This window comes from Hesperophylax consimilis, chromosome 5 (genome assembly GCF_061612785.1).
Source record: "Hesperophylax consimilis isolate HC1 chromosome 5, BYU_Hcon_1.0, whole genome shotgun sequence".
In the NCBI taxonomy this organism is placed as follows: domain Eukaryota; kingdom Metazoa; phylum Arthropoda; class Insecta; order Trichoptera; family Limnephilidae; genus Hesperophylax; species Hesperophylax consimilis.
The window spans coordinates 35288006-35349643 of NC_142840.1; the positions used below are offsets into that span (position 1 = coordinate 35288006).

A 61638-nucleotide genomic window follows, 5' to 3' on the forward strand; every position below is an offset into this window, starting at 1 on the left:
TACAACAAGGCGATACTGAGAGTATCTTCCACTCTGTGATACAATATGCGTGAACGTGTCGTAAATAATATAATATACAGGGTGTCCGGGAGTAGAGTGTACTAACTTTGGGGGGGTGGTTCAACATGATTTTAGAAGTAGAAAAATTAAGAACCTTTTTCGAAATTCCTGAGTTTTAAGGTAGTTTTTAGTTATAGGTTAAAAGGTTGAATTGTTTGTATTGAAAAATAAATATTCTTCTATGAAAAAATATTTTAGGATGGGTAAAAAAAATTGGAATTTCGAAAAAAGCCGTTTGTGTTTTTTACTTCTACCATCATGTAGAATCACCTCCCGAAGTTAGTTCACTTTACCCCTGGACACCCTGCATATTATTTGGAATGTGAAATAACATATATTAATTATTTTTTTTGATTTGAACCCGCGACCTCTGGCTTGCTAGTCCAGAGCCTTATCCCTCCACCTCGGAGGCCAAAATATTTTCACAACTCATCAAATAATCATAACTCCCTTATGAGCCTCACTGCTGAAGTTCGTGATCCCCACTCATCACAGTCCTGCGTTCCGTGAAGAGCCGCGGACCGACTCGCGACGTTTCGGAAGCCTGTTATACTTGATCAGATCTACGCATCAGTGATCTTCCTCTGCTTCTTCTGGCCAAACACTTTGCAGTGGCCATGAAATTCTCATCCCATTTCTCCTATTATATAGGTATCTAATCAGATAGTTATTGAACGAAAATCTTTCTAATTGGTCTGTCCTCATTTCCTTTATACGTTCTGATTTTTTTCTATCTGCCACATGCGCAAGTTGAATTTGTCAGCCACCTCTGGTCTGGAGCCTCAAAATACCTGAAAAAACCATTGACTGAGAAACGGTCGGTCCATTTGACAGATTTTCCTATCTTAACAAACGGATTGCAAACTTTATAGCACAGGCGTCAAGTAGGTATGCTGTCCTTGTTCTACCAGCATTACAGTGGAAGATGCTCCAAGGAGTTAGCTTCGTTGATCCCTTCGGCACCGGTACAATGCCAAACGTGCGACCACAAAGGCCTCCTGTGTGGAGTTATTGTAAAAAATAGTTAACAAATTCCTATACAAAAACATTTACTGTACAAGTATGTCTAGGTGTCGATACATATGAGTATATGTCATATTATAATATAACAGTGTTTAAATATACAGATAGAAACATAGGTATTTAATTCATGTCAAGTATGTGTACTGTATTAACTAAAATCTTACTGCATTCCTACAAAGGCATTCTGAAATGAGAATCTTAACGATTCATCTTTCTTATAAAGTTGTTGGTAAATTATTTTCCGGTTAACATTTTCCCATCTTCCAGGTGACACTTCCAGCGCATCCTTCGCCTATCGAAGCCTTATTAGTCCTGCGATTAATACGGCAAACTTCCTTTATAAATATAAATCTATAAACAAAGGGTGGCGGTTGGAAAAGGGGGTGGTGGGGATCCGTAGCATCTGAGATACTTAACTTACGGGCAAAGTGTTCTCGGAAAGTAATTGCGATTTAATAACAGATGCTTCAAAGACGCGGAACCTCTACTCGTGGCTTTTCGCAAGTAAAACAACAAACATTGTGATTCTGGAAAGGTTTTTATAAAATGATAATGTTTTCACATTAGTATTAAAATCAACATTGGACTTATTACATTTTTTTAAACCTGTCCGAAGGTTTGATGTAAACTGAATATACGAATTAAAAAAGGCAATAAGTGCCAAACAATTATTTGCATGAATTATCTTTGTGCTATCGCCAATAACCTAAATATATGCCCAGGTGCTTACGCACGAACACCCGAAAGATATATATTTTTTTTAATTTAATTAAAATCAAATTTAATAATGTAATTATTAAGTTCTGCAAGTATTTTTGGTGTTTGTTATTGTTACAGCTGTTTCGGCTTTCAAGTCCATTTTCAAACTGTGGTTTATCAATAAAAATAAAATAATAACAACATATCACTTTTAAATAAATTAATAACTGCTACATTATTATTGAACAATTAAGAAAACATTAATGTGGGGAAAACAGACTTCAAAATACCCCCACAGAATATGAAATCTATTGTCACAATTATTTTTATCAGTAAATTGGTTTAACCGGTAATAAATCAGTTTAAATTTGGGAGGGGGTAAAATAAAATCATATTAATAAGTCGTCTAAACGTGGATAAACCACAGTTTGAAAATGGCCTTGAAAGCCGAAACAGCTGTAACAATAACAAAAACCAAAAAATACTTGCAGAACTTAATAATTACATTATTAAATATGATTTTAATTAAATTTAAAAAAAAATTAAATGGAGTTCTACGAATTAAACACAAAAACAATAAATATCCGAAAGATGGTTCTGGGCCCAAGCGCTAGCATGATTTCTTCTAGAGGGGTTTAAATAGGTACCAAATACCATTCATTTCAACTATTATTTGTATGTAAATGGCTGAAAACGGAGGTAGGGCATCTTGCTTCTATTGAGAAAATTTGTCGTAAAAATTGTGAAATTGTAAGATGATAAACTTACAATTTCAGTGGCTGTATTATACATCCATCGGGTGTTTTTACCACAGAACTGGGAATAGGGGCTCGGTACTGTATTGGAACGGCATCGGCAGAGGCACAAGAGCTATGATTGTATTGTGTGAGGGACCACTGAAATATTTCATTAGGGGATAAAACATATTGTAAGAAACCTTCCCACGCAGATATTCTCTGTAGAGACATTCTGACCGGACTGAGTAGTGGGTTTGGGGCCACCAATCTTTACCAAAAATAAAATATATGTATATTATAAAGTAGATAATAGAAGGAAATCTGTAACTTATTTATTGTATTCTAGCTGACGTGTACCCAGCGTTGCTCGGGGTTATGTTTTGGATTAAAGTTGTTTGAGGTTGGTCTACTTGAAAACTGGGCACTTTTTTAAAGGTAGCGATAGTAAAAGGTTTACTTTTTAAAAGTATCCATTTCTGCCTTAGGCGTCCTCAAATTCTTCTACATTTCACTTTCATGTCATACATTTCCCTTAAACCCGTTTATTTCTTCATCAGGTACGCCCCATTTTACCATACTTAATATTTGACTTTGTCTACCATTCACTAAGGTATAATACATTGTCACTATTAAAAAACTATAACAAATATCGGTTGTTCTAGATTATTTCATTAAGTACTGCAGTACAACATATTTGGTCGTGAATTTAGGTGGATCCGAGAATTGGAAACATATTTTCATCTGCCTAAACAAAAATTTGGAACTGATTTCAAAATTTCAGAAAGACTTTTGGTCAGACTTTTTGATCATTTCATTTCGTGTATTCTTCTGTACCGTGGTACTTCTGTATAACATTGTCCTTTTACAGGGTTTGCAGAGTCGAGTCGAGAATCATACCTGCTTTAGTAATAGTAAAAATAGTATTTTGCTGATTTGTATAGCGCTGTTTTTTGAAAAATCACTTCCAGGGCGTTGTACAAATAAATACCTTTTGATAATTAATATAACTGGCTGAAAACTAAGATTTATAAATAGTGACTTACATCCAAGACTAATTACTACTGACTTAAAACTAAGGACTAGGTTTCTAGGTAGGTACCTATTTCAGCTTTATGCAAAGGATAAAATTACAAACATTTTCATTCTTGTACGGAGAAAAATGAGTATTGCTAATTTATTTAAAATATGTTCAATTTATTTGTAATCCGATTAAAAACGGGATTGCAGGCCGTTTCCTGATAAACCTTTATTAAATTCGTAATAAATTGGAACACGAGCTCATTCACTTGCGTTTGCCTTGATAATATACAATAACAAAATACGAAAATATAAGAAGTTTATGAACACGTGTTCCGACATCGTGATAATTCATTAGTATTTTACTAAAATTTAATAGGAAACCTATCAATTCATTCGATAGGTGAAGATTATAATTTGAAGAGATTATAAATATTTTAGCAATATTATTATTTTTTCTCCATGTGCGTACTAGTCTGCAGAACCATAGTACCCTATATTAATTCTATTAGATTTATTTTATTTTCTCATAAAGAAAGGTTGCCGACCTCCTCGACAGTGGCAGTATACCGTGGTACGAGTGCTTTCACGGTGACAGAAAATAAGAGCCTCTTCTGTGGCACAATTTCATTTCACGGGCCGATCAAGCCGCCTGATTGTCGATAAAATGAAATTTGAGGGATTCTTTCAGACTCTCGGCTGTGATATATGCCCACACTGTTTTGCAGTAAAGCTAGAATGTTGTGCTTGCGAATACCGACTTCAAAATATGAAACTGATACGAGAAAGACAACGGGAGGCCTTTAAAGAACTCCGGAAGAATTGGTAATTTCTATTTAAAAAATATCTATGATTTCAAACATTTAACCACTGGAGCGCCAAGATATTTACGATAAAATGCGTTTTAATTATTTTTTTTTTGTTATGAATTACTTTAACTGATTTAATAATAAAAAAATACACGTGGCGTGATATTACACCTCTCATTTAACGATGCTTTAGAAACGGCACCGAAAAATAACACATTTCGACAGATGCAAATTAGAATTCACTTAGACGTGTAATTTTAGGACTTTGTTATAACTTTAAATCGGCAGAGAAATCTATTACATTGAAATATAACGCTTAACAGAATTTGTGCAAAATAAACATTAACGGGAATTTTTATTGCTACGACAAGATTGCATTTAAAAAAATTTAAAATAAGAAATATTTTGTTTTTATTAGTGATCTATATAGAGATGGGAGACATCTATTGAAAAATAGAGTAATCGCTTGCTGGGTGAAATGATAATCTCAGCGAATATCGGCAGTTACGAAGACGCCGGAACTTTCGAAATATTTCCTAATTTTTTTATGTATGTTCAAATCGCCCACAATTTGCCACAGCATAACCACGCGGGAGTCTGCAAATTGACCAAAATGTGGGCTGATAAGGTCCAGAGAATATCCGAAATATTTAAAAATAATATTTGTAACTATAAAACGCTCAAAATAGATATAAGGAGATATAAATTACAATTTAAATATTATAATATACTAGTGGATCCCCCGTAATGTTTTGCTAGTGTTAATGTCTTTCTTAGGCGCCTTTGACTTCTTTCACCATTCACTACTGTTAAAAATGTACACAATGTTACTCTTAAAAAACTACATTACATCGACTTCGTATCTCATTACGGTACAGAGATATTGCGTTAAGTATTCCTCGGGTATCTCATTACGGTACAGAGATATTGCGTTAAGTATTCCTCGGGTATCTCATTACGGTACAGAGATATTGCGTTAAGTATTCCTCGAGTATCTCATTACGGTACAGAGATATTGCGTTAAGTATTCCTCGGGTATCTCATTACGGTACAGAGATATTGCGTTAAGTATTCCTCGAGTATCTCATTACGGTACAGAGATATTGCGTTAAGTATTCCTCGAGTATCTCATTACGGTACAGAGATATTGCGTTAAGTATTCCTCGGGTATCTCATTACGGTAAACACTCCTGGCCCTATAATAATAATAATATTTATTCCAGAATGTATGCAGGGGTAGTGCAATGCAATACATTCCATATTTTGAAATAATATTCATAATTAGAGTTACACAAATAATAATACATAGGCACAACAAAACGGAATTTACACCTTTTTATATATAAGGGGTTATTTATGTGCTGAAATATAATTTTGTACCACAGAATTGCTCTCACTGAAAGAATTTTGAGACTCTGATAGAAGTTCTGACGTTTACAACGAAGTGCAAAATGCGTTGAAAAGTATCTTTTTCACGTTTGTACTGCAAAAATGAAAACGTCTTGACAGCATACCTGCTCTAACGGATATCGCTCTTCTTTGACTTATAACTATATAACAATAACGGCAAACTTTGAAATTGTCATCGATATCAGTCGACTGCTTTTCGAGTTTTGGGAGCATGTTTGTGCTGAACTTGGAATGAATCAGGCTGAATTTTTAATATATTAAGATTAGAAACCAGTTATAATTTAACTCAATCATTTGGAATGCATTTTATTATATAAGACGTTGTCCTGCCATAGACCGCCTTCCATATTTTTGAAAGAGATAACCAAAAAAAATTCGTTTGAATATTTTTTTAATCTCGAAAACAGCGCCCCCTATCGGGTCCAGAACCATACACGTTTACAAAATTTAACTAAAATCGGTTGATGAGACGTGATTTTTATACATTAAAAAGATTATTACAATTGACCGGAGATTAAATAGATTCAGCACTCAATCGTATTAACAATAGGTATGCTTTGACTTTTTGACAAGAATGACAAAAGTGTCTTTGACAACTTAAATTTTATATTTAATTTTGCCGTTACTAAATTCTCTCGACTTCGTTGGATAATTTTGTACAGCGTCGGGGGTAAAGTGTACAAACTTTGGGAGGGGATTCTATATGATGGTAGAAGTAAAAAATATGATTAACTTGTTTTAGAAAATCCGTTGTTTTTTCGCATACAAACATAATTTTTTCATGGAAGAATATGAACGTTGAAATTTCGAAAAACATTTTTATTTTTTTACTTGCAGAATCACCTTCCGAAGTTTGTGCACTTTTCCCCCTTACTTTTTTTTGCTTAGATGTGTGTTAGGTAATAGAAATTTTTGAATGCTTCAATCGAAATGATATGTCAAAATATAAAAATAAAATTATTTACTAAAAAATATCCGTATAATATACGGGGTGTCCGGGGGTGAAGTGCGCTAATTTCGGGAGGTGATTCTACATGATGGTAGAAGTAAAAAAGATGAATATGTTTTTTCGAAAATCCAATGTTTATTTTCCGATACAAAAATAATTTTCCATAGAAGAACATTTTTATCTTAAGGCGATGCACTACATAGTAATTTAAAATTATCTGTTTTTTGTTTGAAAATTTGGTCGCCTAGAAATGTTTCAGATGCTTTAATTAAACACTCCGAGTAGCATACATCCTGGCCTTTGAAATGATCAAAATCTCCTACTTACGAACCCATTTTCGGTTATGGTTTTATTGTATAATGTGTAAAATTAAGTTATTTATAAAATGATCGAAAAACATTTAAATATTTGTACCTGAACATCCACAAAATAAAATAAAAGGCACTTTTTGGCCATGTTTTTTTCTTGCATAAATCAAAACAGATGGATGGTGTGAATCGGAATTTAAGCCTTATCACCATCTACGTAAGCTGTGTTATTGATAGCGGCTAAATTCAAAATATTACACGACGTAGTGCATCGCCTTAATTGTGGGATACAATAACAAGTATAAATGTATTGCAACATCGTTGTTGAATTCTATTTTTTTAAACTACTTATTTATTTTGTTTCAATTGAAATCATTTAATCATGTTGATTATGGACATCACTATTAGTACTTGTCTTTATGTACTCTTTGCTCTCTTGTTGGCTTTAATTAGCAAAATCTGATTTCTCTACTAAATAGTTATTTAATATCAGACTGTTCAAAACATCAGCTCAGGAATGTGATTTCTTAATAACTTCGCACTCGGAAGTAATTAATACTTTTAAACATTTCACGCACTGGAATTGTACGGCCGATGGTTTCCACGTACCGGAAAGGCGTTCCAGTTGACTCTGGATTAACACGAGCACTGCATAATATTTTACACTTTGTCGTTTGCGAAAGAAAATAGTCTTTAAAATAAGATTTCCCTCCGTTCTACGTATACAAACATCCCCCTTCGTTTAGTATTCTACAGACGCTTTCTTACGAATCGTTTAACAAGTTGTAGGAGCCGTTTTGTGTGACGCACGAACACGGTTCAATATTATACTTCGCCGGGAGGAAATTAACATCGAGCACTCTTATGTTGGCACGGATTTAGTAAACGTCACATGCGAATTACAAGAAGAATCCAGCGAGCATATTACTTAGGGGGTGAGAATTACAATATTAGTAATGTTGGGTTAGGTAACTAAATGAAACGGTTTTCATCGTAATTAATATTTGGGTTTCTATTCTGTGTTGTACTTCCTCCTTCAATGGTCAATGTTTCGGACTTTTTGTAGTGTTCACTATCAGGATAGATGTGTAGATTGCGGTGAAGTGTATGTAGAAGTGATCCTTTTTAAGGCCGGCATTTCAGTATAATGATAAGTTAAATTAATTTGTTTTCGGCGTTTAGTTTTGGTGTAGTCGTAAAGAAACGAATACTAAGAATAACACACTTAACTTAGCCCCGTCGGCGTCTTCTCTGATTTTAATGAGGCCTCCGTAATTATTGTACTCAATGCGATGGGTAAAGAAAGAGGAAACACAACACGGTATAATAACTCTAAAAATAATTACTGTAATACGTTTGGCCGTGAAAATCTCAAATCATATCAGAACTGTTTAAACTTAAGAATGCAATCGACGCGAGTGTGAATGACGAGATTATATTCTGTGTAAAACACTAACCGCTTACTAATATACGTTTTTTAAATTTTACACAACTGATAAAAATTGTTTAAAATTGTGTAAAATTTAAAAAAAAAAATATTAAAAAAATGTTTATATGGCATACCTTCACTATCCTATCCATTGATTTAGGGTCATATATGAGCGGGCGCCCATATTTTATAGAAGTATTTTTATCTTTTTTCTATCGTGGGGAAATGCGTAAATTTTTTGGCGTTAGAAAGAAAAATAATAATTCTTTCCAGCTTGCCTCAAATATTTATACTGGATGTCATTAATAAAATCCTAAAAATAATAAAATTAATAATTAAAATTTGGCGCCGCTATCGTAACAATCAGCTTAACTTTAATATTTCTTATTTTTATTAAATGAACGAGATAAAAGTGAAGTTAGAGTTTTTTTACAAATTCCCCAAATAAAACTAATAAATGTGTTTTCGAAATATCGAGTTCTCTCAATTTTTCTACGATTTGAGTAAAAAGTTAAGTAAAAATGTGAATAGCGTTTTTGATTATATTTTTCACGTTTGATATTAAAATTTCATTATTTAGAATAGCATAGTAATTTTTATTTTAAATTAATACAGTGGAAAGATAATTTTATCCAGTTTTTAAAACAGTATTTTTTTTTACTGCAAATTAAAAAAATAAGATGTATATAACGCATTTGAAATACGTGGAAAATATTTCAAATTGAACAAATGTGTTAAAAGTGCTGAAGGGGCTGGGATTATCAATTGCATGTTTATAAGAAAATATTTTTTGAGTAGGTACATTGGTATCTTCTTTTGGAATTTATATATTTTTGTGTTTTTAGAAGTTTTTATTTTGTTTCTAGCACGGAATACGAAATAGTCCAATGAATAGTTGGACGGTTACATTTAAAATAATTATTGGGAATAGGCTAAACATTAACGCGACTTGTTACTGTCATTGGCGTCGGAAAATAAAATGAATTAGCTGATAATTGGGTTGCCTCTCTGCAATGAAATTCAAATTCACTTTGCATTCCCAAACAGCAGTAAAATGTATTTATTGAAATAGTTGGCATTAAAGTTGACTTCGAATTGAATGGAAATAATTTAAAAAAAATGCAGATATTTAAATTTAAAATCCACTTTCGTGTCAGAGCGGTAATCAGAAACTACGCACCGGAAAAATTGAGTATTGCTAATTTAATTACGAATGTCTTAGCAGGTTTCCTGACAAAATGTTAGTAAATTACGAATATTTTATCAAGGCAAATGTACGCATTCCGACATCGTTACTGGTAATTCATTTGTTAAGGCCTGCAATCCCGTTTTTAACCGGATTACCAATAATTTTATGAGATTCCTAATAAATTAGCAAGACACACAGAATTTTTGTCTGTGCTGTCACCATCAATTTTCACTGTGTAACTTAGGATGGGTTGTTTCACAGAATTTTTGTCTGTGCTTTCAGCATCAATTTTCACTGTGTAACTTAGGATGGGTTGTTTCACAGAATTTTTGTCTGTGCTTTCATCATCAATTTTCACTGTGTAACTTAGAGTGGGTCGTTTCACAGAATTTTTCTCTGTGCTGTCACCATCAATTTTCACTGTGTAACTTAGGATGGGTTGTTTAACAGAATTTTTCTCTGTACTGTCACCATCAATTTTCACTGTGCAACTTAGGATGGGTTGTTTCACAGAATTTTTCTCTGTGCTGTCACCATCAATTTTCACTGTGTAACTTAGATTGGGTTGTTTCACAGAATTTGTTTAGTGACATTACTTGAATCATCTTTTTCTGTTTTTTAACAATCTCGATATCTCACGAAACATGTTTTTAGAAGAACATGTTTTTATCCTCGCAAGGCACAGTCCGTTTCTGATTTTTTTCATTGATAGGTGCAGTCCAATGATTGGTGATTCTACACTTAAGCATAGACAAAATTCTTTGATCATAGCAAGGCGCTGTCCGTTTCTGTAATGTCCATGCCTGGATGTACGTTCACAACAAGAAGTCAGAAAATTCAAAACCATATCCCTGCTAAGCCATGGTTTCACGGTAAAAAACTGTCAAAACGATTCATTTCATGTATTTCGAGAATGAGAATTGGTCACTGTTCAATTGCATCCCACTTGGCTAGAATTAGAGTTTTGGATGATCCGGTCTGCCAGTGCGGTGTGGAAGAGGAAACCCTCGACCACGTTTTCTTTAACTGTAAAAATCATTCATCTTTCAAGAACATATACCGCCGTCTTATTAAAATCACACACCAGTCCCCCCTTAACATTTCATACCTTTTATCTCTTAACAATTCTCGTGTTCATACAGCTTTATGTAAAATATGATTTAAGATTTTCACGGCCAAAAGTATTTTTGTTATTTGTTTTTGGGGTATTATGCCGTGTTGCGCTAACTCCTTCTTTAGCCAACGTTTCGGACAGCATATAACACATCTGCCCTGATGATGCAAATAACACATCTGCCCTGATGATGGACACTGCAATGCTGTCCGAAACGTTGGCTAAAGAAGGAGTTAGCGCAACACGGCATAATACCCCAAAAACAAATAACAAAAAAAAAAAAAAAAAAAAAGCTTTATGTAAGTTTATTAACCTGAATGAATTCAACATTTAATTTGTTTTAGCGATCTAAATGAGTCCAATGATTAAATTGTTATTTTTAACTGTTACCGGCACAAAGCACTCTTTTCAGGGTGAAATGCCTAAAACCAAAAAAAAAAAAAAAAGAAGTCAGAAAAAAGATTGCTCATGAATTACATAATAACTCCCATAGTCATATAACAAAGAAGAACATGAAATGCCATGTAGGCTTGTTTCGTGATCCAATTATTTTCTTAGTAGAGGCTTAATTTTATTATTATTCTGAGTGCGCCACTGAATACAACGAATAAAACATAAATTCACATTGATTGTTAATTCATTAAAATATAAAATTTGTGTTCATAGGTCACATAAAAAAAAATTGTCTCACAATCTAACCAATATTCTAGAATCTCTGGCACAGTCGTTGTTCTGATTAACCTTAGATTTAATGTCATAATTCTGGTAACGGATTAACCGTTGTTGTTGTGAAATTTCATTCCGCCAAGTTTTAGTATGATTTGGTCCGTCTAATGAACAATGATATTTTGATACAACACGTAATATTATTTAAGCGTAAACACTCTTGCTCTGAACAATGGGTCATATAATGGAAGTACCTGCACGATTATTATCCAAAGCAATAGTTTGTAGTACTCGTGGCCAGTTTAATAACATTTAATCTGACTGAAGAAGATAATATTAATAAATCTGAGAAATTAAATATACCCTCCTGGTACGTTGAATCGTAATATCACGAGTCACATTCGCAATAAGGAACTCCAGTTCTTTTATTATTATTTTTGAAATCAATGATGACTTTCAAACAAAAAATATCAGTATTTTTATAGTTAGTTTTAACCCTTTAAATCAGTGGTTCCCAAAGTGGTCTATATGGACCCCCGGGGGTCGATATCGGCTTGCTGGGGGTCTATGTCAGCGAGAAAAAAATTTGGGGGTCCACGAGATTCAAATGGGGGTACATACGAGCGGACCCCCATTTACCTCAACTCAATATTTAGGAGTTCCGTAAATGACACAATACACCTAACACAAATAACACAGTTTACTTAATACTAATAATAGACAGAAATTATTCATTTTATATTTGTATGTTTATATATCGTAAAGTTGTTTATTGAGGTATATAAATAGAGTCTACGTTCCTTTTCTCGTCAGAATTAATATATTGAACCAAAACATTGCACATTGGAATCCGCGAATTTTCCTAGTTCCCCAACTTGTTTTTGAAAAACGTCCAGGGTAATAATGACGTTCAACATTTAGATGTACTTCACACAGACTTCAAAACTAATTTTGAAGACATTTTGACTGTGCAAATGGAACGTTGATGAATCGGATATCATATGACAAGAAGAACTGATTGGAATAAGCGCTAACAAAGAACTTAAGGGGCAGTTCTGTAGGGCCAGCTACAGAAAGAAATTCCCGTTGCTTATCCTGCTCCATTTTCATTTGGTGTAATACCTCACAAGGGCGCCCCTGTCTCCACAATGCAAAAACAGAGGAACTATATCGCCACCCGGTTGTAGGGCAGGCAAGGGAAGGGAATCTTTTTACGAAAAAAAAAATGGGACACATGGGACATTAATAGTTTTAGGAAAATTCAATATTCGGCCTGCCTGCAGGGGGTCTACAGAAAAAAAAAATTGGCAAGTGGTCTACGGTGCAAAAAAGTTTGGGAACCTCTGCTTTAAATGAAGCTATTTTGCTTGGATGTACCGACAGGCCGCGAGTTTTTTAGCTTTAAAAGAATATTCATTTAGATCACTCTAAAGTCGATATAATCCGTGAATGTTAAATTATAATTATTTCTTCATCATCCCAATAGATGTCACCGTGGGTTCCATAGTTTAGATTTTCAAATAACTTGAGTTTGACAAGAAAAATCGTCATATAGAACAGCGCGTTAACGCACTCATTTTGTATGGCCGGCCTTGTGAGCACGGCTACCTAGAGCGCGTAAACGCGCTTAAGGCACACAACCGGTTAATAGTTACTCTCTCAATTTAAATATTTTTCAATTTTATAATTCTTCGGGTCTCCCGAAATCGAACTAAATCAAAATGGGTAAAATGGACGTTACGTGTGACGTCCATTCAACAGTCTCAAAAAGCTATTTTTTTTTTCAACCGGTATTGTATTTTGTATGGGAGTCGAGACGTTTTTATTCTTAAGATTACCCGCTTTTTTAACACTAAATAAAATGTTAGCATCTCGTCACTAATGTTATTGTATTGAACTAAAGTGCAAAAATGCAACCACGGCCGCACCTGACAAACAATTTACTGTTGTTAAATACCTGCATTACTTCGAAATAAATAAAAAAACTTTGTAGACCATAGATATATTACTCACCTAGACTGGTTGTGAACCAAACAGAGTGTTTTAATGTGATGGCTTTTTAGTCGTTTTATAATAACGATTTATAAATCCTCATTATAATAATATACAATAAACCTTATATATTTAGAATTACCGTTTATTGATCTACATATTTTTCGCTGGAGATCCTTATTGCCGTGAATAAATTCTCTCTCTTTAGTTGCAGATCCCGGATTTTTTCGGCGTAAACAATGTTCAGATAACCCTACAAGAAAAAGTCCTTAGGAATTTGATCAGCGCTTCATAAAACAATATCATTTCTATCAATCCGATAGCAAAAAAATCTGTTGTTAAGAGCTTATTGCACGTTAGCACTGTGGTTAGGTGGCGCTGCGTCCTGCTGTTTTTTTGCGTGTCTTGGTGTAAAAATAATTAATATACATATGTACACACTTAGTTATTTCATTTTCAAATCACGGACACCTTTTTCGATTTCATCTGTATTATACAGATGTCACAACGTTTTATAGCGCCATTTTATAGCAAGAGCATCAAAATGCTGGAGATCTGATGTCGCTTCGTATTTTAGCACGATTTATAGCAACGTCACCATATACCTAATCGTAAAACAAGCATCGGTTTATAATTATTGCCAACCGGACCCGCCAGCGAATAGATTATTTAAATTTATGCAGATTATGAATGGGTAATGCAGTGACATTACCATTCCAGCACATCATCAATACACAGCATCCCCGGTGTTCCATGTTCCGTTCTATATGACCAAGTGTTCCGCGCTATGTGGCCCAGTGTTACGTGTTTGATCATTTACATACTTCTCAGTGTCCTGTGTATAATACCCAAGAAACTGTGTTGCTATTGTTATAATTCATAACACATAACGTAAATCGTCGATATAATATTACCTGCTTTTTAAAGTTATGAATTAAAAGAAATATCATAGTTACCAACTTTTATTTTACCTTCTTAGCATAAAACTAATACATAACTGTATTAAACATGGTATTCCAGCAATTATGTTGAACTACAACACTCATATGTTGAACTACAACACATAATATGAATATGCTAAAATTGTCAGACAGAAGAATTTTCACTGACTTGGTATTTCTATATAAAATTTTAAATGATTTAGTTGATAGTCCAGTATTGCTAGAATTGACAAGCTTCTGGATTCCACAACGTAATACTAGACGTCAGAATTTATTTCAGTGCAGAAATTCTGGGACTTACTACCATATGTATTCATCTTTCCCCAGAATACTCAGGGAGGGAAATAATTATACCAAGTCAGTGGACATCTTCAATTTATCTTACAAATATGAAATGTCGAAGCAATTCAGTTATGTACAATAAATAATGTATATTTCTTAATATACATAAGTAAAAGCCCCGAAAAAGGGCGTTAATTAATAAATAAATAAAAAAGTACATAATAATATTTCACTTATTACCATTATCTTACATAATTAGTCTTATCTAGTTACATTATTATCGAGATATTTTCCAGGTATATTGGGAAGTATTATCTAGGAACATTGGGAGATATTATCTAGGTATACTGGGAAGTATTATCTAGGAACATTGGGAGATATTATCTAGGTATACTGGGAAGTATTATCTAGGAACATTGGGAGATATTATCTAGGTACATTGGGTGGTATTATCTAGGTCCATTGGGAGGTATTATCTAGGTACATTGCGAGATATTATCTAGGTAAATTCGGAGGTATTATCTAGGTGCGTTGGGAGATATTATCTAGGAACATTGGGAGGTATTATTTAGGTACATTGGGAAGTATTATCTAGCTACATTGGGAGGTATTATCTTGGTACATTGAGAGGGGTTATCTAGGTTATTCGGGAGGTATTATCTTTTTTTAATTTTTTTTTTTAGTGAATACCTCACAAGAGTCCCAACTGCTCCCGTCTGGAGCCAGTGAGACTATGGCATCCCCAATTGGGGGATGTTGTGAGGCTGAAGGTAAGTGGGGAAGGGAAAGAGGAAGGTGAGGAAGTACCTGGCTATTCAGATCTAGTCACTAAACACGGCTAAAGCCATTTGGAGCAACGTTTTAATTCTGAATGGTGGTCTTACACCAGGGCGATACTGGTAGTATCTTCCACTCTGGAACGTGCCGCAAATATACTATATATTATTTTAATTAATTAATTGTGAAATAACACAAATTAATCAAATAAAATTTATTTGCGCACGCCGGGTTCGAACCCGCGACCTTCGGAATGGCAGTCCAATGCGTTACCACTGGACTATGCCGGCCGTCAAATATAAATCTAGGTACATATATTGGGAGGAGGGTTTGGATACCGCCGCCCCGGAACCATTTGATAACCAACCAAAATATTGATTATATATCACGAGTAGGCACAAGTAAGGCAAAAAGGCTCGTTATATATAAGAGTCATACTAAAGCGCTCAGGGATAGGTTGAGAAAGACAATTAAATCAGTTCGATTGAAATACATCTCGTAATTAATAAATATCATAAACTTTTAGTATACGTACTCTCTCAATTTTTAGTTGGTGAATCTAATAAAATAAAATACAAAATCTAAAAATTTTCATCCGATTAGAAACACTTATTTCGGTGGTGTGTCTGTAACTTTTTGTCAGTGACCTTATGACCTCTCTAGCGGGACTCTCTCGGAACATCGCCTTGCACCGCAATGGGAGGGATGAATTCATACGTCCGTCACTCCTAGATACACAGAAGAAATGGCTTCCTACCCACCCCTCACGCCTTTTTCCTTCCCCGAACATTGTCTCCTTGTTTTCGGAAAAATCCCCTCCACACAACATCCCCAAAGATCACAAGCCCTGAGGGGAATCATTTTCATGTAAAAGAAGTTATAATTTTATTCACATGTGTTAAAACGATTCTTCGTTCTCATGCTATCGGGAAGGAAATTGCATATGTTGTGTATACCTATGTACACCCTCACAGCCTAGCCTTCTTTTATCACCCATCGTCTTTACTATATTCGTGTGTTATTTATTGAACTGAAACTTCTTTACGCGTGTTATGCATTTTCGAGGACCGGAGTAAAACCGACTCATGAACGTCACGAAAAACCGTGATCATTTCGCTATAGGAACCTAGCTAATATTATATACCTAGTTTAGGTCACTCTCCAAACTCAGTTTTGCGGTCTAGTGGCAGAGCTCCCGACTGTCGTCGTGAAGAACCGAGGTTCGATCCCCGTTTTAACTAATTTTTTTTTCTTTTTGTGATTTTTTTAATACGAGGAAAAGTGATAAAATGCTCTCGTTCTGCGACTTTTAGATATTTTGACTATATGATATTTTGGTCGAAATATAGCTTACAAATCGAGCCGGTAGAGTCGCTCGGTATTTTGATTAATTATTTTTATTTTGAATCATTAAAATTACTAATCAAGGCCGATAACGCGACTAATTACCCTCGCAGACGTGCGTGACAAGTTTTTTTAGTAAAAAACACAGCCGTAAGTGAGTTTTTAAAAATTTAGAAATGTACGGACTCCATACGGGTATGAGACTGTTAAAACACGATAGATCTTTTCCAAAACGGACAAATATACGGAAATATTTTGAAAAACGACAGATATGACTTCACACTGCCGATATATCTTCGATTCGACCCTATATAAAGCGTTAATGAGACAAGTCAATTGAGCAGTACACGTTGTATACGCGGTTCTCATCGCGCGAGATAACTCTCCTCGCGGTCTAGAGGCAGAGCGTTCGACACTTGTTATGCAGGACCCGGGTTCGAATCCCATATTTTTATATCTTTTAATTTTTTTTATCACATGCTACTTATAAATATGTCAATAGACAGAAAAAAAAGAGAGAATGAAATGAAAAGAGAGAGAGAAGAATACTAAAAGTTTCACTTCCGTCGTGCGTAGGCTTGCCACACACTGTATTTTTTATATTAGCATGTACAGTTTATGTTTTCTTCTGACGTTTTTATAAAAGTTGTGTGGATAGCGTAATTTGCTTGAAATCTGGAAATATGTTATTACTTAATACTTTCATCAACTGGTGTCCTATCATATTCAATAAAGGTGATCATCCTCACAATGTAAGCTACAACCCGAATCCACAATGAAAAGAGTTTCGTGAGTGTTTAAAATACGGCAAAAGCAGTTCTGCCATAAAAGTTTCCTGAAGAAAGTTAGGAATCAGTCTCGTTTAAAAATTATTTTTATATCTTCTGTTCAATTTTATAAAACTTTCAAACAGATAAACTTTGAATACTGCACTTTATTTTAGACTAAAACCAGCTCATTTTTTGATATGATGATATTTTTTTAAGGTGGATATTATGGTTAAAAAGGTGATAAAAGTTATCGTTTTTATTTATAAATGGGTAGGTACTCTACGTCAAAGTCATTGATTTTAAAAGTAAAGTTTTCCCAAGACACTTCTAAATTGGATTATGCTCTATTTAGGTGTTTCCAGCGATTCCTGAGTGTATTTGGAGTGAAATCTTTCGGGTACGTGTAGTTAAACTCTGCATAATCTTGCTCTCCTTGTAGACTGTAAAAGTGTAGAGCTGTGTTGGTAGGTCACTTAAACTTAGTTGTATTTATGAATTTAATAAAATATACAATATCTATATATTTCTGTTCCTTGGTATTGATACTCAGCGCATCAATTCAATTGTTGAATTGAAATTGCTGAACAAGTTAAATTTATAAAAAAAATATTTTGATGGAGTTCTTATGGGTACTTTGAGGATTATTTTTTTTAAACTTTTTGTGTTTTAATGAGCTGCTTCATGTGAAGTATAAAACTAGTATTTAATGACTATGTATCTACAAACATACACTTTTATGGTGTGTAAATAAATAAGTTTTGATGAAAGGGTAATAATTTTTACTAAGAAATAATCTTTGTTTCTAATCTAAAATAAAACTGCTTCAATACCCCTGAATAGAGTGAAAGTTCCGTGGACAAAATTACACATCAGTTTCATGGTGAAGTCGACGCCGTAGAACTGGACGGGAAGACGGACGGCGGCGGAATTAGATTAGAAGTAGCGTTATGAAATTATTCATTAATTCACCCACGATTCCAAAGTTATTCTATTAAAAAAAACGAAACGGGCGACGTTACGACAATTTAAGAAGCTAATAACACCGAATTAGAAATATTCCTGGCCATGATACATTATAAAATCCTTGTGCATTGATAACTACCATATCGAACAGTCCGTTCATCGAATCATCTTAGACATCGCATGACTTGTCAGCAATAGTTTCCTCTCAGTGTTGTTGTAATCAGGCTGGAATGCGGACTGTCGTCAGACCTGAGGTTCCAACAAACAAACAAATAATATTCTCAAGCCACCCTACCCAAAGACGCCATACAGGCCAGGCTGTATTTGGTGTCCTAGGCTGTTCGGATGAGATCGTCAACCATTTGGCAAAGGAATTTAAAAATATATATTATTTAATTTTTACCATCACTGAAATTAATTTGATGTCATTTAAAAGAGGCACATGCTATTGCGTGAATGCCGAATAATATATCTTTTATCATTATTGTTGATGTGAATGCCGAATACTGTATCTTCTATCATTATTGTTATGGTAGTAGGCTGACAAGAACTGTGTGTTCTTCTTCTTTTGTTTGGTGGGGCCATAGGGAGTTATCTAGGTCTGAACGCCGGTATAAGACCTCAGGAGTTGTCCCGTGGACCTAATTCATCTTTCCGGAGAAGGAGTGGAGAGGGCATTTGCTTACCACATGTTTGGTGGTCTACATCGCACCATATTCACACATAGCCGATTCCTTAAGACACCACTTATGCATCATAATATGGGCCAAACGGCTTTGGAAGTACCTTATTTTATTGATGGAGGACCAGAGTTTACGAGGCAGTGAGATGTCAACCCAGTCACCGATCGGTGACTGGGTTGACATCGCGTTTGTGTCCCACCCAGGCGTAGTGTGTTCAAGACCTCCGTCACAACACAAACAACATTTTCCGCTTACTGTGGTGATAGCAAGAGATTTTTAAATAGTGTCATGTTATTCGTAACTCGGGAATGTTTGTCCTTCTAGAAGAACCAAGGGCTCATTCCTTGCCTGGGAAATGCTCTGACCACTGAGCTAATTCGACCATATCAACTTTTGAAATTTGTATTCGACATCATACTTTAAATGACAGCTACCGACATCGTAGAATACAATTAAAAATGACGTACGTTGATGTGGTCAAATTTGCTCAGTGTCAGAGCACTTCCTCGGCAAGGAAGAGGTCCTGGTATCAATTCCTAGATGCGACTGAATATTTTTCTATTTCACACCTTTTTTCTGAGAGTAGCTGATATTGTCTTCAATGATTAAGTAAGTTTTGTTTGAACTTAAGCAGGTATTAACCAAAGTTTGGTGATCTCTTCCCTTCAGTCCAGCCGCCTCGAGAGGCCAAATCAAGATATTGTCTGTCCTGATTAGTGTTTACTCTCCACGCTACAAGTCGGTAATCAATTACAGGTGATAGGACACGGGATGGCCGAGAGGTCAACAGGACTAATCATTGCACACGACACTGTCGCTGCCGGCTCCTTATTTCATTACTCACCAAATTACTTAAAGGTCTGGTTTTACCCTTACCTTAGAAGGGACCGACGGTATCAACGCATTTTTAGTACAGCTGAGCGAGTGCGAGTTTTGCTGTAAAAATCTTTATGGAATGGTGTTTTGCATGGCTCTCTAGTAGGTAATATTCATTTTAAATGGGGTACAATAGGAAACTATACACAGTTTATAAATATCTCTACATTTCTGTGACCAAACTGCCTATCGATTTTTTAAATAAAAATATGGTGTATTGTGATCCTTATTGAATGATCCTTGATTCCTGGCTTAGAGATAATTATAGGGTTCAAAACCCGCAGAGAGGAGGTACAAATATATACCAACTTTCCTACTTATATTTGTATATAGATGATTTTCGTTCCGATATAGAAGGGGTAACTATTTAGAACCGAAATGTTACTTGAATGGCTAAGGCCATTGCTAGTGACTAGATCTGACTAGCCAAGTGCTTCCCAATCTTCTTATTCCCCTATTCAAATAAATTAGATAAATAATTAAACATTCTTTTTTTTTTTTTCGGAATGACTTTATTGAGTAAAACCTGAAATTGTAATATTTAAATATTGTCTTCAATATTTAAATTAAACATTCGTTTCGTGAATACTCACTAGGACCGACTAGTTTGCATTCTTATGCGGATACACAATTAAAATTAAAACATGACTAGCATTTTAATTTTAAACATGACATTTCAATAGTGTATATTTTCGTTTCCCAAAAGTAACCATAATACTCAGTCATAGTTTGCCTCGACCATTGAAAATGGAATATGTCGATGGTGCATTAGTACTTCGGCTCTGTAGGGAATATGGTTCCGTTAATTCAATTTTGCGCGGTTCCCAACCAGGGGCAGGGCGCAGGGTGACAGACGAACATTATTAATCCACGCTGAATTTTTTTTCCATTTAGTACCAAATGATGTAATGAAATCATGCAAATTAATGTGCAAAGTGTTAAATGCTTTAACATGCACTGAACGAATGCGTTCATGACTGATATGTCAATGATGGCGAATGATTTAATGGAATAAGGTTTTTGATTTAAATAACTTACAGGAAATAAATCACTTTGTATGATGGACGTTCATGTTGATTTATAAATAGGAAATCCTCAGTTCGCCTCAACTCAGTATCTGAATTATCAAATCCGTAGGAACATTTTTGACTAAGTATACGTATTATGTAAGGGTTATTTTATTTCATTTACCAACTTTTTTATATCTGTCATCAAACGTTATTTGTTTATATCTATCATCAATTCTCTTTGCAGATGTTAGGTATTTGTTTACATCTGTAATCAACGACAGATGTCCATAAAACGCTTTCCAAGTACCAACAAATACGCTTTCAACCCCATTAGTGGGCTGAGTGGTCCCGCCGATAGATGTCGCCAGCTGTTTATTTTACCGATGATTAAACAAGGCTAATCCCAGGCAATTAGACCAAACGAATTTCCCCGTAGACACAGCCTTCTGAGCGACTACTGCCTTTTATCCCTCTACGATACGGGGCTACGGCTCTACGGTCTACAGAGCTGTACGGTTCTACAGCTCTACGGTGGCGCATACCTCTCTGTTGCTATTGAGGTATTCTGCAGTCTACAGTGTACGGAAACAAGGCTACAAGAGATGAGAAGTCACATTAGGTAATGGTAATGGATAATGTATTAGAAGAGAACCACAGTATATTGATTCACTTGCAATTTGAGAAGGTTAATATGATGCCATTAGCAAGCAACAAATAACCTACAATTTGTTGCAGTATTGGTGAAATGAAAACGAATTGATATTTTGTAATTGCGTTAAAGTTCCAATTAAAATTTTTTGAGATAGCATAGAATATCTAAAATAAAATATTATTTTTTGCGGTTTTGTGTCCAATGGAGACCTCGGTTTCCACCGTTCGTTGAAATAAGTTAAATTTATTAAACTCAAACTTAAGCCATGCTTAGCGATGAAATCTGAATAGTTATGCACTTTCAAACTTCCCGTCTCCATCCATTTGGAGATGCGTCAGTCCTACAGGCTCCGTAAGTTGGGACTCTTATGCGGCAGTTTAAAAATGTCGATCTTTCCTAGTCACCAGTCAGTCGCTATTTTCAAACTAGCGACTGGAAACTGGTGACTACAATAGATAGTATCTATTCGCTATTTTTAAACTAGCGACTGGGAACTGATATCTATTGTAGTTACCAGTTTCCAATCGCTATTTTGAAACTAACGACTGGGAACTGGTATCAATTGTAGTTACCAGTTTCCAATCGCTATTTTTAAACTAGCGACTGGGAACTGGTATCTATCCTAGTTACCTGTTTACAGTCGCTATTTTCAAACGACACGTGGAGGTATTTATTTGGACGTATCGGAATTTCGGCGGTGCCGTGGTGGGAATGGGGCAGGGGGTGAGCGGTGGGTGATCTATTTACTATTCTCCCATTAGCGAAGTACAGGGGGTGTTTTCTGCCACCCCGAAGCTTCCAATACGAAGTGTTATTTGCGGCAAGTGTGTTTGTTCCGACACACCCAGTAGCCGCAAATGAAGGTAGGCAAACGAATATTTCACGTCTTATTTGCAAACGTAACTTGATGACGCTATATAAGGTAAGTTCGTAGGCACTTGTACTTCCTTCGCCCTATTACCGTTTCATAAACTACCACCACCGTCACTTTGTGGTTTCTATTGGGTATGCTCTTCGAAACAAACAACACATAATTAACGATCAAATTAATTCTTGAACTAACTCACCACCGATAAAAAATGATTTTTTTCCCATAAGATTTTATGCGAGTAACAGTATTAATTTTACTTTCTCTCCTTTCATTAAATTTCGCATTTTTCATGAAAAACAACACATGAGATCAAACTGCCCCGTGGAATTGTTGCATCTTCATTGGTGAATATTGTGAAGCTGAAAAAAGTCGCCAGGAAAAAAAAGTGGAATAAGAAGCGAAGTTTTGTTTCTGAACGATAGTGAGATAGTCATGATGATCCAATCCAACGTGTAAACTAAAAATTTAGAATTCCATCATCTCAAATCGTCAAAACGTTTCTAAACGATTCATTACATCCATCCCGGAGTAAAACGAAAACGGTTATGCCTCATCTTGAATTCAAAACACCCTCTCCCATCTTAATGTCCATATAAGAGGATGGTCTCGAGATGAACAGAATTGGAGGGTAAATTACAATGATACTCTTCACATATTTCCTCTGATGACAATACTCACGATGCGCGTCAAACGACTACGCGTCCTCATAAAACATTTTACGATAATGACACCTCTCGACGTGAACCTAGAACTGTTCTTTCCTGCACCTTTAACTGTTAGGAATATTATACCATTCCAACTAATCCGCATGCAAATTCACGCTTCCGACGGGAAATGAGAAACTCAACGCCGAAACAGTTTTCGAGCCCCCGCTCCCCTCTATGCCTATGTCTATGAATGAGTTCACCTGCCGAAGGCCTATCAGTTTTTAATGGCGAAGTAGGAAGGAACGCAAGAACTGTTAAGTCTAGTATTCACGTATGGACATGTTCGGCCGAGCGTAACATCAAAGGAGCATTTATACTTTTATAGCAAAAAATTATACATTTCACAATAAAGTAATAATACAGTCTACTTAAATACAATCTAAGATATTCAGATAAATCTAAGAGTCAATCTTAGTTCCATGAGAGAAATAGACAATAGTTGAATATACACAAAAGAAACTAAATACTATCTCTCAAGTACCTACACAAATTTTTATGTAAGACTTGTGCCCACCTTTAAGGCTTTTAGACGGTTATTCCAAAATGCGACTTTAGGTCTCTGCCTCCCATACGTAAAAACGGTGTGATGGTTGGTTAGTTATTGACTAAAAGTTATTACCCTCCAAAAAATTAGGCTGTTTTGTGTGCATGTAAGTTAAGTTTTGGGAATCCTAATATCTCGAAAACTTTGTAAAACTTGTGGGATAGTTTTGAATATTTTCACGGTAGGTTAACTAACTAACCATTACGCCGCTTCAGAGTGGGCAGAGGACGGACCGCCAAACAACTCGATCTTGGCACACACTCCTTGCCTCATTCACATTCATTCATACTCTTCTATTATTCTGACTGTTGACATTGCGCGACCAGGTATTTGATTCACTTGGTCGAGCCATGTCTTCGTCGGGTGTCCCTGACTTTTTCTGCCATTAACATTTGCGTTATATATTTTCCTTACGACCTACATAATGCTGGTTTGCAGATATTTAGAGCTGGGAATATGGGAAATAATTGTTAACGTATTTTATGAACATTAAGGACGGATTTTTCACAGATTTTGAACAATTCATCAATTGTTGAAGTTAATTATTAAGCTCTGCGTAAGTTCTGTTATTATTTCGGTACTGTAAAACAACTGGCTCATAATAATATTTTTTTAAAACTTGAATAGAAATTTCACAGAATCTGAAAAATCACTTCGAAATTTGATTAAATATTCAAATTACAAAGTTAATTTTCAAGTTCTGCGAAAGATTTTTTGAGTTCTGTCATTATTTCAGTTCTGTCATAATATAATAACAGAACTTGAAATTTGAAACTTGAATATTGATGAATTCCTCAAATTCTCTTAAACAACCCATCCTATGTGTTGTTATGTTGTCATCTTATTTTAATTATTTGTGTAATGTTTTATTAGAATTATCAATCCAACGTGTGGCTGAATGGCAGACATTCGTACGGAAATGCGAATTGCTCGGCCGTAGACGTCCGTACGTGAATACTATGCGTATTATGTCGACGACACAATGAAATTTTTTTGTTTTATTTTATTTAGTTAAAAAAAAAATATTTTAATATCTTAAAAACATTGATAACTCCTCGAAATGACATTTCAACACACTTATTAAAAGTAATGAAAAGTGATGAAATAAAAACTAGGTTAAATAGTTACATGTGTAACTATTTTAGAATTATTATTATATAGTTTTATTTTCATCACTTTTCATAACTTTATAGCATTTTTTATAGGTTTGTTGAATTTTCATTTTGATGAGTTATCCGGTCACCATAGATTATATCCTATACTATCAAGCTGGTTGCAATCTTTAAATCACAGACATCAGGTAGGTACGCTGACCAAGTTCTACCGGTATTACAATGGAAGATGCTCTGATGAAATAGCGTCATTGATCCCTTAAGCACAGGTCCAAAATTGGGAAACACGCCAAACGCACGCCCAACTTATGTACACGGTTGACTGTTTGTCACACGAGAATGGGTCGCTTCTTCGACTGTTTCTTCAGTTCAACAGCTCGGCTGTTGATCAATTTGCCGGCCTCTGGGTTTCCTCTCTCCTTGAACATGTGTCTCTTCGAGAAAAAAAACCTGAATTTCTTCGAGACCCATGTTCCCCCTTTCCTCCCCTTATTATTTTCCCCCGGGCCTCCTGTGTGGAGTTAATGTAAAAAAAATAGTAGAATGAATGATTTTTACTGATGTAACTTTCTACAACGTATTTCAGGAAGGAGCAGCTTGTAACATTTGTCTTGCTGTGTATGATAATACCTCAATGGCTTATGTGTCAATTTAGGGCCGGCCCTGAGCCAAAAGGCGCCTGGCAGTAGTAAAAATCTAAAGGCAGCTGTATTAGGTTTTTGGTATTATCAGCGCCTCGGCATTTTGAACCATCGGCATCGGGTTCCTAAAATCAATCGCTGACTTCCAAAACCCGCTCCAGAATTTTAACCCGCTCTTTTCAAAAATCTGTAGATGTCACGATAAACCTTTTGGACACTTCAAATTAAAAAAAATGCACATTTTAAGCTAAATATTAACATAATTATTCACTATTCTTTTGATATTTAGCGAAAAATGTATTTATTTTAAACACTTTTTGTGAACGTATCATGGCCAGCAAAAATATGCAGAGTGGATTTCGCAAGTCAACGACTTAAATACACACTCAAACAGAAATCACCATTAGGTACCTATCAAGACTGCAATTATTTAAAAAAATGAGAAATGGCAATACCTACATATCCTCACAACACTTACTACTAATGGAGACGTAAATAAAATGCATTCATATGAGACAAGTTTTTCAATATCGCTTTACAGTTGCGCCTTACATTCCTATGAGCCAGAATCGGCTTAATGCTTCGGCGATGAAGAAATGTAGATGAGGGACCGAAGGAAGCACAGAGGAAGATCTCCGCCCTCCACCATTGCCTCGTATAAATGCAGATGAGCTCGTGATCTGTTTGTGTTATTTGCCTCGGCTCTAACTAACTTCACTCGCTTGATCTTAAGAGATTGACTCGGGGAAACAATTTGAATTCAGGGAGATATTGCACCATACCTACATACATAAATCTAGTGTTTATCGACAAGCCATTCATTCCATCAACGATCTGTATCTACCAGAGATATGTATGTACAGTGACGTGCACATACTTTTTATTTGTGTAGGCAGTATAAAAAACCATGTCTAAAAACTTACGACCGACGTGGTAAGTTTTCGCCAAGCTACTGGCTTTAGCTGGTGTTGGTTGGGATTAAAAATAATTGAAAGAAAGCCAACATCATTCGATTTTTATTTCGTTAGGTTGTACTAATTAAAAGAGGTCCCAACAGACGGCACATATTGATAAATTTGTGATTTGTACCAAAAAGAACGGCCTGTTACGACACCAAAACAAATGAGTCATCCCTTTAAAGGGCGCTTTTAATGTAGAATACATTCAACATTTGAGTTTGACATGTGCGTCATTTTGCATACTTAGTTCCTGCTTTTGACACGTGATTATCGATTACCGTGTCGCTAGGGGTGATTTGACTCGCGCGTGTATTTGAAATTGTAGAATTATATCTTGCAGCCCTGTGTATGTGTAGACAATTTTTTGTTTAATCTTTGTCGATTTTCCATAAAATTCATATGTGTTCTATATTTAATTTTAATAAACTGAAGAAAAGGAAAAGCAGATTGTTAGAGAAAAATGAAGTGTGGGTGGTAATTTAGAAGGAGAGAACGAGCGTGGATTGTAGTTGTTTGGGTTAGAAGTGAAAACGATTTGAAACTACTATAGTAAGTAGGTATGCTTAATTTTTAAGACTTGTGTTAATGTGTACGAGATGGTATCAGTAAGAGAAAAAATAAGATGTTGTACAAATTTCAATGATAACTAACTACACACAAGATACCCCGAGGATAATTATTTTCGACAGTGTTAATGATGGCAGAGTTAATGATGTTTTTATTTATTGATTTATTTTACCTTGAAATAAAAATATGATTACAAACAATTATACCTACAGTGTTAACACACAAATACAAAGTGTCCGTGTGTAAAGTGCACAAACTTCCGATGGTGATTTTAAATGATAGTACGAGGAAGGAAAAAAAGATCAATAACTTTTTCTAAGTTCAAACATAGTAATGCAAAATCATGTGTTTTTGGTTTGAAAATTTGGTCGACTTGAAATGTTTCAGATGCTTTAATTAAATACTGCGAGTAGAATACACCTTGGTCTTTGAAATAATCCAGTATTTTTTAGATAAGTCTTTTTATAAGCCCAGAAAAAATAATGTATAAGGCTTATGAAAACTGCTTTAAAGTTCAAAATCTCCAACTACAAACCCATTTTCGGTTATGATTTTATTGTATAATGTGGCAAATGAAGTTATTTACAAAGATTATAATTTAGAAAGATGCCTGAACATCCACAAAATAAAATAAAAGGCACTTTTTGGCCGCGTTTTTTTCTTGCATAAATCAAAACAGGCGGAAGGTGTTAAGAGGGAATTATCGCCAGCTACGTAAGGGTTGTTATTGATAGCGGCTCAATTTAAAATATTACACGACGTAGTGCATCGCCTTAAGGTAGTTTTCTGGTAAATACGTTGAATTCTTTGTATGTAAAAATATAACTATTTGTATAAAGTACATATGTGAAATGCTTTTTTTGCAAGTTCTTTCGCTGCTATTAAAATATCTGCTTCTTCTGCATATTGGTTACATAAGCTGCACTTGCGTGGTATAAGGGAGTTTATAAACAAATTGGTATTGACGTTATCGTCGCAGTGAAAGATATTTTTTAAGTTTTCGAGATGTAAGTATGTGAATGAATTTGGTAGGTAGGTACAGTCAATTTGAAATATAGGTGGTCTATAAGTTTTCTGAATGGAAGTTTTGTATTGCCTATATTAAACCGCAAAACAGTTCCAACTGCTCTCAACTATAGCTAGTGAGGCTATAGCATCTTCAATTGGAGTATGTTGTGAAGCTGAAGGCATTGGAAGGGGAAGGAGCATTTCAAGCAACAATCCTAAACTGTATATTTATTATGAATAATGAATGTACAGTTTAAGATTTTGATAACTGTTGTTTCCCCGATAAAATTTGGTTTTTAATTTTAATGTCTCTCTTCTCCATCGAGTTGCCATCGCCTCGGACATATCTTCGCACCTAGGTACCAGCTACCTGCCGCAGCGCCCTTTCTGCGTTCTGAGTTCTGAGAATTTTACTGGCCCTTCTCCTTCATCGACATACTTAACCGCCTTTTTAAAGGCGATCTTTCACTTATTTGCATTTTGCACAAAATGTACCAGAAACGTCCTTTTCAGGACGAAATTCATTTAATTTGCAGTTTACAAAGTCGTTTGCGGCGTGTAACTAGACCTTATTTTACAGTCCGTGCACACCAAATTTAGTCGGGTACATATGTACATATGTATATACATTATTTTTTCTTTTCTTCTCTACTTTATAATGTAATACAATTATTTATTTTCGTGTTTTTTTTTGAAACGCGAACGTAATAAGAACATTTTGTTAATAAATGAATGACCTTACTCTTATTTTTTTTTCTGTGATCATGCATTGTTATCACTTTCTTAAATGTTCCTAATAAACAATATACATATAACGGTCGTGTCAATCCTCTGACGATATAATATTTAAGTTTGTGAAAATAATGGTCCACTCGACTTATTTTACGCACAATAATGATTATTTTTTACTGTGTCAACACTGCGGCTTCATTGCAACAATAACATTTGGCTGTCATCAGTTGTTTTGTTTTGCTCTATCTAAAATTAATTTTTTACCATTCTTTTTTGTTTTCTGGCAAAAAAAAGTGTAGTGTGTTGTGCCTTGAGGTTTCTTCTCCCTCCTGATCTTCCAGGAGTCACTTTTCGCTGCTGATTTCCAGATATTTATAAACTTTTTTACTTCTGTCATTTTTCATACTATTATTGTAGTTGTTTACTGTTGTGAATAATGGAGGAAGATTTCCCTCCTGGACCCCCTACAAAGCCCCCAGATCCCTCTCCAGACCCCCCAGACGGGGAAAATGTAGAAATTTCTGACAGTGATTCTGTCATATTGACTTCTAACAAAAAAAGGAAATTTACTCCTTCTTCCCCAATAAAACTTGACTCGCCTTCGACTTCACTGTCCCCACCAGCACTTTCTCAACTTCCTCCAACAAACTTTTACTCTCCTCATTCCCGTGGCCCATTCATAGCATACGCCCAAAAAACTGAGCAAGGAAAAACCATCCACCCTCTTGAATTTGGCAAATTCCTATCAAATAGCAAGAATCTTTCAATCAAACCTGGAGGTGTAAAAGCCGAGGGTCGCTTCCGAATCTCCGTCGAATTCCTCTCAGGGCCAGCTGCCAACAGTTTCATCAAAAATATCTTCATTTCATCTAATTCAAAGTTCAAGGCATATATCCCTACTTTCAATGTCACTCGCATGGGCCTGGTCAGAGGTATCTCGACCGATCTGTCCATCGAAGAAATTCTGTCTTCACTTTCAACCCCCCAACACATTGGCAATCCCATAAAAGCCAGGAGGCTAAATTACAAGGACTCCTCTGAGGGTATAATTACCTGGAAGCCCTCCCAATCTGTTGTTATCACCTTTGAAGGTCAATCTCTTCCCTCCCATATATATTTATTCTTCAACTCATTACCAGTTGAAATGTATACATATCCCACCACTCAATGTTTCAATTGCTGCCGTTTTGGTCATACCAAAGCTGCATGCAGATCTCAACCCAGATGTTTTAAATGTGGAGAAAACCACGCAGCTGACCAATGTCCTTCTTCCTCCTCACCTAAATGTTTTAACTGCTCAGGCTCACATACAGCTATCAACACATCTTGCCCAGAACAATCTCGCCAAAAAAATATTAAAATTTCAATGGCCTCTCAGAACTTGTCTTTTCTGCAGGCTTCTAAATTATTCCCGCCTGTCAAAAAATTATTTGCTGAGGCTTTATCCAGCAACTCCTCATCCAACCCTCTTCCCTCCACTACAACAACTTCTTCTCGTTCAACTAAATTCACATACAAAAACGCTATCTCTAAACCGGCTCCTGGATACGATCAGCAACAACACAACTCACTGCTCTTAAATCCCAATGGTTCACCTCTTTCAAATGCCACAAATGGGTGTGCAAATAATTATAATCCGTCCTCAATGAACTCTCTTAAACTTTCTGAAAAACTCTCCCAAGACAATTCTTCATTTATCCAAACTCTTATTATGCTTCTAATTGACCTTATTTCTTCTCAAAGTAATCTACCGTCCAACGCTGCTACTATTATTTCCACATTAAAATCATTTATTCAAAATGGCTCTTCAGGATGTCAGAATACTTCAGTGGAATAGCCGAAGTGCTATTTCTAACAAATCTGATCTCCTTAACCTATTAAATTCCAACTTTATTTCTTTGGCTGCTATCTCGGAGACTTGGTTTACTCCATCCACCCACTTTAATGTGGGAGGGTATTCCTGTCTCCGCGACGATCGCCCGGAAGGTTCGGGCGGCGGTGCTGCCCTTTTTATTAAAAAATCCATATCATTTTCCCCAATAAATAATTTCAAACCCCCCAATGCTGACTTCCAAATGGTTGCAGCTAAAATAAAGGACACATCCTTTATTTCAGTCTATCTTCCCCCAACAGCCCACTTCAATAAACAAACTTGGTTGCAAATTGTAAGTCAACTAAGCCCTCCTTTCTTTATATTAGGCGATTTTAATGCCCATTCCCCCGTCTGGGGTTCTGCTTTCTCCGACCGAGATGGTCGAAGTGTGATGGATTTCCTAGATCAATCCAACCTTTTCCTTTTGAATGACGGATCTCCTACTAGGATCTCACGTCCCAGCACAAACCCCAGTGCAGTGGATCTCTCGATATGTTCTACTAGTCTGGCTTCTCTCTCCTCGTGGGTGGTGTCCCCCGACCCTTGCTCCAGTGATCATTTCCCGATCATCATTACTTATCAAACTTCTTTCCAATCGGACAAGTCTCACATTTCGACAAAGATTAAAACGAAACACACCAAATGGGATGAATTTAACTCTCATATGGACAAGTTCCTACTAAATTCACCCGCCACCGATATATTTTCCGTCAAAGATGATTATAATAACTTCAAATCAATGCTCATAACTGCAATAAATAAATCAAATCCTCCCCCTAAAACTAAATCTCTCAAAAAACTCCCTCCAACTCCCTGGTGGGATGAGGAATGTTCCAAAGTAGTAAGAATTCGGAAAGCTAAATCTCTTTCCTATCGTTACAATATGACTATGGAGAACTATCTTATATACAAAAACGCTGAATCCAATGCCAAAAGGGTATTGAGGTCAAAAAAAAGATCCGGATGGTACAACTTTTGCAGTTCAGTATCTCCGAACACTCCAATTTCGGAAGTTTGGTCTATGATCCGAAGATTTCGATCCTCCTTCAGTTCACCATCTCCTCGAGCGTCCCATTCTAAATGGATAGATGAATTCTTGGACAAAATTGCCCCCCCTTCTGTTCCTAACTTAGATGAAATAACGCCCATCTATAATACTCCCATGTCTAATCATTGGCTAGACTCTCCATTCACCTTAATTGAGCTAAAAAATTGTTTATCAACAGTCAAGGACTCATCTCCAGGCAGAGATGGTATACCTTACAGCATAATCAAAAATAGTAATGATAATGTTCTAAACCACTTCTTAAGCATCTTAAATAAAATCTTCCAGACTGGTATAATGCCTGATGACTGGAGTTGTCAAATAATCATCCCTATTTTAAAAACAAACAAATCTCCAAATTTTGGATCCAACTACAGGCCAATCGCTCTTTCATCCACCCTCAGTAAACTTTATGAAAAATTAATTAAAAACCGATTAGAATTTTTTGTCGAGAGTAAACAGCTTCTCTCTCCATCTCAATTTGGATTTAGGAAAAAAAAATCCACTCAGGATAACCTTGCCATCATCAGCACTGATATTAATTTATCAATTTCTAAACAGGAAGTTTGTCTTGCCGTCTTTATAGATATAGAAGGCGCCTTTGACAATGTTTCCATCCCAATCCTGAAAAAAAAACTTCTAGGCCTTGGCCTTCCCCCCATGTTTGTCCAATCAATTATTAATCTATTTCTAGATAGAAAAATTTTCATTGAACTTCCAGATATTTCTCCTCAAAGTAGGTCTATTTGGAAGGGTTTACCACAAGGCGATGTATTGTCCCCCTTACTGTATAATATATACACATATGATATGCATGTCACTATTCCCCCACAAATAAAAATTATCGAGTTCGCAGATGACATAGCTTTCTTCTTATCATCCAAAATCATCCCTCTTGCCGTCAAATATCTTAACGAAGCCATGAATGCCCTTTGCACATGGCTCACGTTACATGGTCTTGAACTTTCAATCCAAAAGACTCAGTGTGTCACCTTCTCAAACCGCCATAAAAACCCCCCCGTTCAAATTTTATTTAAAAATTCTCCAATCTCCAACGCTTCTGAAGTAAAATTTTTGGGAGTAACATTTGATAGGAAACTTAAATGGTCTTCCCATATTAATAATTTAGTTACTAAATGCGGAAAAAATTTAAATATCATCAGATCATTATCTGGCGTTTGGTGGGGAGCTCACCCTACTTGCATTAAGTTGCTTTACAATGCACTTATTCGAAGCCATCTCGACTATGCCTGCCCACTTTTTAGTACTGCCTCAAAAAATGTACTTAATAAATTAGACAAAATTCAATCTAAATCTTTGCGAATAATAACTGGAGCGATGCAATCGTCACCCATCAATTCCCTTCAAGTAGAATGTTCTGATCCTCCTCTTTATTTAAGGCGTCAACTATTTGCTGACAAATTTGTTCTTAAATGTTTAAATTCTAAATGTCATCAGGTTATCCCCAGCGTCTCGTTGTTCATTGACTCAAACCATTCATCTACAATCAGAGCTTCAACTAAACCTATTCCTGACATCTGTAAAAATTTTAAGTCTCTCTCAGAGCTCCACATCATCCAAAATGATCTACTTCCCTTATACAAACTAAAATATAGTCACGTCACCCTATCCCCAACAATATTAGAAGGGATTGGAATCTTTAAAAGTCATTCCAATCTCCCGGCCCGAACTGTCAATAATATGTTCAATGACATTATTTTATCTAAATGGCCCAACTTTTCTCTTTTATTTACTGATGGATCCAAATCTCCCGACTCTCCTAACTGTGGTATAGGTATTAACGTTTACCACAATAATTCTAATGATAGAATATTTCATTCAATTTCAAATCAATTTTCAATATTTTCAGCTGAGTGCATTGCAATAATAGAATCTCTCAAATATATAATCAAAAATAATTTTGAACATTCCTTCGTTCTCTCTGACTCTCTCAGTTCCCTCCAAAAACTTAAATCCAGTCCTCTTCTTCATCCTGATGATCATTTTGTATGCCTTATTCGAGAGATGATAGCATCCATTCAAAGCTCTGGTAAATCTGTAACTCTGATTTGGATTCCTGGACATGTTGGTATCATGGGTAATGATATTGCGGATGCCTTGGCAAAACAAGGAGCGTCCAACCCTGTTGTTACCCTCGTAAACCACATTCCCTTATCTGACATTTTTTCCATCATCAAAGAAAGATCCCGCAATGTTTGGTCAGAGTATTGGCACATTGCTAGTCAATCCAAGGGAGCCTGCTATGCCTCAATACAAAGGACTATACCATCAAAACCGTGGTTTCAGCAATTCCCTCATTTTTCCAAAAAAGAAATTTCTTCACTCATTCGAATGAGGATCGGTCATTGTTCCGTTCCTTCCCATCTTTTTAAAATTCACGTCCTTGACTCCCCAGATTGTACATTCTGTGGTCTAGAAGTGGGAACTTTAGATCACATATTTTTTGGTTGTCCCTCTCTAAACAAATATCCTCTCTTCTATCAAGCCTTAAATAAAATTGCCTCCCCTCCATTCAACATTTCATCTCTTTTAAGTCTGAACTCGACTCCAATTTTCATTATAATTTTGAAATTTGCCTATTTAAATAAAATTAATATTTAAATTCACCTTTCAATACACCTTTCTCAATAATTTTAAATGATGGCCAAGAACACCCTTGAAGGGTGAAAGCCAGAAATAATGGAAAAAAAAAAAAAAAAAAAAAAAACACTGCGGCTAAGGAAATTTTATTTTTTATTTATCAATTTTATTTTAGCCATTTTTACATTCAGTTTTAAAAATGCCTAATTTATTATTAATTGCTTTACATACATTACATTTTCATTATTTATGGCAATTTCTATCGATCAATATGGTTCCTACAATCCAGCTTGAACCTATCAATTGACTTAGACTTTATGGTTTCTGGCAGCGCGTTATAATGTTATATTCCTTTTTATGATAAATTATTATGTTTATTGGATTTGTCCTTTTTTGTAGTCTAATTTTATTGCACGTTCTTGTGTTATATCTGTGAAAGTCCTTACAGAATTTAATTTTCTTTGACAAGATTTTTGGTATCAGGTTCTTTATTATTTTATGCATAAATATAATAATATAAATTAGAAATAGCGTATCTTAAGAAAGATAAATATTGTAAATTGTCACAATTTTGACCAGAGGGAAAAAATGATCTACAAATTTATTAAAATGATAATTTTTGAATTCATTATTTTTAGAACCTGTCATTTTACTCGTTTTTCTAAAAGTGTCTTTTGTATGTAGTACCTACCGCAAATGAATCCACGTGCTCCCAACCGTCTGCAGCCAGTAAAACTATGACATCTACGATGGGGTATGTTGTGAGGTTGAATATGGTGAGGGAGAGGAGGGAGATACAAACGAGGAAGGTTGGGAAGTAGTTGGAAAAGTAGTAAGGTAGTAAGTTGACCTTCAGATCCGGTCATCAAAAACAGCTAAAGCCGTTTCAAGCAGTGTTTCGATTCTCAATGTTTTTTTCCCCAGAGCGATACTGAAATAATCTACAACTCCGGTCTACTACGTCCTACCGATTCACTCAATATTTTAATAATTTTTGCACAATATTTTTTAAATTATTTTTATTTGTTTAAGGAGAAAACACAGATACAGAACAATGATTAAAAAGACAAGATGAAACATTATCTGGAGTATTTATTCGCCACCATCATAATATTTTCAAACAGATTAATACTAGTAGAAGAAACATAAATATTTTTTTACATTAAATTGAAAGAATTTTTTTAATAAAAATATTGTGTAACATTTAAAAATGAGAAAAACTGCACAGTGACTAATATATCTATAAATAAACTTTTACAAATGATTTTCAGAAAATTTTAAGGGGAAAAAATTAAATGTTTATTATTAAATGTGTATGTCTTGTAAGATTTTGCGGAACTTATAAGAACCACAAAATATATTTAATATTAGAAAACACCTACATTTAAAAAAAATATATATTTTTGATTCAATGTAAATTGCTTATTTTAGATTTGACAACTATTACAAGAAATAGGCAGTTGTTTGGTTGATACTTAAATTTAATAATTCGGGGTAGAAGGGATGAAAAATATTACCGAAGACTAACATTCCAACTACACTGTTTGCTAAATAAATCATAAAATTAGTTTGAAATTTTTGAAGTGAAACTTCTTTACCCGCGTCATGCAATTTCGAGTACCGGAGTAAAACCAACTCATGACCGAAACGAAAATGCGGGACCGATTAAAGTTCATTTGATCTAGTCAAAGTTTTGAAGTAAAATATAAATGCTTCTTAGCTCATCTCGACAACTGGCGTTGGTGGTGTAATGGTCAGCGTAGTTGCTTTCCAAGCAGTTGATCCGAGTTCGATTCTCGGCCATCGCACATTATTTTTTTGTTTTTAACGCCTTTTTTTTTTTCAATGGTTGACCATAATATCAATCCACTAAGTAATATTTTAGGCCTGTAGCATACTTGAAAAGTTAAAGAATGATATAAAATTTTTTATGATGTTAACGATAAAAAAATAAAAAAAAACATAAAATTACCATAAAAAATGGGCCAACGGCACGCGGTGTTCCCAAGCGGTCACCCATCCAAGTACTGACCGCGCCCAATGTTGCTTAACTTCGGTGATCGGACGAGAACCGGTGTGTTCAACATGGTATGGTCGTTGGCAAACGCTAAACAATATTAATTTCTATTCTACCTGCCAATAAATATATGAAAATTAGTATAAAAAAGCCCTAATAATACTGAAAACATTAGCAAGGTGTGTGCGACGTTGATAAAAATAATCATTACATACGCGCTTGAAAAAGATCGTAATTACATCCATAACTTTGCAGGATTTTTTTTTTTCAATGGTTGACCATAATATCAATCCACTAAGTAATATTTTAGGCCTGTAGCATACTTGAAAAGTTAAAGAATTTTATGATATTATTAATGATAGTAACGATAAAAAAATAAAAAAAAACATGAAATTACCATAAAAAATGGGCCAACGGCACGCGGTGTTCCCAAGCGGTCACCCATCCAAGTACTGACCGCGCCCAATGTTGCTTAACTTCGGTGATCGGACGAGAACCGGTGTGTTCAACATGGTATGGTCGTTGGCAAACGCTAAACAATATTAATTTCTATTCTACCTGCCAATAAATATATGAAAATTAGTATAAAAAAGCCCTAATAATACTGAAAACATTAGCAAGGTGTGTGCGACGTTGATAAAAATAATCATTACATACGCGCTTGAAAAAGATCGTAATTACATCCATAACTTTGCAGGAATTTTTTTTTCAATGGTTGACCATAATATCAATCCACTAAGTAATATTTTAGGCCTGTAGCATACTTGAAAAGTTAAAGAATTTTATGATATTATTAATGATAGTAACGATAAAAAAAAAAAAAAACATGAAATTACCATAAAAAATGGGCCAACGGCACGCGGTGTTCCCAAGCGGTCACCCATCCAAGTACTGACCGCGCCCAATGTTGCTTAACTTCGGTGATCGGACGAGAACCGGTGTGTTCAACATGGTATGGTCGTTGGCAAACGCTAAACAATATTAATTTCTACTCTACCTGCCAATAAATATATGAAAATTAGTATAAAAAAGCCCTAATAATACTGAAAACATTAGCAAGGTGTATGCGACGTTGATAAAAATAATCATTACATACGCGCTTGAAAAAGATCGTAATTACATCCATAACTTTGCAGGAATTTTTTGAAGTGAAACTTCTTTACGCGCGTCATGCAATTTCGAGGACCGGAGTAAAACCGACTCATGACCGTGACGAAAAAACGGGATCATTTCGCTATAGGAGCCTAGCTAATATTATATACCTAGTTTAACTCACTCTCCTAACTCATCTTCGCTGTCTACAGGCAGAGCGCACGACTGTGGTCGTGAAGAACCGAGGTTCGATCCCCGCTTTAACTAATTTTTTTTTTCTTTTTTTATAACTTTTAATTTTTTTTATCACATGCTACTTATAAATATGTCAATAGACAGAAAAAAAGAGAGAATGAAATGAAAAGAGAGAGAGAGAAGAATACTAGAAGTTTCACTTCTGTCTTGCGTAGGCTTGACACACCCATTTTTTTTTTTTATATTTCTCGCTTGTGCTTGTGTTTAAGAGGAGCGAGCATAAGGATGAAACATATTTTATTTCTATAATTAATTATTATTTTGTGAAATATTATGAATATTAAATAAAAATATAAACAAACGAACAAAATTAGAAGTAATATTGATTAATAAGATATTTTCATAAACTTATTTTTTTACATTTATCGTCTTCGATTGTTTTCATATATTCGGGTAGGCTGTTGAATTATTTTTCCCTAGATACATCTAATGATGTTGTGCAAATGAGGTGATACATTTTTTGTCGGAAATATGCGTTTGAGGAGAACGACTTTCAGCTAAAAAACTGTGATTTCTTTTAATATTTGAATTATTAGGTTTTTTAGTTAGGTGCACGTTGGGTGATATCCGCCATTAAAGTAGGTACCAAAAACAAACATAAGAACGCAGAAGGCCAGTATAAGAAATGAGTAAATTTTTAATTTATTCACAAGTTTGATTACAACGGTTTCTATAATCAAAACATTCAGACAGGTCGGGGAGGGCACCTTGGCAATACTTTTCCCACGCCACCCATGCATTAAACCCATGACGTTTGAAGATCAAATGGGCGCATTCCGAAGCCACAGAGATATCGTCAGTCGTCAAACCTGAATAAATAATGTGAATAATAAGTTACGCAATACTTTTTCAATGTTTTTAACTTTCACCCTTCAAGGGTGTTCTAGGGCATCATTTCAAACATTTTTTTCTTTATTTCACAAGCAATAATTATTAGCCGGAAACACTCATCCACTTTGAAAAATCTCCTGATAAAAGATACATGACGCCAACGGGACATGAACCCGTGTCCTTTCGATTTCCGGTCGACAGCTTTGACCACTGAGCTATGGCGGCTTATCTCTTATCCGCGAAATAATTCAATATATACTAGTCGTCATGTATCTTTTATCAGGAAATTTTTCAATGTGGATGAGTGTTTCAGGCTAATAATTATTGCTTGTAAAATAATTGTTACCCTTTGTGCTATGCATAAAAATCTTGTCTTAAACATTAGTTTACCAAAAAAATAATAATCAATTTTTTCTTGTTTATTTGTTAACCTTTTTTAAATTAACCGTTGAATTTTATTTTAGTTAAATTTTTTTAATTATTACAAAAATACAACTGGTTAGTTTCCTCCTTGGTATAAAAAATTAACAGAATAGTGTGAAAAAAAATCAAAAACCATAATATAATAAGATTACAGGATGTAAAAATATAATGAATTCATAATAGATATATAATAAAAGCAATAGAAAAGTTATGGCCAGATGCATAAATACGAGTATATATATTTTTTATATTTATGCATCTGGCCATAACTGAAGACGTCCTTTTTTGATATCATGTTATTGTAAGTATTAAAAAGTCTGTTTAAACTAGAATGTTGTTTATGGTTTGTTTTTCAATTATACACCTTTAATAGGACACACGAGCATGTGGAGCGGGCGGGTAAATTAATTGGTAGATCGTATTTTGCAACTCCGGGCATCGGACATTATTCTAAACTTATTATATATACAGGAATAATGCCTTCGCACACTTAGGATGGGTTGTTTCGGAGAATTTGAACAATTCTTTAGATTTAGAATTTAATTTTCAAGTTCTGTGAAAGATTTTTTCAAGTTCTGTTATTATCTCAGTTCTGTCAAGCAACTAGCCTAAAACGATATAATTACAGAACTTGAATAGGACTTTCACAGAACCCGAAAATGAAAGTTGAAATTTGATGAATTGTTCAAATTCTCCGAAACAACCCGACCTTAATAAAGCTATTTTAAAGAAGGAAGTTGCCCCTGCAAAATTATTAAATCTTACAAATGACCTCTAACAAAGATATTTTAAGAATTTGCATTGAATTTTCGATTTTGTTTGTGCAATTTATGAAATGAAGGCCAAACAGCTGATGCTAACTCCAGATGAGTCCATATGTATGCAAAGTTGCTCAATATTATTGAATGCCACTAAAACAAATTGTGTTTATAATGATGAAACCAAATGTTTCAGCAGTTATATTCGTAATTTTTTTTGTACAATATTAATGTAATGATGTAGTTTACAATCTAGGGTTACTCCACGATCATTAAATGATCAGGACTGTTGCAATGTTGTCATTAAAAGAGTGAATAAATCATATTTTAACATTTATTTATGGAAAAGGCAATGTGATGACATTTTGAAACATTTTAAAATAATTGGTTTTGTTGAAAATATGTAGATATTTCAAATCATGTTGTGAGTAGATACAATCGTTCACACTTGTTATTGGCTTGTATAGCGTAGTCATGAGAAAAAATTTTCAACATTGACTAACACTTTAATATAAAAAATGAAAAACAATGGTCAGATATGAGAGCCCTGTGGGATCCCGAGGAAATATCATTTAAATCTGATTCAAAACCCCCTTTTGCTACTGCCTGGTAGGCAAGTATGATGTAACCCTACAAAATAAATTACCACTTTAACCTATTGACCAAGGTTTTTTTAGAAGTCATTTTTAATGCTAGCCGTGCATGTGATGCCGTCTAAACCTAGAAATGCATTACACTTGAGCTTAGAGATGATGTTTAAAACTTTCAAATTATTAGTTTTTGTTATGTATAGGATCTGTGCTACCTACCGTTCCGTGAATATTAAAGTGTTTATATCATCTGGATACGATGCGATTGTAGCTGTTAGATTTTGTCCAACTGATATGAAAAAATTCTTGAAGAAAGCTGAAGCTATTTGGGTTGGCTGTGTTAAATGTTCACCCTCAATAAAATTGTATTCATTATCAGCGCGGTAAACAAGTCATTTTGCTGATCCTGTTTCTACAGTCGATATTTCACAGTTCCCCTGTAGCGGTGTTTGATACATTTCTTCTTAATTAAAAATAATATTAAATAAGTACGTGTTGTTACGTATTACAGATAAAATAGATTATTGAACGATGACGCAATTTAGGTTCAATTTTTTCTGCAAAAATATAACTTTTTTTGCTCGGTGTCACTTAACAGATATTGCCTACACAGCTAATATCATATTCAAGATACCAATAGGTATGTTAAAATTACATAATATTGTAAACAAAACAAAATCTTACTTTTAAAGTTGACATTGCAGTCTCCGCCAACTCCTTTTTCTTTGCACCAATACTTGTCGCTGATTTGGAATAGTCCCCAGTCCTTAGACTTGTCTTTGTTCTTTGTTCCGATGGCTGCTGTGTCTCCTTCGCTCTCGCCCATAACCAGACGGACCCCTAAACTATATATATATATATATATATATATATATATATATATATATGAGTTAGGTACCAATTTTAAATTTAAATATTTTAAAATGCTATCTTTAGATTGGTAAAGACAAATAATTTTAAAGAGTGCTGTTTTCAGTGTATTTGTGCATACCGATAGACGATCAAATTGGTTCGAAATAGCTAGGAACACCCGCCCACAGTCCTTTCTTACCCCGCAGTAGTTCTATAATACAGTACGCCACCAAACAAACAAGACTCGCTTGAAATGATTTTACTGTAGGTAAATACATGTTTTTTTTTATTTCAATAAATCAAATTTAATGTTGATAATATAATTGTCCTGAAAGTAATTTAGTTTTTATTATTGTGACATCTCATTCGGCGTATCAGTTTGACGATGGCCTTGAATCTCGAAAATTAGAAACTGAGAACAATGCTAAGATAAGTACACGATTTGTAGTGGAGAAAAATATTAATTGATATTGTTAAAAGCAGTAGTAAAAATAGTGTCATGAATTTATTTGAAAAAATTATGAATTTTATAAATTCTTCTTTGTAAAAACCGTTATCAAACCTTAAATTTCATAAATGGGTTAAATGCAAATATTGAACTTACAGTTTTCAAGCTGGCTTCTGGGGAAGCCTTGTCGTAGCAATTCATGGGCCAATTGACACTTTTCCAGGATCCTTGCGGAACTCCCCTGGATAGCAGTAATAGCCAACAGCAGAACAATTAGGTACTTCATTCTTGAACGAACAAAGATCAATTCAGTTTACCTTGACTTCATATGTATTATATTATATTATTAAACTTTTTCTTTCTAAAATATGGTTATCTCTAAATAGTATAAAATAAAGACGCTTTTCGTGTCTGTCAGTTTGTACGCTTAGTTTTTCTACACTAAGCAACAGATTTTAATACGGTTTTTACCATCGTTTTTACCATAGAAAATTTCTTAGAAAAGTTTTATATATATATGTAATATAAGTATATTACATCTATATAAAGTATAGAAAAGTTGACGTTTTGTAATCAAGTCAAAAAATATTTTTTCGGACGCTTTCATTGATACCGCTTTCTATACCTTGGAAGATACAACAAAATAATGTACTACGAAATTGTATATCTTAAAAAGGCCCACAGAAAAATTTGCCATAGTATTTGTCTATCTCCTGAAGATAACCCACACTAATCATTTTATCTATTACATATACTATGTGTTATTTTGACCAATAAAATATTCATTCTTTTCCAATTCAATGCGTAAGTTATGTTGAGCATTTATTTTCATGTGTATTAAAATTGATTCAACAGATAATTTAAACCAATATCTTAGAAGATATCGCAATTTGAAAAATCACTTGCAACAAAACTATTTGCCGCAAGCACAAACGCCGCCGCGGCGAGTTCCTATCTTTGTCGCGATAACAAGTACTCGTAAATCGGAGCTCTCCGTGTTGGGTCTTTTACGAGTATTGACAATATTATTTGGTTTTAAAGGATGAAACACAAGTTATTCTTATTTTAGCGTTGTGATTTTTTGAATATTGCGAATATTAGTTTTTTTTTTTATTTGTCGTTTATTTTCCTGATCTCAGTTTTGTATTTAAATAATGTCTCAAAAATATAATAGTTTGAACTGGATTGTAGTACAAGGAATGCAAAAATAATGCTTTTGAAACGTGAAAAGAAGAAAGGGAAATCCGGCTGTCTAATATCAGAGAAAGTACTTCTTCGCGAAGAGATAAAACTAAAAATAAAGATACCAATTAGCAGTTCGGACTCTTTTGCGATTTCATCTCTATACTTGACTGCAAAGACCTTAGATCGATGACTTACAACTTGTAAGCCATCGATGTCGTTGAAAAATTGTTTACAAAAATGGGATGGGTCTAAGATGAGAGCTTTGTGGAATTCCTGACGATACAGAAAAAAAGTCCCCAAAGTACCCTTCTTCATACTTTTCGGTAATGTATTTTCATTTATGCCAATCTTTTTCAGCCTCTTGATTAGCATTGATTTAACTGATCTTCGCAAAAATCCACGTATCCATGACAGCATCCACTTCTATTCGGTTTTCATGCTATCGCGGATGACTTGGGCGTATTCATTAAAGGTTTGTTGTTGATGATAGTAATATATTTACCAAAGTGAGCGAATAGGCAGTCATATAATATTGTTTTAATCAACTTTCCTTTACAGTCAACTTTAGAGATGGGTCTACAATTTTTATAATTTTATATTTGAAACCGCACAAGAGTCCGAACTGCTCCCAACCATCTGGAGCCCATGAGACTATTGCATCCCCGATTGGGGTACGTTGTGGGGCTGAAAGTAGTGGGGAGGGGAAGTAGATGTGGAAGAGGAAGGCGAGGAAGTACCTGACCTGAATATTCATAATAATAATAATAATATTTGGCTAATTTATATAGCGCTGTTTTCGCGAGAAATCACCTGAAGGGCGCTGTACAAATATATTTTTTTAATATTTAATACGAGAACTACTGAATTAAAACTGTGACTTACGTCTGAGACTTATATCTAGTGACTTACGATTAAGGCCTATAACTACTACCTTAATAAAATATATATTTACATATGTAGAAACTTATAACTAAAAGTATTGACTTGCCTACCAGTGGACAATGGACAATATCAGCGGGAACATAACAAGTTAATCGGTTTAATTGTTGGCAGATGAATCATCTAAATGCGTTTAAGATTGGCGATTGATTGATTTTATTCATTAATTTAATTCATTTAACATATAATATATCCAGCTAACAATAAATCCACCCTAATATAATAGAACTTCCTTCTTCTTCTGGCGTTAGTAAGATTAAATTGTTAATTTTAATTTTAGTTGTAAGTTGCCAAATATGTAAATACTCGTGTATATGTCGTTAAGATAGTAGTTATAGGCCTTAGTCGTAAGTCACTAGATATAAGTCTTAGAGATAAGTCAGTAGTTCTAGTATTAAATATTTAAGAAATATATTTGTACAGCGCCCTTGAGGTGATTTCTCACGAAAACGGCGCTATATAAATTAGCCAAATATTATTATTAATATTATTAACATTAACAATCTAATTTTACAAGCGCCAGAAGAAGGAGAAAGTTCTATTATATTAAGGTGTTTTTAAAATAGGTTTTTATTATTAGCTGGAAATATATCTTAAATTAATGAATGAAAATAATTGTCGATCTTTAACGCATTTAGATGATTCATCTGCCAACAATTAAGCCGATTGACGTGTTACTTTCCGCTGATATTGTCCACTGTCCATTGGTAGGCAGGTCAATGGCATTTTGACTTTATCATAAGTAGTTAAACGCAATTGCTAGAGAATGTATGTTTGTGAATCATCAATTACGGTTTAACTAAAGGAAACTGTATCGAACGTCTTCAGCATCATCAATATAAAATGTACATCAATTATAACAAACACAACAAAATGCCATCATATTTACCACTGTCGAAAACTATGTAAAAACCTTCCATAAAACTAATGTTGATAAGCCTGCTCTACATATAGGTAACTCATATTTAAAAACCTGCCCTGCCGTTTAGCGGTAAATTTTATCCTAAAAGCCCAGCTACACTACTCGCGAAGTTGATCGAAGTTGACCTAATACGATAGTGTGGGCACGAACTTCGCTTCGCTTCGGGCATCTTCGCTTCGCTTGGCCCGACTTCCGATTGTTGTCGGTAAATGCGCCCGAGTCAAAGGACTCGAAGTTCGAACACGAAGTGTCTGCCCACACTACTCGGTTCACTTCAGTTCGCTTCGAGACGTCGTGTTTGGTGGTTGTGCGTGCGCAGAGTCATAGTGACTATACGTAATAAAATATGGCTTCTACACTGTGGTCACAGGACCTAATTTTTTTGTTTCTAGAAACACTCCAATCCGAGGCGGTTATTTGGGACCCAATTGAAAGGGACTATAAAGATAACTAACTAACCATCACGCCGTTTCCCCGCAGGGGTAGGCAGAGAGGACGGACCGCCAAACAACTCGGTCTTGGCACACACTCCTTGCCTCATTCACATTCATACATCGTCTCATACATACTCTTCTATTATTCTGACTCTTGACATGGCCCGACTCGAGTATCTGATTCACTTGATCGTGCCATGTCTTCCTCGGGCGTCCCCGACTTCTGCTACCATTCACATTTGCATCATATATCCTCTTTTTTAATATTTTTTTTTATAGTGAATACCTCACAAGAGTCCCAACTGCTCCCGTCTGGAGCCAGTGAGACTATGGCATCCCCAATTGGGGGATGTTGTGAGGCTGAAGGTAAGTGGGGAAGGGAAAGAGGAAGGTGGGGAAGTACCTGGCTATTCAGATCTAGTCACTAAACACGGCTAAAGCCATTTGGAGCAACGTTTCAATTCTGAATGGTGGTCTTACACCAGGGCGATACTGGTAGTATCTTCCACTCTGGAACGTGCCGCAAATAAACTATATATTATTTTAATTAATTAATTGTGAAATAACACAAATTAATCAAATAAAATTTATTTGCGCACGCCGGGTTCGAACCCGCGACCTTCGGAATGGCAGTCCAATGCGTTACCACTGGACTATGCCGGCCGTCACACTCCTATCTTCGCACATTCGCTCTACATGCCCAAACCATCTAAGCGTCCCTTACTTAATCTTACTCATTACGCTTACATCAGCCTTGCACTCTTTGCGGATCTCCACATTCCTCACACGATCAAACATGGTTTTACCACACATACGCCCTTGAGGTGATTTTTTCACAAAAACGGCGCTTTACAAATTATCCAATTATTATTATTATTATTATACGCCTCAGGGATCTCATTTCAACAGCATTTAATCTACTTTCATCCTTTATTTGCCACTTGAACGTCCATGTTGCCTAGTGCACGGACTCCGAGAGACTGAGCTACTCGCGAAGTTGCACGAGTGTGTGGGCACGCACTTCGGACTTCGACTAACTTCGTCGAGGACTTCGTCGAAGCGCCGAAGCGAGTAGTGTAGCGGCCGCTTTAGAGTAATAATATACTAGAGACCGCACTAATATTTGTACAAATCGTTGACATACTCGCAAAATAAAGCTCTCCCTTTCAGCTCAGTTCCATTAACGTACAAAAAACAGAGACAAACAATTTCTGTTAAAAACATACTGTGTAAACGGTATGAAGCGACTTTTTGAAGCGGGCGAAGTTCACACCAGTGTCATCTGTCAAACGTGCGGTGGCTCGAAAGTGCAAACATATTGATATTTTTACGTTAATTGAGCGAAATTTTTAAAAAAAAGCTATGGCTATATGTGCTATGTATGGGTGCTTCAACCGAAGCTCAAAAGGAACAAAAAAAATCAGTTTTCACAGGTATTTATTAAAGAATTCATGTTTTTCACTGTATTCAATCTTTGATATCAAATATTTTATTTTTATTATTTATTTATTTATTTATTTATTGGATGATTTTTATAGCGCCGCTTTTGCGAAATATCACCTCAGGGGCGCTTTATATGCTTAACTACAAAACCACAAGTAACTTCCACCATTATTTAAACAATCCTTGCACTATTTGTATCTATATAATAAACATCCGTTTTGTATACGTTTTAATGCACTTTTAATATGTTTTACTAACAAGAAATCTTGGCTAAATTATAATAATGCAACTTACCTATTTCAGTCGGATCTGAATGTATCTCTGTCTCTTTCTCTCTCATAATATGAACGCTAATTTGTTGGTAAATGGACAGAGACGGAATAATTTTTGTCTTTGTTTTTTTTTTCGTTATAAAAAATTCAGGGCTGTGCTGAAATTGGTTTAGTATTAAATATTTAACTATTTACAGTTTTCCAAAGGATGAAAAAAGGCTAATGAAATGGATTCGTGCAACAAATAGGGAAAATTGGACTCCCAAATACCACAGTGCAATTGTTCTGCACATTTTTTAAGTGAGCACTTAGACACAACGAAAACAAAGGTCCGTCTAACGGATTTCGCGGTGCCTCAATCTAATTTAAGAGTACCCTTGGTTACACAAAAGGTTTTTATGATTTTTTTTTCATCCGCTTTGACACCACCATAAAAAATATTTGGTAATGACTATTGACTAATAAACCACTAACTTACTATTAACTAATACAGAATAATATTTTCAGATTATACCAAACTCAAATGTGTCCTCCCCGCCTGTGTCAGAACAGGCGCTTACATTTAATGCAGGCATAGATGTTGTAAGTATGTTAACACCATACAAAATTTGGTGCAAAATTCACTTCTTACTATCATTTTTTTATGCAATGACTTATGACTAATAAACAACTTACTTACCACTAACTAAAAAATAATAATATTTTCAGATAATACCAAACTCAAATGTGTCTTCCCCACCTGTGACAGAACAGGCGCTTACATTTAATGCAGGCATAGATGTTGTAAGTATATTGTGTGTAATACAAATAGAAATACAGCATGAAAATAAATAGAAAAAAAATAATTATTGATTTCATGTTTACAGATCATGGAGAATTCAGATAGCCTTGAACCCGTAACTCGCGCCCCCATACCTGAAACCCCACGAAAAATTATTTTAAGAAGAATTTTAGATCGGCGTAATACGCGAATTGTCAAATTAACAAAAAAAATCTTGACATTACAACAGTCGAAACGGCGACAATTGCGGAAAATTGATGATTTAACAAAAGTAATTCAGGACTTGGATAAAAAGGGCTTTGTTTTAAATGAAGGTATTGAGATTTGCCGATGCGATAGAATTTTGTGCTCAAGAACTAAAGTTGCCACAATTTATCAATAGTGAACCAACAATACTTTTTATAAGATGTATTAACAAGCTGTTTGATGTATTTAATTCACGAAGCATTGCTTCACCGAAGTGGAAAAGACCTATTTACCTCGGAAATCATTTAGAGTTTTCTGAGTACCTTCGAAATGTTAGTATATATTTGTCAAATTTAAAGTTTTTAGACGTGGTTAAAATTGTCAAATCTACCAAAAAAATTGGGTTCCTGGGTTTTAAAATTTGTATTGAAAGTTTTAATATAATAAATAAATACCTAATTTCTGAGTTCCCAATGTTAAAATTTCTAACAATGTATAAATTTAATCAGGACCACATTGAGTTATTTTTTGGAGCGATTCAATCTCACAATGGTTTAAATAATAACCCATCAGTCATTCAATTTAGATCCGCGTATAGAAAACTCCTTATCCACGCAGAAATCAAAGATGCTAGAACTGGGAACTGCTTACCTTTAGACCAAATAAGTATTTAACTTTTTTATGTTAGCATGCAAAATTTTTATGTTTAAAAAATTATATTTATTTTGAATTATAACATTTGGAAGCGTATTTTATCATCTTTCCAAAACAGTTTTTAGTTTTCGGATACATTTAGAAATATTCTATTTATTTGGATTTTTTTGCTAAACGGAAATATTTCGACTCTCTGAAAAAATACTGTCGAGGCCTGAAGGGTTATGTTAATTTTCGATGGAACTGAAATTTATTTTATAATTTTATGCACATGATAATAACTTTCTAATTGTTCATATTTATAATGTAATATATTAAAAGATATATACTAGAAATTGCATTTGATTATTTACGACTCACGACAAAATACCTAACCACTTACAACATTTCGCATAATACGGTCTCTTGTATATTATTACTCTAAGATTTTATCACAACATTTGAAGGTTACACCCGCCCTGTCCCACCCCGGTATAGGTGACTTATGGTCACCCCTTCGGAGTTCTCGCATGAATCTAATTTTTGAATAAACGGCTCTACAAAGTATATAAATGAAGCTAGACCTTCAATGTCCCCGCACAATTTTATCACAACAATTGGAAGAGCAGTTGTCTCGCCTTAACTCATGCAACTATCTTGCTCTCGCGAAGCAAAAACTCATTGGTTGAACGAAAAAACCAGCTCTCCCGTCAACAGGCAATGAGAGATTTAGGAAAAATACTAGAATTTGCAAGCCTTTCCTGTAATAATAGGAAACAATGTTAACTGAATAGTTGTATTGTCCCGTTGGCGTCATGTATCTTTTATCAGGAGATTTTTCAATGTCGATGAGTGTTTCAGGCTAATAATTATTGCTTATAAAAATAATTGTTACCCTTTGTGCGGTGCATAAAAAATCTTGTCTTAAACATTAGTTTACCAAAAAAAAAAATATTTTATACAAAGATACTTACATGTTAATTAAATAAGCTCGAATAGAAATAAAATATGTTACACGTAAGATAATTATGTGCTCAGCGAAACTCTGAAAATGTTACAGAGATTTGACCACTTATCTTGTAGAATATGTCTTGCTATAACCAAATAAAAAATATTGCGACGACGTGGTTTTGGAAAAACGACAGCGGTAGACAAGGTCTAATATTATAAAATATTTCCTTATTTCTGAGATAAACAAATTTAATCCTACAACTTGGCGAGCTTCACAGCAAGAAAAAAGCAAGCTCGTTAAGGGAATTTCATACTGCAATCAAGGGTCGGAGACGTGGTCGTAATGAATCTTATAAATACGCCGCAAAAACCGGTCCCTGCACCATTCCACTGTTTCGCTACCTTTCTTTCGTTTCACTACCTGGGAAATAAATCGCTGTGTTTGATTTCAACCCGGTTCCCCCCCCCCGCTCCACTTCCGCTGTCTACTGCACCTGCCTGCTAGCCAACTTTAGAGAGGGGATCTACCGTTGGCTACTGAGCTGGCCTGCTCACTGGCCCCGACGTCGCGGCGCCTCTCACCGTGGCCCCCATGTCGCTGCGTCTCCGCCCCGGGCCCACATGCCCCGGGCTTCCTCGAGCTCGCCGGTGACCAAGGCTCCAATGTCGCAGACTCGTTAAAACTGAGCCTTCCCAACAGCCAGCCTCGGAGACGGGATCTGCCATTGCCTACTGAACCAGCCCGCCAGCCAGCGCCCCGCAGAGCCGTTACCGACTGAGCCTGGAGGGATGCAAGGAGTTTTACCCGCAATAAAAACCAACCGTCTTTATTAAGGCGTTCTTTTAAAAATGCAAATTACAAATGTCAAATATATCTTCTTTCTCAAGACGCATTCGTTGATGCAAAAAAATTACAAATTTCGAATATATCGTCTTTCTCAACACGCATTCGCTGATGCAAACATATTACAACAGTCAATATTCCTTGCATTTTTATGGTATTTTAAATAGCTCTGTAACGGTTCAAATGAAATACCTCAAGTGCTTTATTTGAATCATTTCAAAGGACAAAGGTAAATGTGTGCCGGTGCTTATATTTTACAGTTTTTTCTTGTGCAGGCGAACACGTCCCGTACAGAAATAATTGAAATATTTGGATAGAATGACGGATTTATGGAAATGAGTGTCTGAAAAAGTGAGTTTTTAATTTGGATCTAAATTCTGTTGGGCTGGTTATACATCTCAATTCTTAGGAAGTTTATTCCCAGCCTTAGGGCCGGATACTCCGAATGCACGATCACAAAACTTAGTGATCGGAGTTTGCTTAGGCTCTTTCAACCTTCCAATTGCAGATGATGTTGCTGATCTGAGAGCTGACTGCCTTAGACCAGTATTTTCCGGAATGCATAGCTCAGAAATATACGGTGGCGCCATTTCGTTGATAGCTTTAAACACCATCTAGCATAGCTCGTACTGGATCCTTTCAGGACACTTCAGCCAGTGAAGATTTCGGAGGTGTTCCGAAATGTGCAAAAACTTGGGTACCCCGATGATCGATTAGCCTTGCTGCGGCATTGAACACTGATTGTAGTTTGCAGTCATGTGGCTATTCAGGTCCAATCACCATACACGGCCAAAGCCATTTCAAGCGACATTTCAATTCTGAATTGTTGTCACACCCTAGGGCGATACTGAAAGTAACTTCCACTCTGGAACTATGTATATATAAATATATACTGTAAATTATTTTAAATTAGACAAGTTAATCTTAATATACACACACACTACAAAATATGGAATAAAATCTTTAAACTACATTGCCTACACACTTTATAATTCGCTTCCAGAAATGTACAAAACCATTGAAAAAAAAAATAAAAAAAATAAATAAAAGTAAATCCATATTTGTATATCTTTGATTGTTCCTTTATTTGTTTATATTTTTTGTTCTACTTAACTTGTCTTTTAAACATTATTATTATGCAGTGTGTATTTTTGATATTTTGATGTCAATGGAAAATTGTATGTACTGTGTAATGTACCTCTGGCTTGCTATTCGAGAGCCTTACCCTTTCTATTATGTTTCTCTTGTAACCTTCCTTAAAGACGGAAGTTAAAAAAGCAGTTTTCTATTTGACTGGAAATAGTCCTTCTTGTAGTGATTTGTTAACAAATAGTCGAGTGGTCTAGCGAGGACATAAAAATATAAAATCAGGACTTGGATCACTTTTCTTTGTACTTTTTGCACATTGTTATATGACATTATATTTGAAACTAGCGACGACCATTGACGACAAATATTGTCACTTTTCTACATAATATGATTATATTTGTTGTTGACAAATTAGAGACACGTAAGAAATTTACGTTTTGAGTGAACACCGTTAGCAAACTCGAAAAAACACCTTTCAAAAAATGAAATACATATTTTAAGGGAAGAACTATATATTAAGTAAAACAAAATAATAATATGTATTTAACCTACTTTGTCGCTTGTCTGAATTGTTCCCACAATCAGTTCAAATCTAGAAAATTAAAACTTCATTGAACGTGAATAACTTCCCGCAGGACACAAATAACCAAAATTAGTATGTGTGATGATTATTTGAAGATGGTTCGTCCGGGTCTGGTGCAGCGTTGAAATGGCGAGTTTGTGCGGGTCAGTTTGCCTGCTGCAGTATGTTGTTGGTGGAAGCAGGGTAGATTATTTTTTCAATTGAACCTAGGCAGTCCATTATTTCTTTGGTTTAATTAGACCAAAGTGATAATTCAAAATGTTTTTTAAAATATATTTTTCACTGAAATAATGGGTGCCACCCATTGACTAATTTACATCAATGGTGCCACCACATGGTATCGCTGGGCGGATAAGGATGCAAATAGTGATAAACTCAGATGAAGTGTTAAAACAATATATTTTGAAGCTTATAAAAATATATAAAATATCATCGATATTAATTAAACCTGCTTAGCGAGATATTTTGCAAAATAAGGAATACAAAACCCACATTTTTTGCACATTGTTCTACCAAACGGCTTTCAACACTTTCAGGCTCATTGACATATATAACAAGGAAATGACACAGTGATCCATTTGGTTGAATCTAATGTCTGTAAAATCTCCCAAGTACTTTCTTCCGGGATCCACAGATGGTGTAACAAAACACGTCAGATAAACTTGAGCGAGCTTTCTCCGAAAATCTAAATTTAACTAAAATAAAGTTATTATTCTGCACGTCCCTTACACATTGGACATTTAATTAGGTGCACACGGATAACGATATCGCCATTGCTTACAATCCCGGAAATTGGAATTGTTTTAGTTTTAATTGAATGATCTTTGGGTTTAAAACTATGGAGGATTGTACCTTTCGGCTCAACCTGACTCAAGGTACCAAAAACAAAGCAAAAGTCGCAAAAGTAAATTTGAGGGAATGATTACGATTTTCTTTTTTTTTGATTACCAACTCTGATTACAACGGTTATTATCAAAACATTCACTCAGATCAGGGAGGGCACCTTGGCACTTTTCTTTCCACCCCATCCACGCAGAAAAGCCGTGACGTCTGTAAATAATTTCAGCGCATCTTGAAGCCACGGTTATGTCGTCAGTCCTCAAACCTGGAGAAATAATATCATTTTTTTATTTATTTATCGTTTCTTTACATTGTATCTTTTTTTTAAAGTTAATAACATAGTTTAACCTCACTAGGACAAGCCTGTGTTGAGGTTAATAATTTTACAAAATATTAAAAAAATAGTACAAAGATTATAAGAGATTTAAAATAGTACAAATATTAAAAAAAATAATACAAAAATGAAGATAAATATTCTTACATTGACGTTTCTGCGAATTGGATATCTACATGGAACCTATCAGCCTATTCATTACAATATAATGCTGTAAACATGTAGGGTGACTATGATATTTAATTGCAATAAAAATGTAACAAACTATTATTTTTTTTAAAACAGAGAAGAAAGAAAGAGAGAACAAAAATTTTACATTAAAAAAGAAAAGGATGAAAAAATTAACTTATTCAAAATATTATGCCACAATTTAAAAGGACAAAGATGAAAGAATATGTAGGAAATCCTCGGATGGCAGAAATAATTTAACATTCTTTTTAAATTTACACAAGGAATTTGACGATTTAATGTGATCTGGAAGGCTATTAAATAGAAGTGGAGCCTGGTACAAATAATGTCTCTGCCCAAATGAGGATTTAGGGTGAATTGCCATAAAGTTCAGACCAGAGCCAATTCTTGTAGTACGAATTTGTTGCGTTTTTTTCGCAGAACTAATATTGTTAAAAAATCTGCATAGCGTTTGTAGGATAAATAGTTGTTTTAAATTCATGATATTACATTCCTTATAAAGTAACTGTGTAGGATATGTAAATTTTTTCTTGTACATAACTTTGAGAATCAGTTTTTGGGCAATATTAAGTGGTTCTATTACAGTCTTCAGGCAGGAACCCCAGCACACTATACTATACGAAATGGTAAGTTATTTTTTTCATGGTTCCTGGCGTTCACCCTTGAATAGTCTTCAAGACTATTATTTCAATTTATGGAGAAAGTGGAGGCGAATTTATCTAATTTTCGATTTTATGTCCGGATTAAATCTTCCCCATAGAAAAAACTAAACCCTTCCACACACTTTTCCACAAATGATCATCTAGTCAATCTAAATTATGCAAATTCATTATATAAGCAAAATAAATACAAAACAATACAAGAACAACACATCAACTCACCAGAGATCAAATGTGAAAATAATTCACCGACTCCAGATATTTTCATATCAAAGGGTTCGGCTCGGTAGAACTCCTAACAGGGCCTATAAATCCTACTGATCCCTCAACATAAATATTTAAAAAAACTTTCCTTTTCCTACATGTATTTAAAATGACTGATTTTTGCATTTTTTCAATTTGATTTATATAAGCAAATGTATTATTATTATTTGGAACCTTGAACTCAGTTCAGACAGAGAAGAGATGGGATATCTGTAGTTCTCGCTTCTAGACAAAAGAAAGTGCAATTTGGAGGGTCACGGGAGAAACAGGAATGAACTTTTCAGCAATATCCTTCATTCCTCACGTATTTAAAAAAAACTGAATGTTTAGTAGGTAGTCAGCAATAAATTGATTAGTAACGTTGTCAGATCAGTGGTCAATGGGTTTAGTAGAAATGTGTTGTTATAATTTGAAAAGGCACAACAGGGTGGCATGGAAGAAATATATGTTTTAAAAAGGGGTGGTAAGCAAAATAAGCTTAGGAAACAATGGTATAAATTATGACATTGAAGGGTCATGCAATACACAACCCGCCACATAAAATAAGTGTAGATAGGCAACACTAATGTTATGTTAATTACAATATTGAAGTGATGCAAAACACAACCTGCCACACAGAAAAAATTAAGGTAACACTGATAAAAATTATGATATTGATGGCTCATTCGATAAAAATACAACCCGCCACATAAAATAAATTTAGGAAACACTGGTATAAATTATTATATTGAAGGGTCATCCGATAGAAATACAACCCGCGACATGAAATGTAGGAAAAATTGGTATAAATTATGATACTAAAGCGTCATGCGATATAAATACAACCCGCCACATAAAATAAATTTATTATTATCGTCATCACACCAGCAATATGTAATACGAGTATAATAAATTAAGTTTAATTCAATTTAAATATCTCTGAGAAGGTCCTATACAACCTAAACATACGTATTTATCTCTTTGATTTAAAAATATATAATTAGGTATATATTTTATATTAGTACACATACACAGTACATACACACAATAAATTATTAAAAGATATCGTATTTTTAGTCACTCATATTGCCGGCGAACAACGATACTATTTAAATTGCCAATTAGTGTAGGGTAACATAACAAATTATTTTAACCAAAACAAAGTCTTACTTTCACAGTTAACATTGCAATCTCCGCCAACTCCTTCGCGTTCGCACCAGAACAAGTCGCTGATTTGGAATAGTCCCCAGTCCCATGAATTGTCAGCGTTCATTCGTCCGATGGCTTCCGTGTTTCCGCTGCTCTCTGACATAACCAGACAGACCCCTAAAATAAAAATATCTAACCTTAAATTTCAAAATGGGAATTTTGCCGAAAGGCATTTTTTTACATTTATTTAGTACGGGAATTATATATTGTACTTGACTGTCGTACTATTGTTTTGACTGTTCAACTAGGTATTCCCGTTTTAGGACAGTGGAAATTTGGAAGAATCAGCATAAATATTTTAGTTTTGTTTATGTTTTTGTTTTTTGTTGTTTTTTTTTTGTTTGGTTTGTGTTTTGTTTTGTTTTTTTGTTTGTTGTTTTTTTTGTTTTTGTTTTTTTTTTTTTTAGATTTTTTGAATAGTAAGACTTCACTCTCCTTTCTTCCTATTTGATATAGCCAAGAAATGGTCAATTTACGAAGAACACCTATGTTTTCCTTTTTCCAAGCATTAGATTCATATTAAGCGCGGGATGTTTTGCTTGTGAGTGATACAATTGGGTAATGATGACGTTGTTTATGAGTGCTTAAAATTAATTTCCTCATGTACAATTGTCTAACATCCAGAACTCTTCAAATAGTGCATTACTGTGATGATACCTAAATGGTTTTATAAGGATGACCCTTGGTAAAGATTTTTAAGCTTTTGCTACATGGTCCAAAACAGTTTTAACACACCCACCTCAGCCTAAAAATGCGTAGTCTAGTAGTGATCCACACTCAGCATCATAAATGTGTTTCAGTTTTTTTTACGCAGGTGTTTTCTAATTGGCATAAATATTGCGTAAGCTTTCTAACCTTTATGGTTACTAAATCTATGTATCATTTGTTGAAAATATGGTTGGTAATGTAGTATTGTAACATCGTGATAAATTCCTGCATTGCTTGGTCAGTGTTAGTCTGGTCTGGTACGTTTTGCCACTTTTCTGTACGTAACTCTTCAATAAGGCTGCTGTAATTTATTCTTGAAATATATTTATTTTTGCAGATGTGGAAGGCTTATTTCTTAGTCCTAGAACTGTATTATAATGATCTGAAATTGTTGTGTGTGTGTGTGACAAATGGGTCAATAGAATTAATTTTAGTGACTTTAATGTGAGCTAAGCAGGATTTACTCGTTCCTTGTACTTTGGTGGGGGTGTCGATTGTCGGAGTAAGAAAGCATAAATAGTCATCAGATTGACGATGATTGTCTTGAATGGTGTTAACATTTAAGTCTCCAGGATTTGCTGTTTTGGAATATTTGTGCTGTTAGCGATAGAATGGAGTGAATTTAGAAAGGTATCGGTGTTGTGTGATGATGGTAATCTGATAAATCATCACAATGATAATTCATCACATTTTTAAAAAGTTATATAAAGTCATGGAAAGTGATGAAACAAAAACTTTATTAACCGGGTTATGTAGGTTATGTTAGGTTAGGTTAGGTTAGGTTAAAAAAAAATTTCATCGTTTCTAATGACTTTATTAAATTGAGTTATCATGGAACCCAAATATACATATGTTTTTTAATAGTTTTCTTGTGATAAACTGAGTTTGTCAACTTGCATTTGTATACCATCTTTAACATATATAACAATACCACTAGCTTTATTTATTACACTAGTTGTGTGATACTCAGTATAATTTTGAATTTGTTTAGAGGTGTAGTATTTATTGATCCAGCACTCAATCAAAACTAGTATATCAAATGTGAAATTAAGTTGGTCTTGAAATACAAGGAAGTCGTCAATGTTTTTTTATACTTATACCGTCATACTTATAAGAGATAATATGGAGGGATAAGAACAGGTTAGTTAACAAAACGTTACTCATAATAAAGCGCATGCGTACTGGAAATACTGGCCGTAATACTGTGGTATTAATGGCTGACAGATTTTTAAGCCACCCGACCCCCGGGATTAGGGACATATTACTATCGTTTTAAGAAAGAGATCGCGGACTTTGTTAACAATTGGTTGATTTGATAAATATAAAATCAGATGCGATCGGTAGCGCAATGAAAATATAAAAGGCAGTAATACCTATTGGCAGCAATATCAGAGGAACATTTAAAATCAATTTACCAAAGCAAATTTGGAACGCATAATCAAATTGGTCAAATTTAGAAGCAAATCAAAGCATACCGGGTCAATGACATCAAAATGTAGTTTAAAAAAACGTGAAGTTAGCAACTAAACGCGATATGGAAAATTACCGTGTTTTTGAGGATTGGAAAAAAGTGGTGCCAGTATAAAAAAACTTGCATGAATATTAGTATGAGTATTCATTAACCCGAGCAGTATCCCGCCCTCTTCACCGTATAGCTATACCAGCTCTGTAGCGGCGTATTAAGGAATATTTATAAGTAAGACTGCTTATGTTGTGCATAATTTTCAGACCGTAAAAATCCCAACTAATTCTAAATGACTTTAAGATTATCGATTACATTTCTGTTAAATATTTCATAAACTTACAGTTTTCAAGTTGACTCCTGGGAAAGCCTTGCCGTAGTAATTCATGTGCTAATTGGCACTTGCCCAGGATCCTTGCGGAACTCCCCTGGATGGCGGCAACAGTCAATAGCAGTACAATCACGTACTTCATTCTTGAAAGAATAAACACCTTTTCAGCTGACCTTTACTTAATTTGTGTATTAAGTACTCAAAATTTATCTCTTTATCTAAAATATGAGTGTATTTCACTATCCTATCTACGAGGGCTGTTTGAATAATTTATTGATAATGCATGAGATACCGCCTCAAGTTAAGAATTGTTTACACTTTTGGTGTCTGCTAAATTCTCAGGTTTGGGTTTGGCAGCCATCATAGACATGTCGCTTATCGAGTGGTTACAATCCAAAACGAATTCGGAGGTAGCTGGTTCAAATCCGGTGTGGGCACGTGTATTTTTTCATTAAAAATAATATATAGTACCTACGTTGGTGAATAAAAATAAAATATAAAGTAGTAAGTGATTCAAAACAATGTAACTTTTCATTCAAGTAAATATTTTATTTTATTTTATTTTGTTTATTTAGGAAAACCAACAGATTTTTTACATTATCAAATAATATTAAACTAGTAAATGCCTCGCAAATAAACACGTATAGACACGCGCCGCGCCCTACGTTCCGCTGCTTATCAGGCAGTATGAAAACACTGATAAGCTCTAAGATATTGTTTTTATTGAGAGATAAAAAAACGAAAAAGATAATGTTATTTTTCTTTTATTTTAGTTTTACTTATTACAAACGATTTCTGTTTTAATATTTTTCTCTTATTCACATTTAACTATATGATTTATGTTATGGTGGGTGGAACTGCCTTTCCAAATTCTGAAATAAAGAATTTCGGTGTCTTAGTGCTTGTATGTTCAATAGACCATTTAGCCAATTTTACAGAAGACTTTTTTATGTTTTTACAGGCAAATTCAAAAAAATTATCGATTTTGGTCATTTCGTTTTATACATATGTGTAACAGGAAATTTTTAATGATCATTTTTCGAAGAATGAAGCTGTAATATGCCCATATTATGACTTTAAAGGTGGACGTTGAACATTGCTTGAAAATGATGAATGATTATTTTGGATATTGAACATATCGTCTGGAGATTGAACAATTCGGCTCCCATAATTTTGAGGTATTTTTTGTTCAGTTAACCAATTAGTGGTAAATTGAATGTACAGGTGATTTTCAGATTTCAAACTCTTTACTTTTATTTTAGGTAGTAGTTGACTTAAAGTATTACTTAAAAATATAGAAACAGCGTCCTTAAGGTTATTTTTCACAAAAACTGCTCTATATAAATCATCCAAATATTATGTATGTTTGAAAACAACGTACAAGTACAAAGGTACCTACCGCTAATATACTGCTATCGGTTGTCGGTGCATGCGTGATGTGAAATATTTTTACATCGTACGTATTACGGCCTCCGTGGTCTAGGGGTACTCTTGACTAGAGATCCGGAGGTCACGGGTTCAAACCCCGGCGTGCGTACGTAAATTTTATTTGATTAATGTATGTAATTTCACATATTATTCATTTAAAATAACATATAGTTTATTTGCGGCATGTTCCATAGTAGAAGATATGGTGTAAAGACCACAATCAGAATTGAAATGACTTTAGCCGTGTTTGATGACTAGATCTGAATAGATACTCACTTAACTTCTTTCTTCTCATTCCTCCTCCTTCTTCTCTTTCTCTTCTCCATCTCCTTCCCCTCCACACTACCTTCAGCCTCACAATATACGAATATACCCCAATTGGGGATTCCATAGTCTCACTGGCTCCAGATGGTTGGGAGTAGTTGAGACTGTGTGCGGTGTTCCATCAAAAAAAAATCCCGAGTGATGCGTAAAATTTTACAAGTTCAATTTTCAGTTGAAAATTGGAACTGATTAGTATTAAATCGAATAAATTAATTAATAATTCTTTATTGGAAATGAGTGTCGGTTTGTTTTTATTGTTTTTATTGAAAAGTAAGGTAAGTATAGAAAGTTTACTTACTTTAGAAAGATTTTATTTCTTTCGAAAGGTCTTATTTGCCGTGAGCTTATTATTTATCTTGATTATCGTGAGTCAAATATAATTATTTTAAATACTTTCAGCTCATAAAATCCTAAAATTATAATATCCCGCGATTTGGGTTATGGGTCTGCGCTAGTATTTTTTTTTTTTTTTTTTTTTTAACTTCCGATTTAGTTGTCCAGGTTAAATCTTCCCCAAAGGAAAAACTTAACCCTTCCACTCACTTTTCCACAAATGATCATCTAGTCAATCAACATTATGTAAGTGCATTATATAAGCAAAATAAATACAAAACAATACAAGAACAACACGTCAACTCACCAGAGATCAAATGGGAAAATAATTCACCGACTCCAGATATTTTCATATCAGAGGGTTCGGCTCGGTAGAACTTCTAACAGGGCCTATAAATCCTACTGATCCCTCAACATAAATATTTAGAAAAATCTTTTGTTATTTGAATATTACAGGAATTTGGAATAGCGACATCAATGATATAAGTTATTTTTTTTAATTTTGTCATGTAAAACTATATCGGGTCTATTATGACTAATCGCTCGGTCTGTTAGTATAGTTTTATCATAATATATTTTATAAAATTCGTTTTCTAAAAATGAATTTGGTTCGTATTCATAATATGGTACCTACTACATTACGGCAGTCAATCAAGTTATGTTTAATTACCAAATTTTGGTGAATTATTTTTAAAACTTGATTGTGCCTAAATGTATACTCGGACGGTGCTAATATAGAACATCCCGATATAATATGTTCTATAGTTTCCGGAAAAGCCAAACATTTTCTACACAAATCATCAATTTGATTTGTATCTTTGATTATATGCTTTCTATAATTTTTAGTATTAATGACTCTATCCTGAATGGCAAGCATAAATCCTTCTATTTCTGCGCTCAACTCTCCAATACTCAACCATTTGTTTGACGAAATTTTGTCAACATACGTTTGGTTGAGATAATTGAAGTGTTTTGCGTGTAAAATTTTATTTGACCAGGAATCTAAATAATTCCTGGTTGGGATTTATAAAAATGTTGGCATTCTCATCGTATAAATTTAAAGGTGTAATATTTATATCTGCCTTGCAAATTATTTTGTGCATTTCTGAGCTATGAGCTTTCCTATGAAAAAAGTTCTTAGCATTTCTACCTGATTATTATGTTTATTATTACAATACATTTATTATTGTTAGTCGTGTGCCTAGTTGGTTTTATTGTAGTTCCTACATAAGAATTTATTTATTGTTTTTATGTGAATAAAAAACAAAAATACTGAAACTTTTAATTGAATGAATTCAAAGTTGAAAGATTTGGACTTCGTTTTCATCAGCAATCTCAGCAGTGATAACGGACTAAATATGTGTCGTAGATATCTTTCAATCAGACCATGAGGACAGTCGACTTCTTGCATATTTCCTCGTCCTGTCGCTTTTGTTGTATTTCTTGAATAAAAATAAGTTTTGAATGTACTAATATAATTTATTAAGACTCGTTTTAGGTAATAGCTTTAAAGGTGTAAATAAATAATTGAATAAAAAATAATAAATGAAGCATCCTGTATATTTGCCTAGCAAATTCAAGAAGTACATGTAAAATATGGTTAAAAAGCCTGTATATGACAATTTTAAGACTTACCTTTATATTTGAGCTACTGGTCTAAGGTTTATTGATTCTGGAGTCGGTGAAGTCA

General features: G+C 34.6%; 2 protein-coding genes and 3 non-coding genes across 5 annotated transcripts; all 5 read right to left on the bottom strand.

Moving 5' to 3' along the window:
• Positions 1-36343: 36343 nt before the first annotated feature.
• LOC149423835 (5S ribosomal RNA) lies at positions 36344-36462 on the bottom strand. Its single transcript, XR_016302255.1, has one exon. It is a non-coding gene; the product is annotated as a 5S ribosomal RNA (ribosomal RNA).
• A 323-nt stretch (positions 36463-36785) lies between these two features.
• On the bottom strand, positions 36786-36904 carry LOC149423836 (5S ribosomal RNA). Its single transcript, XR_016302256.1, has one exon. It is a non-coding gene; the product is annotated as a 5S ribosomal RNA (ribosomal RNA).
• A 320-nt stretch (positions 36905-37224) lies between these two features.
• Positions 37225-37343, bottom strand: LOC149423837 (5S ribosomal RNA). Its single transcript, XR_016302257.1, has one exon. It is a non-coding gene; the product is annotated as a 5S ribosomal RNA (ribosomal RNA).
• A 1023-nt stretch (positions 37344-38366) lies between these two features.
• Positions 38367-41152, bottom strand: LOC149423838 (lysozyme-like). The gene is made up of 2 exons (XM_089631903.1): positions 41011-41152; positions 38367-38533 (listed from the first exon to the last, which is right to left on the bottom strand). The coding sequence occupies exons 1-2, from the start codon at positions 41150-41152 to the stop codon at positions 38367-38369; spliced, it is 309 nt and encodes a 102-aa protein (XP_089488029.1).
• An 11157-nt stretch (positions 41153-52309) lies between these two features.
• Positions 52310-58030, bottom strand: LOC149423839 (lysozyme-like). The gene is made up of 3 exons (XM_089632144.1): positions 57876-58030; positions 55324-55479; positions 52310-52993 (listed from the first exon to the last, which is right to left on the bottom strand). Exons 1-3 carry the CDS (start codon positions 58003-58005, stop codon positions 52833-52835), a joined length of 447 nt encoding a protein of 148 aa, XP_089488270.1. The 5' UTR covers positions 58006-58030; the 3' UTR covers positions 52310-52832.
• Between the last annotated feature and the right edge of the window lie 3608 nt (positions 58031-61638).

Coding starts and splice junctions, on each gene's coding strand:
- LOC149423838 (XM_089631903.1), bottom strand. CDS start 41,152: ATGGGCGAGAGCGAAGGAGACACAGCAGCCATCGGAACAAAGAACAAA. Junction 38,534..41,010: donor CTGCAATGTCAACTTTAAAA/GTAAGATTTTGT, acceptor TTATTTATTCAG/GTTTGACGACTGACGATATC.
- LOC149423839 (XM_089632144.1), bottom strand. CDS start 58,005: ATGAAGTACGTGATTGTACTGCTATTGACTGTTGCCGCCATCCAGGGG. Junction 55,480..57,875: donor CAGGAGTCAACTTGAAAACT/GTAAGTTTATGA, acceptor TTTTTATTTTAG/GGGTCTGTCTGGTTATGTCA. Junction 52,994..55,323: donor TTGCAATGTTAACTGTGAAA/GTAAGACTTTGT, acceptor TTATTTCTCCAG/GTTTGAGGACTGACGACATA.